The following is a 68,960-nucleotide window of genomic DNA, read 5'->3' as shown; positions in this document are numbered from 1 at the left end:
ATTGGTTTTTAAAATAGGGTGACCACTTTCCCGACTTTTCCAGTTGCCATTTTTATCTAAAGAATGATTTCAAACAAAAAATCTTTGTTATAAAGTCATTTTTAAAAATTAAGTCCTTGACAATTTAAGTAAAACATTATTTCACTTAACGGTGCATATTCAGCTGGAAATTTGGTTTATTGGACCTTTTCAAAAAAAAAAAAAAAACTCCAGATAGGGGAAATTCTCGTATGTTTGGCAGGTTAAGCTCTCGCTCCTAACTTCATCCAATTTGCTGATTTTCACTATTTAAACAACTAATTTTGCAAAGCTTTTGATAGAAACTTGCTTGCTCACTTCTAATTGAGCTATTTATCACTCGATTTCAGTTGAAAACGCTTTTAATTAGCTTTAATTGAATGTCAAAGTTCTGACCTGCCAACATTAGAGGCACGCTGGAATTAGATGCTGTTCTCCTATGTTCAATAAAGTAAGTTGCTTAAGAGCAATTTCATCTCTGAAAAAAATACACTGAAAAAAATACACTGAAAGAAAAATACACACCACTTCTGTGAGATTTTTCAATTTTTATGTTTAAAATTTAAATTTTAAGATGAAGTCACGATTTTTTTCGTTCAGAATTTTTGAGAAAATAGCCTAAAATGTTACAAAAAGTTTGCCTTTGACAGCTTTTCAGTTTGACTTGTTTTAATATTTACGTAAGATGATTTACTATCCAGATTTCTACCACACTAAAAAAAATATTCTGTTTTCAGTTATGAGCAATGTAATTAAGCTTATATCTGTAAGCCAATGCATCAAATTGAAAAGCTGTCAAAGGCAATCTTATGGGAAATTGGACGAGCTTTCCGGTTTATATATTTTCGAGACTGAAAAATCAAGTCTGTCATATAGAAAATGCCAAAAAACCACCAAAAAAGCTGTTTTTTCTACATTTTTATTTTTGAAACCACTTTAACTTCGCAAGGGTTGGGTCAATATGGAGACTTTTATGTTAAATTGTCTGGAGAATCTATTCCCACTACCCGTTTTTTTTTTAATTTTGGCGTTTAGATCACTTTTCAAAAAAAAAAAGAAAACAGTTTTAGTAAATGATTTTTGTATTTTTTTAGGAGAGACATACCATCCTGCATTTTCTTTAGTTTTTTTGGTAACATTTTAGGCGTGAGTTCACCTTAAAATTTAACTTTTAAGCATAAAAATTGAAAAATCCCATAGAAGTGGCGTGTATTTTTCTTTCAGTGTATTTTTTCAGAAAGCCCGTCCAATTTCCTACAAGTTTGTCTTTGACCACTTTTTTTTTTACGATGCAACGGCTTCGAGATATAGTCATTTTTAAATTACAGAATACAAAAATATCTAAATAACTTACGCCCTTCTTAAATGTCATTTTCGAGTACTCGAGGCTCCATATACACAAAAATGGCTTATATAGGCCTAGGATAACATGTCTACAAAGTTTCATTGAAATCGGAGAGGGTCGGGTACAAAAGTACAATAAAAATTCCTGATTTGAGATAGAATTCCTCTTAAGACGAATTCAGTGAGATAAATTTGAAAATTGAACAATATTATTCAAGAGTTTCAAGCACCTATGCTTGGGATTCCCAACTTTTTGCCAAAAAATCACAAATTCCCGATTTTTTGGCTTTTTTTTAAGATTGTGGCAAATTTCCGACTTTTTCCCGACTTGAGTGGCCACCTTGGTGTTTGCATCTGCTGACCCCCCGATCATTTAGCTTTGTTTTTGATTTTTGACGTTTGGCTGCTTTCAAAATGCGATAAAAAAGCAACAAAATCGTTACAAAAGAAGTGGGCAGCTGTTTGCCGATATTTTGCAAATTAAAATTTATTCATTAAAAAAATGTGATCAAAAGTTAACTGTTTGCATAATGACTCAAGTCGGGAAATCGGGAAAGTCGGGAAAAAGTCGGGAATTCGCCAAAATCCGCCAAAAATCGGGAAAAAGTCGGGAATTTATGATTTTTTGTCAAAAAGTCGGGAATTCTGAGCATAATAGTTTGAAAATTATTTTTTAACTCTTGAATAATTTTGTAATATTTTGTACAATTTTCAAATTGAATTCACTCATTTCTGCTTAGGGGAAGTATTTTAATCACTCTAAGCCGTTCGACCAATTCTCATCACATTTGACGTTTTCCGCTATTATATAATCATTTTTAGATGTATCAACAATGGAGAGTTCGAATAAAATCCAAAATTGAAAAACTTTTTTACGTTTTGAAAACAAAAAGAAAATATTGAAATTGAAAATAAATGCAAAATTGTTTAAAAAATTGTCTCTTCAAGCATTTTTGTTGTTGTTTGGTTTCTGTATTTACAAAAAATGCCTATACATGGATTTTTTTAAAATCCATTGAGAATTGTTTTTCGGTGATTAATATTGACTTTTCTTATAGAAAGTTTTTCGTTTGAAATCAGTCTTTAGATAAGAAATGCCTATTATTTGAGCATTCTGGAAAAAAGTCGGGAATTTGAAAATGGAATTTGAGTGGTCACCCTGATAATGATTTTCTACGATTATTTTACTATTTACAAGCAAGTTGATACAAATGGATTTTTTTTTGGTTTTTCGAAACTTTAACTCATAACATACCAATTTTTAATATATATTTACTTAAATTATTCTGAAAGAAGCAGATATTAGCTAAAATATTTAAATACTGGAGAGATCTTTTTATTCATTAGTTTTTTTTTTTTGCGCGAATTTTAATGCTACAAATACCGGCGCATAAAAGAATGGTTTTTTCGAGCCGGAAATTTGTTGCGGGTGTAGGGACGCCCTTGCTCCCATCACGTCACTAAGGGTATGGAGCGACGGGAAATTAATGAGCAATCGTAAGCTTTAGAAAGTATTTTTTTGGAAAGCTCAGCAAATTTGCATAATAATTTCTCTTTGGACTTCGTGCACAACTTGTGGGATTTTTTTTCTACAGTAAAGATGATGCTGCCTGATACAATGTCACAAAATTCACAGAATTTTAAAATGATACCTTTATTCTATATAAGAAAATGACTCTTCTGGGTTAGGTTATTGCAGATTCGAAAATAATACATATTATTATTAGATTTTTGACAGAGTAAAGAAAAATGTCAGAAGTTAAAAAACTACCTTGTTTTTTTTTCGATGAAATAGTAGTTTATGCAACAAGTTGCAAAAAGAAGATTTTTTCAGCACGAGTCGTTCAATTATCCAACGAAGTTTACCGAGTAGGAAAAATACGACGAGTGCTAAAAATCAAATCAACATTTTTTGCATTTCAAAAAAACTCTTTCTGAATGGAATTTTATGTAAAACTTTCATCGTTTGTTATTGAAAAATATACTTTTTAGTTCTTTTACGTAATAAAAGAACGCTCCCATAGCCGGCCTTAGTGAAGTTTAGATTTTCACAATAGAAAAGAAACACATTGTTCATTAGATATCACGAGGAAAATGCCTTTATTTCAAATTTCCTATAATATTTATTACACAAAAAACATTGATTGGAAAACGGATTAAAGTCAATTCGATACAGATTTTGTTAAGTTACATCATGATCAGATACCTTCGCAATCATTTCACCACCTTTGTCAGGGTAATATTATTTCAACAGTCTTAAATTTGCCTCTTTTGTGTGTGGGTTCCTCTTTAATGTTGTCATCCAATGAAAAAATAAGTAGAGTGTGTAAAATCAATTAAGAAGTTATTTCAATTTATGTCCCACCTATTGTAGATTTACCTGGCATATTATCCCCCCTTTTCTGCCCTAATAAAAATTTGGATTGAAGATTCAAAAAATGCTAATGTGTTCATACTGCTTAGTAGTGTGTGTGAGTGTCTGTGCTACCCCTGCTGTCGTTTTATAGTTATTATTGTTTAAATTCCTTCCTCTTCGCTTGGCCGTCTCGTCTCGTCTCAGAATCTCTTGGAGTTCCGCGTGCTGCTGTGCGAGTATGTTTCTCTAGTGTTTGGCCGCCGCTTGTACGGGAGGTTGTCCAACATTTGGAATGTTTTGTTGCTGCGGCTGCTGCTGTTGGGGTGCGGGCTGTGGAGCCGCCTGGTTGTTGGCTATGGGTTGTTGTTGTTGCTGCGGTTGGACTGGTGGGTTGACGGGGGGTTGCGGAGCCGCGGCAGCAGGTTTGTTGTTGGGAACCTGGTTCTGTTGGACTGGGGGTTGATATTGTTGCTGAGGTGGTTGTTGCTGCTGTGGTTGGGGCGGAGCTTGCTGATGGTGTTGTTGGACTGGAACTTGATGTTGTTGCTGTTGTTGGGGTGGCGGATGCTGGTAGACGTTGGACTGCTGGCCAGTTTGTTGGGGATGTTGTTGCTGCGGGTAGGCTTGCTGTTGATAGTTGGGATCCGCGTGGTGTTGATACACCTGGTTAGGGTGAAGATTCACCTGCTGCGGGTATCCTTGCTGTCCGTGATGTTGTTGTGGTTGTTGTTGCTGGTAGTGCGGGACTTGGTTCGGATGTCCTTGCGCCTGGGGATGGTACTGGGCGTTCTGCGGGATGGCGTTGGGATGAACCTGGTATTGACCGCCCTGTCCCGGGTAGTAACCCTGAGGCATGTTAGGATGTGGTGGAAGCTTTCCCTCGGCGATCAGTCGCTGGATTTGCTCCTGGTTGCGTCGTTCGTACTCAAGGTACTCATCATGGGTAAACTGAGGCTGATGATCCACAGTGTCCCACTCTGGATCCTTCTGGAACTCTTCCCGCTTGGTTTGCTCCAAGAATTCGTCATAACTAATCAACCCGTCCTTGTTGGTATCGGCTTCCTGGAACACGTGCTCTCTCATTCGCTCCATCTCTTCGGCCCGCTCCTTCATGTCATCTTCCGGAACACCCGCCTGGTACATTTTGTTCAACTCGTTGATGAACAGCACCTTCACCTCGTTCTCGTCCCAATACCCATTCCCGTCGATATCATGCAACATGAAGAATGACTTCGGGTCAAAGTCCTGACCCTCCATATGATCCTGCTTTTCCCAAACCTCCTCCAGCTGAGCTTTATTCCCCGGGTGGTGAATCTTCTCGTGCTTGTCATGCTTCTCCTGCTGCTTCTTCAGCTCTTCCTCGTACTTTTTACGATTCTCCTCGTCCAGTTCCCGCAGCTTTTCCTGCTTCTCAAATTCCTTCTGCAGTTCGTACTGCTTGAACTCCTCGCGCCGACGCCGATCGTTCTCGGACAGATCCTGTGAAGTCTTCAGGATCAGCTTCTTCAGATCCTCAATCTCGAACGTGTGCTGGTTCTCGTGATCAACGTGCTCGGAAATCTTCATGTGATCCCGGTCGATCTCGTTCGTCAGCTCGAACTGGCGCGTGGCCAGCTCGCGCAGTCGCTGCAACTCGATGCGCTTCAGCTCGTCCAGCCGCGAGCGTACGTTATGATTCACGTACTCCAGCTCCTGGGCGATCTTGCCGGACTGTGGAGAGAAATAAGGGTGGAATTGTAGCAAATCAAAATTGAATAAATGCTTCAAAATGGCTTAATAAAAAAGTTCATTTCTCAAAGTAAAAACGTAACTTAATCCACCTTTAGGTGGTTGGTGCCTTCCTCTCATTTATTGAGTGATTACAATCCCCTAAAGTGTCCACATGGTTTATGGATCTCCCCTAACGTGATCGCAGCACTTAGGGGGAGAGGGGGTAATATGCACCCCCGGGGCAAAATGCACCCCCTACTTTTCTCGGTATTTAGAAGAATTTTCCGGGGAAAAAATCATAGAAATTGGAAGCTTAACATTGCTAAACCATGCTGGAAAAATTTGAGGATCGCAGTATAGAAACAGCTCAAGTTATTTGCAAAACTTTAAAATGTTGTGTTTTCATCTAATTTTCATGGAACTTTCATTATGATTTTTGGACAATATAAAAAGCATTTATTGATATTGTAAGTGTTGAGGTATATAGTTTTAGCCATAATCTTCATTATTCTGTAGATAGATGAGTCCAAAAACATCAAAAAATGCATTTTTAATTAAATTTTCTGCAAAAAGCGTGGTCGGGGCAAAATGCACCGCTGTGAAGCTCCTTTGTAAAAACAGCGGTGTCATCTAGTGGTGACTAGTGAAAACTGCTTTTAACCGGTGCATTTTGCCCCATGTTGTGGTGCATTTTGCCCCTTTGTTGTAGTGCATTTTGCCCCAATGTTGCGGTGCATATTGCCCCGCATGGTTGTTTGAAATGAATCAAAAATGTTTTTAGAAATTTGATATTTTCGAACAATTTTGTGGTTTTTTAAGACTTTTTTCACATGGATGACGACGAACAATAGTTGTTTTAGAACATAGAACAAAATTCTTCCAAAGTTATGCTGTAATGGTTGAGAAATCACAGTTTTCCCTTAGGGGGTGCATATTACCCCCTCTCCCCCTAAGTGCATCTCCAGCGCTGGGTGCAAACATCGAAGCAAAGCTAATTTGCACCCGACGTCAACCCCATCGCGGTACCTGTCGCGGTAGCAAATTTGCTCTCAGTTCTACGGGATTTCTCTTTGCTACCCGGTATTCAGCCTGTTTGCTACCGCATCAAATGGAATTATGCACGGAAAAATCGAATCAAGCACGGAAAAAAATTAAAAAATCTAAAAAAATTTAAAAAATATAAAAAATTTAAAAAAAAAATTAAAAATTTAAAAAATTTTAAAAAATTAAAAAATCTAAAAAATTTAAAAAAATTTAAGAAAATTAAAAAATCTAAAAAATTTAAATAAAAAGAAAAAAATTTAAAAAAATTAAAAAAAAAATAAAAAAATTGTAAAATAATTAAAAAAAATTAAAACTTTTTTTTAAATTTTTTAAAAAAATTTAAAATGTTTAATTTTTTTTAAATTAAAAGATTGAAAAAAATTAAGGCCGTTGCAAATATTTTTTGTAGTTTATGTCCCTCGACACTGGTCCAGGTCGAGGGGAGGGAAGGGGGAAAAAAAATTAAAATTGAAATAACAAGCTATGTTCTCAACATTTGAATGAAAAAAGTGTTTTGAAATGTATTTCACACCTGCCCAGTTGTTTTGCAATCATTAGTTTCAAAATATCCAATTATTGAAAAGATTTTTTTTCGCCGAATTGGAATTCCACAAAAATTGAAAATATTTTTGACCGAACCCATACATGCTAAATATGATTTTAAACGCAGGAAAATGCATTTCTAATTGTTTTCAGTTGGATGGACTTTCCTTTAACATTTGGAAGCTTTTTGAAAAAATATGTTTTTTGCCCCCTGATTTTTCGAACCAATTTTAAAGTGGGGCGGGGGCGACATAAACTTTGAAAAATGTTTGCAACGGCCTAAAATAATATAAAAAAAAATATTTTTATAAATTAAAATTTTGTAAAAGTAAAATAAAAAAAAATAGAAAAACTAAAAAAAAATTAAAAAAATGAAAAAATTAAAAAAAACTAAAAATTTAGAAAAAATTGAAAAAAAAAATAAAAATTTAAGGTTTTAACGCATTTTTGTATTTTGAAATCTTAGCTTTTTGAATTCTTGAATTTTAAATTTTTAGAATTTTTTTTTAAATTTTTGAATTTTTGAATTTTTGAATTATTAAATTTTTGAATTTTTAAAATTTTGAAATTTAGAATTTTTGAATCTTTAAATTTTTGAATTTTTTAATTTTTAAATTTTTGAATTTTTGATTTTTTTTTAATTTTTGAAGCACCTACAAGAGCAGACATAGAAAAATCTCCGAAACATGTATTCAAAACTTTGCCCCCGGCTTGCCGGTACTTGTCGGGTATCAGAAAATGAGTACCCGACAGGTACCGACACATATTTTTCTTCTACAGATGAACTTGAGATCAAATTTGATACCTGCTTTGCTACGCGCGGTGGGAGACTCGGGGGCAAACTCGAGAGCAAATTTGGTGGGAATCAAATCGGGTAGCAAATGATTTAACTTTCGACATTTTCGAAAAATAAAATTCTTTGAAATTTTCAATAGGATTAAAAAGTTTAATAAACTTTTAGCATTTCTATGCATGAATCAAAACATAATTATTGATTTTAAAGGTAAACGAGCGCAAAAAAATGATAAAAACCCATATTTGCCCCCCGCGGTGGGCTTATTTCGATGGCAAATTTGCTACCCTAGCGGTGGGGATGACGGAGTTTTTTCAAGGTGGCAAATTTGATCTCGGTATTCATGAACCGGGTGCAAATTTGATTTGCACCCCAGCGCTGGAGATGCCCTAAGAGGTCCTAATAAAAATAAGTGACGAGTTTTAAAAATTAGACTTCCTACAGACTTTTTGTCAAGATTATACAGACACCGCCTTTCAGGAAAATGGCATCCCTCTACAAGGCTTTTTTCGTGGCGATCAGACGGGACCATTTGAGGTTATGTAAATTCAGACCATTTTTTAAACTGCTTGTAATTTTAGATAGGTAAGTCAGATCTTGAAAATTCTTAATCCACAAGAAAGGTCTTCTCAAAAAACGAAGTTGACTTTATAGCTGTCGGCCACCATTGCGAGTACCAACCACTAGTGTCTTCCTTTTTATCTACAAGGACTTCGCCGCCCTGGGCTCCTAAGTGTATGAAAGTATGGCACGGAGCGACGGCGCCGAATACCCATATTTACACAAAGAATTTTAGAGCTCCCGCCGCGGGATTCGAACTAGCGACCTCTGGATTGTGAGTCCAGTGCGCAGTCCGATTGATCCACACGGGCGGTCTTCTCATATGCTTTCTAAAAATATATAACATGTGAGGGTTTCATGTGGCAAATGGGCAGTATTCATGATTGCTGAGAGTCGCAGGACTCTCGCCCTTTGCTATTAGTAAGTATCCAGCAAAGCAAAGGGTATAGCATGTATTTGATACTGTCAACTCCCATTCGGCTGTGTTCTCGTCGCTGTCATGTTGTAAACTGGAGCCGAGGGAGGTCCTGTTGTGAATTCTAGTTGGAGGTGGTCCGAAGATCATTGAAGAAGGTAGAATTCGCCATCACCCAAGACACGAAGGCACGATGGATAGACCATGTCTTGGAGGGTGAAAGGATGATAGGATTTAGTGATAATACCACAATTTAATATTTGTCTTTCTCTCTTATTTCAGACAAAATGTCTGGTCCGAGTCCAAGGTGTTGCAGAAATCTTCCACTATACAGAATGGGGTCTTCCTTCTATCATTTCCTATATTCTGAAAAAGGTGGTGCCCCGAATGTGGACATATAGTTTATCACATTAACTCCATACGGTGTGAACGTGACATGCTGTATGTTTGCTCTTGGTGCATTGGCTATTTTCAAAAACAAGCTAGATTTTTCCTATTCTTTTAAGACAAAATTTAGTAAAATCTATCCATCTATTTATTTTTCTATTGCTATAACTTGTCTCTAACCCCATAAACTTTAACTACTCAATTATTCTAACTTGGAATCGCAATACATTATTGTAGAAATGTAACTGCTGAAAATAATTTGGTAAGAAATTTGGGCATAACTGTTAATATGATTAAAGGTACGTTCAAACTGTTTTATTATATATGTTAGCTATTCAAGTTTGTTTGTCTTGTCCCATATTTCACAACTTCAGTTGTTTTCTAGTAAGCTTCTCGTTACAAGTTGGTAGTTCTGAAGGTTTCTTTATTCTTTCTTTCTGTGTTAGTCTGTTATTCAATGTTCGATTTTTTTTTTTTTTTTACATTGTACTAATCCCATTTTTTCTCTTTGTCTTTTTCATGTACCTTGCGAGCATACGATGACCGAAAAAGTCATTGTATCAGCCAACAATGTGTATTTCACAGTGAAAAGATAATCATGTCCAAAATTAAAGTAGACAAAGCCGCGAAACAGAACAAGTATTTTTATAAGTGCGTGAATAACAATCGGTCGTTGAAGCTCAAAAAATGTGAGAACAATATCGCGTCGTGGTTAAGTGATAATAAGGCGAAGAAAGTAGACGACGATTCCGCATGAAGAATATAGCGGAAATTATGTGTTAATTGCACAATGGATGAAGGTTTGAAGTTGACACTATCAAAAGGGAATGGTAAGATGCAATAGTAATATTGCTAGGTTTGATAGTGTCAAAAGGTAAGATCAAGGAATAAGGATTATATGAAACTATATTGTCATAATTATTGTATTCACTGAAAATTCTATCCGCTTTCTACCCCCAATGTGTCCTGCACTGGGGGTGCCTGGGGTAACTTCGAGTTGACCTGGGCCGCCCGAGGAATTATGTCGTAGGTGGTTCGTGTACTTCTCACTCACCTCTCCTCGCGGCAAGGTTTTCCGTAGGTCTACACTCGAACATGCAACATGGGACAGCATGAATCTTCAGCTGAAGCCGGACGAATGTATTCCGAAATTACAGAAATTACAGAATTACAGAACATGTGAGGGTTTCATGAAAAAACCACCCTTTTTGCCTTCCTCACCTTACTGAGGAAAGGCTATAAAATCACTCGGAAAATGAACTTTTTAATTAGACCTCCTAGACCTACCTTCATTTGTACATATCGACTCAGAATCACCAGCTGAGCAAATGTCTGTGTGTTTGGCTGTATGTAGACATGTGTACCAAATCAATGTCACTGGAATATCTCGTCACAGGCTCAACCGATTTTGGCCGGAAAGGTTTGAATCAATCCGTCTTAACGTCCCCTACCTTGCTATTTAAATTCATACAGTTTTATCATGTATTTAAAAAGTTATGTTAAAAAAACTGTTTCATATTAAATTAAAATTATGGTAAAAAGGGTGGTTTTTTCATGAAACCCTCACATATTATATATTTTTAGAAAGCATATGAGAAGACCTTTCTTGTGGATTAAGAATTTTCAAGATCTGACTTACCTATCTAAAATTACAAGCAGTTTAAAAAATGGTCTGTATTTACATAACCTCAAATGGTCCCGTCTGATCACCACAAAAAAGCCTTGTAGAGGGATGCCATTTTCCTGTAAGGAGGTGTCTGTATAATCTTGACAAAAAGTCTGTAGGATGTCTGTTTTTTTTACTCGTCACTTATTTTTATTTGGACCTCTTAGGTGCTGCGATCACGTTAGGGGAGATCCATAAACCATGTGGACACTTCAGGGGATTGTAATCACTCTATAAATGAGAGGAAGGCACCTAAAGGTGGATTAAGTTACGTTTTTACCATAATTTTAAATTAATATGAAACAGTTTTTTTAACATAACTTTTTAAATACATGATCAAACTGCATGAATTTAAATAGCAACTTAGGGGATGTTAAGACGAATCGATTAAAACCATTCCGGCCAAAATCGGTTGAGCCTGTGACAAGATATTTCAGTGACATTGATTTGGTACATATGTCTACATACAGCCAAACACACAGACATTTGCTCAGCTGGTGATTCTGAGTCGATATGTACAAATGAAGGTAGGTCTAGGAGGTCTAACTAAAAAGTTCGTTTTTCGAGTGATTTTATAGCCTTTCCTCAGTAAAGTGAGGAAGGCAAAAATCGCACACAAACAGTTACGATAGCAACACAACTTACCCGGATGTCGCTTTCTTCTGCTTTATCTAGTTTTTCCCTAAACGAGGGATCGCTCTCGAGCACCTTCACCACCTCTTGCAGGTATTTGTTGTATTCGATCACATTCTGAAATATTCAAGAGAGAGGGAGAAGCACATTACACACAGTTACACAGTCGTCGCAGCTTTGATGCCATTCACTAGCGATCAAGCGATAGTACATGTACTAACAGCGCTCAGTTGTATAACATCCAAGCGATACAACTCAATTTGAACGCCAAATTGAAACCCACGTACGTGTGTTGGATAAACAACACGATACGATACACGAACTTCTCGATAAGTGAGTCAACCAACTCACCTCCAAAGGTTCCACGTTGCTGTCCTTGGAGTGGTCCTCCTCCTTCGGTTCCTCCTTCTTGGGTGGCTGCGTTACGACCGGAAGCGAAAGGACACCTTCCAGGGCCACCAGCAGTAGGAACAGGGCAGCGCCTCCGCTACCGGAGCGGCGCGTCATTGCTGCACGAAACGGGACCTTGGCCAGTTAGGTCGCAATAGAGTGGAGGGGGAAAAACCTGATGGCCACAGAAAAATGCATTAATCAACAGACGACGACGAAAACGCAGAAATCTGTTGCGTTCAGATGTTGGATATGGCACAAATTTGGATCATGTGAAATTAGTTAAAAAGTACAACTTACCGTGAAGGACAGGCAGCAGGATAGGACAGGAGGCCTGGAACTGGAAGCCAAATTACGAAGAAAACGGAATTTTGTGGTCTGGCTCGGGAGACGACGAATGTTTTATGTTTGTTGTTGTTGTTGCACCACGACTGAAACTGATTGACAGATCGAGATACGTGTTCTTTCGACATCAGAGCAACACAGGTGGGCGCAGAGGCGTCTCGCATGGATGTGAAAGAGGGGGGGCTCCTATAGGGTGATGGTCCTGTTCCTCGACCTGTGATTATTTCAGATAAATTTGGAACAAAATTTAATAACTGATTAGTCCTTGCATTTAAGCCACCCTGATCAGCTGCTAAACCTAATAAAACAGAATATGGGTCATTTCGCGCCAACTGGCGCACCACTCGAAATCTAGAGTTTTATTTAATACACTCAAACCCCGATGGTTTGACACCAACTGTTGTCAAACGAACGGGGTCACTTTTTAGTTTGGCACCCCTTTTACAAGGAGTTCACGCACACTATCAAGCGTTTGTTGTAGGTCCTATATTCATATGAAAGACAATAGTTTATAGGTCCTTTAAAAAAAAACTCTGGAAATGCACTTTCTCTGATCAAGCTCAAATTTGGTGGAGCTATTGATACCATCAAAACATGTAAGAATCCCGATTTTCGTATTTTTTCAAAAACCGTATTTTTCAAATGGCCATATCGCGGAAACAAAAAATTATAGAGCAAAACTTGACAGCTATTTTTAAAGGAAATTGGGTCCTAAAATGAAGCTTAGATTGCTGATATTATTGTTTACAGCGATAAAGCTTATTTTTCTGAGTACAATGACCCTTTGTACGACCACAAAGAGTTTAAAATGGATTTTTAAATCAATTTGGAAAAATTAACCTAGCGGTCCTTCTTGACAGAAAAGCTCCTACTTGACAGCTCGTTCCAAGGGGACCATAGTTGATCAGTCGAAAAAAATGTTGTCTTGTCAATTTTTTTTTGCATTAAAATGAAAAAAAAGTGATCAGAAATGGTTTTTAATCGTGTTTTTTACCGTTGTACATAAAAATTGACATGGGGCTTTAGTACCCAATTGGACGCTTAACCGAATGGTGTAATCAGATTTTCGATTGATATCAAAGTTTGATGCATTTTGCGCAATTGGGTCCTAAAATGAAGCTTAGATTGCTGATATTATTGTTTACAGCGATAAAGCTTATTTTTCTGAGTACAACGACCCTTTGTACGACCACAAAGAGTTTAAAATGGATTTTTAAAGCAATTTGGAAAAATTAACCTCGCGGTCCTACTTGACAGAAAAGGTCCTACTTGACAGCTCGTTCGAAGGGGACCATAGTTGATCGTTCGAAAAAATGTTGTCTTGTCAATTTTTTTTGCATTAAAATGAAAAAAAAAAATGATCAGAAATGGTTTTTAATCGTGTTTTTTGCCGTTGTACATAAAAATTGACATAGGGCTTTACTGCCGTTCTACGCATAATTGTCCCATGTCAGTTTTGGACGATTTTGACTTTATGACATTTTTAAGTTTAGTTTGATGTGTACTTTAAGAAAAACACATAAAATCTGGTACTTTGTTCGGAAACTCATTAAAATCCACATCAAGTCTGTTTGTCCCATCGTTAAACTTCTACGCATAATTGTCCCACCACACACAAAAAAATATTACTGTAATGACAAAAGTATTTTATTTTCGAATTAAAAAGTTGCCAAAATTTGCTGGAGGGAAAGTTTTTTTCTTATTTAAAAAATGAAAACTTTTACTGCTACAGTTTTTGAAAATCTCCTTACTAACTGATTTAAAAGTCTTAACTTTTAAGACGACTGTAGAATTTCTTTCATTTTGACGTTCTCGTGTAACCGTGTACGACTAAGGTCCAAATGTAAACAAACACTTTGGTGGGCCCGGTGGTGCTGGTGCTGGTGAGTCTAGGACACAAAGCAAAGCCGACCGCGGCAGCAGCCAGGACTCGGACGCGGAAACCTTCGTGAGCCAAACAGCAGCAGCGGAACGCCTTCGAAGGAGGGTGGTGCGTGTGCGGGACAAGGTCGAGTCGACGACGTCGGTCGAGTGCTCGAAAAGGACAAGGCCAGCTTCCTGCAGGAACTGCAGCTGTTCCAAGACCGAAATGGGTAAGAAGGAAGCTTGGGTGTTTTGTGGGGTTTGTGATTGATTTTGTTTGCTTTTGTAGGATGGGAGGTAGGAATGTGGATTCGCACCGGTTGTATTCGGTGGTGGTGGCCCGGGATTGGTGGTATCGAGGAGATGGCGCTACCGAAGCGTCGCATGAACAACGAGTTTGCGTTCAAAAAGATTAACTTCTGAGATCCAACGAGGACGACGAGAAGCGGCATAATCGGAGGTGGTCAGCGCAGATGTTGCACTCGGTGCCGGCGTTTTACAACACCGGTGAGTATTGAGAATGTGTGCAGTGATTAGCAAACTTCACTTACTTTCATCTCTTTTAGCAACTTTCCGCCCACAAACGCTCACCTCGCCATGGTGCAGCTCCAGTCAAATGAACCTGGACAGCGAGTCGGTAAATCTGTCATTCTCGAAGGAGGATGAAGGCCTCATCAACCCCATGTTCCGGATGCGCTTCCAGGATCGGGAACTCCCCGTTCAGGCACTTCACTTCCCAGTCGGGAAACGTCGACCATCCTTCCCGAATCAACGGCCAACTCCTCCAAGACTGTCCTGATGAAGGCCGGAAACGTGACCATCCTCTACACTGCTGTCGCGCATCGAAACGTGCATCCGGAATCGTCCAGACTGGGGTCTTTGGAAGTGACCGGTGGCGTACCGCAAGAATCGGCACAGCTTGGATTCTGATGTTGGCCAACCTTGAGCAGAAGCGTTAAATACAATATATTTTTTAGCATGCTGTTTTAAACTTTTAAAAATAAATATAAAAATCAAGCTCATTTTTCTGAAATTATCACTGTAGTATTGAATGTAGTTTATTTTTGCTATAAAAGGTTTCTTTTCCAATCAAAAGTAAAACACTTTTACCGATACAACGATTTTGTTCCATAAATGCATGGTAGTATCAAAAACTTTCCAACTTTTAAATTAAAAAGTTTGAACTTTCTACGAATATTCACCAACGCGAACTTTTAATCCAACGAGCGATCTTTTTAAGTTTAAAGTATTTTTTCTTTGTGTGCAAGTATTTTCTATCACGAAATCATTAGTTTTACGAAGCGTTATGTCTTGTTTACCTGTTGTATAGCAAGAAAGCGATTAGGGACACATAGGGCGAATAGGAACCCACGGGACAATTATGCGTAGAAACACAGAAATCGTTCGAAAAATTTAAATCGCGTTTTTCTCAGTTGCACTTTTTTGAACATGGGACAATTATGCGTAGAACGGCAGTTTAGTACCCAATTGAAAACTGTTGGGGCCGAAAAACAAATTGTGTCTCCCTTAAGGACCCCATCATGCACTTAGCTTGGCACACGACCCGAAGGTTCGATTCTCTCGCTCTCTGCACTGTGCGCACGGCCCCAAGAGGTTCTCGATCATTCGCCTATTGTCCCCATTGTATCCCCATTGTTTTGTATAGATCCCCGTGCCTATAAAAACCCATCCCGACCAATGTAAAGACCTCTTTCCCCAATAAACGCTCGACCTGATCGGTATCCACCCGGAAGTAAGTAGTTTTTTTATACAGTCCACTTGCCCTTCCTTCACTGGACTGGGCCCGAAGAGGTGTCTGGCGTAGACATTTCTGGTCGCCTTCGAGCCGGATTCATTCCGGCGGCCTCGAAGCGAACCTCCGCTCTTCACGAGCACTGGACTGGCGCGGTGTGGAGCTCCTGTGCGAGCCGCCGTCGCTCCCGCGAGGCCTGTGGTTGCCTCAGCCGGTGGATATCGATCCGGTGTCGACCGGACCGGAAGTGAAAGTGAACAGTAAGTGAAGAACAATAGACATTGAACACGTGTTTGGCCGATTGAAGATCGCGCCCAGTGAGTGAGTGATAGTAGTGCTAAAAGTAAGGAAAAGTGCTCCAGTTCCGGCTTGCTACTGCTTCCTGCGCCGGTGTGGACCTGAAGGCGAACCGTTCCTGTACACGTCGTGGGAAGTAGCTGCAAGTTCCTGCGTTTTCCCAGGTTTCTCGACAAAACCTGAAGCACGTGGCCGACCCACGTGACGTAGGCGCGCGTAGGTTGGGTCTGCGTGAACAGGTGGGCTTAGCGTAAGAAAGTGGTTAAAAGAGGATTTGGTGGAGGGAGTGGAGAGCCAGGAAGTTTTAAACGTGAGTTGTTGACCAAAGCTGATCATGTCGAAGCTGAGGGAACACTCGAAGGTGGTGAACGTCACCAAGACATCGATCCTGGCAATCCAACGTTTTGCTGATGCTTTTAATGCAGCGACTGACGAGGACAAGGTTTCGTTCCGCATTCAGCGGCTCGATGACCTTTTTGAGCGATATATGACGGCGTCGGTTGACCTTGAGCTGTTGACCAATGACGACGACAAAGTTGCGACACAAAACATCACCAAGGATAGGTCGGACGTCGAGGAACAGTATTTTACCCTCCGCGACTTTCTGGTGTCCAAAAAACCTTTTGTACCCGTCGCCGGTAATCAGGTCCCCACAGCTCCGGTGCAATCGGTTGTACGTCTTCCCCAAATCGAGCTCCCCATGTTCGATGGTGAACTTGACAACTGGATTCCTTTCCGGGATGCATTCAAATCGTTAATCCACAACAACAATAGCTTGAGCGCGGTTGACAAATTTCACTATTTGAACTCCGTGTTGGACCCACGTGTCAAACGGCTGTACGATTCCACCAAGGTTACTGCAGCAAACTACAAAATCACGTGGGATCTGCTGGTGGAGCGGTTTGACCAAAAACGGTTTTTGATAAAGAACCACATTTCCGCTTTGTTCAACGTGGAAGCCATCGCGAAGGAATCGGCGGACGCCATTTTGAATTTGATTGACCAGTTTGACCGCCATGTTCGAATTCTCAAGACATTGGGCGAGTTGACTGACAAATGGAGTCCACTCTTGGTGCACATGGTGTGCACGCGGTTGGACCAGAGCACGCTGCGGGCATGGGAAGTGTCCACCAAGGAAACAGTTGACGAAATCCCTGCCTACCAAGACTTGGTCGAGTTTCTCCACGAACAGGCTCGTGTGTTGCAGTCCTTGAAAAGCGCAACAGTTTCCCCAAGTCCAGCTGCCCCTAAGGAAAAGTCCCGATTCTCTGTCGCCCACGCCGCTACCAAGCCGGCTACGAACATCCCTGGTTGTCCTGTCTGCTCGAAGTCCCATCGCATTTACGAATGTGATCAGTTCCGACGCATGACGGTGGAGCAACGACAGGAAGTCGTTCGCAACAAAAAGCTGTGTTGGAATTGCTTGTCGTCCGCTCACTTCAGTCGCAATTGTACCTCGAGGGCCTGCCGATGTGGAGAGAAACACCACTCGCTGTTGCACCCGTCCCCCTCGAACGGTCAGTCCTCGCAACCTCGATACACTGCTGTCCCGCACAACACACCCAAGGGAAGTAGTTCGAGCTTTCAACCACACGCTACACGAGACACACAGTCCTCCCCCACCAATACAAGCCCCCCTCACGCACCCACCACGCTGAAAGTGGAAGCCGCCTCTCCTGAGTCTCCCCGCGCGACTGCCCTGTCGGCATCGCAAGGCTCGAAGGCGCAGCAAACTACCGTGCTGCTGTCCACGGCGGTAGTCAAGGTTCACGGACCTTCCGGAAAGAGCACCCTGGCGCGTGCTCTGCTGGACTCCTGTTCGAAAATGAACTTCATAACCGAACGAATCGTTCAACTGCTTGGGTTGAACCGTGCGAAGCAAGTCACCACCATCTGCGGTATGGGTGGAGTCAAGACACAAAGCACGCACAGTACCGTCGCCATGTTCAGCTCCCTCAACTCGTCGTTCTCTGAGACCCTGACCTTCACCATTCTGCCCAAGATCTCGAACAGTATTCCCGCCAGACCTGTCGATACATCCCGGTGGAATCTGTCCTCCCAACTGGTTCTGGCCGACCCTGGTTTCGCAACCCCCCAAAAGATCGACATGGTAATCGGTGCCCAGCTGTTCTACGTTCTGCTTCAAGCAGGTCAAATGTTCGTTGGTGATGGTCCCGGTCGCTACCCAATGCTCCAGCAGACTGTTCTCGGTTGGGTAGTCAGTGGTCCGGTGGTCCAAGAAGGGATGAAGTCGGATACTTCAAGCACTGCTATGGTCTGCACCGCCGATGATCTCGATCAGCGGCTCGCAAAGTTCTGGGAGGTTGAAACATGCTACAGCCCTAGCTGTCTGTCCAAGGAAGAGTTGATCTGCGAACGTCTCTTCGCCGATACAACCACTCGAGATGAGTCTGGTCGATTCATCGTTCGTCTCCCGAAAAAGCAACTAGCTCTGAGTCAACTTGGCGACTCAAAATCCTCCGCTCTGTGCCGGCTGCGCTGGATGCAGCGACGCTTAGCGAAAAATCCCCACCTGAAAGAGCAATATGTCGATTTCATGCAAGAATACCTCAACCTCGAGCACATGGTTCCCGTAGACGCGCCTCAAGACAACACCCAAGAACCGCCATTTTATTTGCCACACCACGCGGTGGTCAAGCCTAGCAGCTCCACGACGAAGTGTCGCGTGGTTTTTGATGGGTCCAGCAAGTCTTCTACGGGAATATCGCTGAACGACTGTTTGATGGTAGGGCCAACAGTTCAAGACACCCTATACTCCATTGTGTTGCGTTTTCGAATGCAAGAAGTTGCTCTGGTGGCGGATATCACCAAAATGTACCGCCAGATTTGGGTACACCCAGACGATCGCAGACTGCAGCGCATTTTCTGGCAACAGCCCACGGACCCGGAGGTCCGCGAGTATGAGCTGACTACGGTCACATACGGCACCGCCACCGCGCCTTATCTGGCCACGCGCTGCCTCAAGCAGCTCTCGTATGACCACTCCGAGTCTGCGAACGACGCTGCTGCCAAAATTGGGAGAGATTTCTACGTGGACGATCTCCTGAGCGGAGCACCCACGATCGACGAAGCAGTGCAAGTTCGCGGTGAAGTCCAGAACATCCTCGGTTCTGCCGGGTTCGAGTTGCGCAAATGGTCATCCAACTCTGCCGAGGTGCTCCGCCAAATTCCCCCCGAGCTGCAAGATGAACGCTCGCTGTTGGAAATCGACAGTCCGTCCGACGCCACAGTAAAAACTCTGGGCTTACTGTGGCACCCCGAATCGGACACATTCCGGTTCAAGGTTCCTGAGTTCTCGCTGGACGGTCCCGTCACGAAGCGAGTCGCAGCATCTGAAATGGCCAAACTCTTCGATCCAACTGGCATTGTTGGCCCTGTCGTTGTCAAGGCCAAGGTCTTTATCCAAGGACTGTGGAGAAAAGGCTACTCGTGGGACGCACCTCTGCCCGACAGGCGTGCCGCGGAATGGCAGACGTTCCGAGACGACTTGGCTGCTCTGAAGACCATCTCCGTGCCCCGCCTTACAAAGGCTCCAGGCGCTGGTGACCAAGTCGAACTCCAAGGGTACTGTGACGCGTCCAACGACGCATACGGTGCGTGCATTTACATCAAAAGCAAGGGAGCAGATGGCAAGATCTCAGTCAACCTACTGACATCCAAATCTCGGGTCGCGCACATTCTACCGATGTCGATCCAGCGCTTAGAACTCTGTTCAGCCTTGCTCCTTGCCCACCTGTACTGCCAGGTGGTGGAGAGTCTGGGTCTCCAAAACATCACAACGTACCTCTGGACGGACTCCATGGTGACCCTGCACCGACTGCGTGACACACCCGCAAACTATGACACTTTCGAGAGAAATCGGATCGCGGAGATCCAGCGCCTCACCGACGGCTGCATCTGGGGTCACATCGCCGGCAAGGACAACCCAGCCGATATCATCTCGCGTGGCGTCAGTCCCAGCGAGCTGATCGAGATGCCACTCTGGTGGTACAGCCCACCGGAAACGGAAGAAAGCCCAACCATGTTCGTCATGCACGCTGTGCACGATGAAGAAGACGTCCCTGCAGTGGCAGCGGCCGTCACAAGCCCCCCGGAAGCAGACGAAGAAGAGAACGAGAGGTATTGGTTGTTCAAGCGGTACTCCACATTGACGACACTGTTGCGCACCGCTGCGTACTGCCGGAGATTCGCTACTCTCTGCCGGCTGAAGCGATCTGGCACCCCCACAACGCTCCCGCCGTACCTGACCTCTGACGAACTATCGCAATCCTTGATCGGCCTGGTCAAGGTAGTCCAAGATCAGAGTTTCCCGAAGGAGTCAACCCTAATACGAGCTGGCAGGCTCGCCCAGCTGAAGAAGTCGTGGCGCTTCCTCGACCCATTTGACGACGAAGGTGCACTCCGCGTTGGTGGCCGGCTGGACAACTCGGCTTACGCATTCGGCCGAAAACACCCGCTGATTCTCCCGGCGGATCATCCACTGACCGAGCTCGTTTTGGAAGAAACACACCAGCAACTTTTGCACGCCGGTCCGCGCTTGATGATCGCACACATTCGCGAACGGTTCTGGCCGTTCAATCTCCGTAACTTGGCACGGAAGAAGTTCAGAACCTGTCTACAGTGCTTCAAGGTCCAGCCTCAACTCGAAAGCCAGCTGATGGGTCAGCTGCCGAAGGTCCGCATAACCCCGGCCCGTCCGTTTCTCAACACGGGTGTTGACTTCTGTGGACCAGTCTGGATCAAGCAATCGACGCGGCGAGGCAGAGCGGTCCCCCCAGTGCGTGCCTACATCGCGCTGTTTGTGTGTATGGCAACGAAAGCAACACACATCGAGCTGGTCAGCGATCTCAGCACCGAAGGATTCATCGCCGCGCTGAGACGATTTGTGGCCCGCAGAGGACGCCCACTCAGTCTGTACTGCGACAACGCAACCAATTTTACTGGGGCAGAAAATGAACTGAAACTGCTGCTCAACCAATTTCTGGACCAACAATTCCGCGAGAAGGTATCGGCGTACTGCGCGGAATCCACCATCCAGTTCCACTTCATCCCAGCGCGCGCTCCTACGTTCGGTGGCCTATGGGAGGCCGCAGTACGAGCGCTGAAGCACCACCTCCGTCGAGTCGTAGGCACAGAAGCTCTCACCGCTGAAGCCATGCAGACGGTGCTCTGCCAGATCGAGAGCTGTCTCAACTCGCGGCCGCTGACGGCCGTCTCGGAGAACCCCAACGACGTGACTGCCATCACACCCGGACACTTCCTGGTCGGCTCCGCTCTACAATCGATCCCGGAGCCCGACCTCTCCGGTGTCCCCACCAACCGGTTATCGCTGTGGCAAGCGATTCAACGGAAGACCCAGCAGTTCTGGAAACTATGGACAACGGACTATCTTCACCAGCTCCAGCAACGCACCAAAGACCTGTACCGGCGGCCGAACCTCCTCGTCGGCAAGCTGGTCCTCCTGAAGGAAGACAACCTTCCACCCCTCCGGTGGAGCATGGGCCGCATCACCGCAGTTCGTCCTGGTCCGGACGGACTGGTACGGGTCGTAAGCGTCAAGGTTCCGTCGGGCGCTGTCTACGACCGGCCGGTCGTGAAAGTGTGCCTGCTCCCGATCAACGATCTCTCACCAGAAGACGACGAGTCGGCGACCTCCGAAGACGAAGAGTGAAGTGTTGAAGTGGTAGTTTGTAAGAAGTGTGAAGTGTAGAATGAATTGAAATGGAATCGGGATTCCATTGGTGGCCGGGATGTTGGGGCCGAAAAACAAATTGTGTCTCCCTTAAGGACCCCATCATGCACTTAGCTTGGCACACGACCCGAAGGTTCGATTCTCTCGCTCTCTGCACTGTGCGCACGGCCCCAAGAGGTTCTCGATCATTCGCCTATTGTCCCCATTGTATCCCCATTGTTTTGTATAGATCCCCGTGCCTATAAAAACCCATCCCGACCAATGTAAAGACCTCTTTCCCCAATAAACGCTCGACCTGATCGGTATCCACCCGGAAGTAAGTAGTTTTTTTATACAGTCCACTTGCCCTTCCTTCACTGGACTGGGCCCGAAGAGGTGTCTGGCGTAGACAAAAACTTTACACGCAATTTTCTCAAAATAAAAAAAACGAAGTTGACTTTATAGCTGTCGGCCACCATTGCTAGTACCAACCACTAGTGTCCTCCTTTTAACTACAAGGACTTCGCCGCCCTGGGCTCCTAAGTGTTTGAGTACGGCACGGAGCGACGGCGCCGGATACCCATACTACACTTAGAATTTTAGAGCGCCCGCCGCGGGATTCGAATCAGCAACCTTTGGATTGTGAACCCAGTGCGAAGTCCGATTGATCCACACGGACGGGACGAAAATTTTCTCAATAAACATGCGCTTAAATTTTGAATTAATCTTCACCATCGTGTTCCCCAGACGATTTTACATAAGAATAATTTTTTTGAATGTTGGCAAATTGAAATTTCATGAGAATACAATTTTTTAAGCTTGCAGATGCAGAATTTAGCTACCACGCGATGCATTTTGCCTAAAAAACGATCAAGCGCTTCGCCCCATGTTTACCTGACACCATGCGTCAGGTACGTTTTATTAACATTTCGACTCAGAATGCATCGCGTGGTAGGTAAATTCTGCATCTGCAAGCTTAAAAAATCGTTATCTCATGATATTTCAATTTGCCCAACATTCAAAAAATTGATTCTTATGTAAAATCGTCTGGGGAACACGATGGTGAAGTTTAATTCATAATTTAAGCGCATGTATATTGAGAAAATTGCGTGTAAAGTTTCCAATTGCGCAGACTGCCGTTCTACGCATAATTGTCCCATGTTCAAAAAAGTTCAACTGAGAAAAACGCGATTGAAATTTTTCAACCGATTTCTGTGTTTCTATTCATAATTGTCCCGGGGGTCCCAATTCGCCCCAATTGTCCCTAATCGCCCCAGTTAGCAGTTTATCACTCTTGGTTGTTGTCCTTTTACTAAACAACTGGTAAACATGACATAATGATTCGTAAAACTATGGATTCCGAGATAGAAAATACTTGGTGGGACAATTATGCGTAGAAATGCAACGATGGGACAAACAGACTTGGTGTTGTTTTTGAAGAGTTTCCAAACAAAGTACCAAATTGTATGTGTTTTTCTGAAAGTATACGTCGAACTAAATTCAAAAATGACAAAAAGTCAAAATCATCAAAAATGACATGGGACAGAACGGCAGCAAAATGCGTCAAATTTTGATTTCAATCGATAATCAGATGGCGCCATTCGATTTAGCGTCCAATTGCCTTTAAAAATAGCTGTCGAGTTTTGCTCTAGAATTTTTTGTTTCCGAGAAATGGCCATTTGAAAAAAGAGGTTATTTGATAAAATGACGAAAACTGCAAAATTTTGGGGCCGTGCCAAAAAAGAAGGGATGATCCAATTTGGTTCAAAATCGGGATTCTTACATGTTTTGATGGTATCAAAAGCTCCACCAAATTTGAGCTTGATCAGAAAAAGTTGATTTTGAATTTGTACTTTTTTGTGTACAGTTGAGGCGAAATGACCCTATGTATTTGAATTTTGTTTTGAATGTTTTTTTTCTTTTTCTTTCCAATCGAATAAAAAACAAATTTTATTAAAGTGTATGAATATTAAAATGTAACAAAACGGGTTAATTTTGCGGGCATTTTAGGGTATGATCTCTTAGGTGTACTAAGCCCGGATCCCAAGTATGGGCTTGATTAGTTGCGACAGGACCTGGCGCTTTGACTTTGAATTTTGAATGGGATTTAACCCGTAAAATCGGTGCGTTTTGGTTTTTGTCAGTTCTGAGCCCATTAACGATTATAGCATTTTTCAAAAACCTCATGAGCTCATAGACCGAGGTCCAGGGAACAACTTTGTCGAAGAGTGCAAAAAGATTCGTCCACTATTTAAAATGTTACAGAATTAATAACACCGCCGCAGAAAACTTCAACTTTTTCTTCACTCTCTGCTAGCAGCACTTGCTGCTCCTGCAGAAAATATTGAGGCAGGCATCGCGACGCTCATGCAACCAACAAGCCGATGGTGCTGCCAGAAGAGAGTGAAGAAAAAAGAGACCCTAGTGCTTTCTATATAAAATGCTGCAGCACATGTAGAATGAACAGATTAAGAGATAGAGATTTTGTGACTTCGGCAAAGTTGTTTAAAATGGCTAGTACTAAAATACTGCCAAAAAAGTATACCTCCATCTCATCTAGGAATTAAGATAGTTTTTGAAAATAATAGAAATGGCTAGACCACCCTAATATCGTTTTGACCAAATGATGCAAAATTTCATTCTTAACAAATCGATGCCACTGTGCTCTCTTATGCTAACTAGATAGAAAAACCAGCAAGCTTAGTACAAGAGAGCACAGAGGCATCGAAATGCTTCTTTGACACCGAAGCTCCTAAGCTAATGTTGCATTTTTTTTGAACGAGCCATATTTTTTGAATAAATGATCTTTGAAAACTATTGAAGAAATTCGAGAAAGTCGTAACTTTCCAAACATGTAAACTGCCCCTGATCACATAAATGTCCCATATGCATTTTCATCGTTTTTGAGTTATTGATGCAGTTTTGTTCAGAATCGCGAGATCTTTCAGAAAAGCCTATAACATCCAGTACTTTGTTCTAGAAATCAGGAGGAAATCCAGTTTTTTCGTGAAAACATAACACGTAACCTTATGTGTGGGACAAACTTCAAATGCATTTTTCTCAGCTTGCTGTTTTTGCATATGGGACATTAATGTGAACAAGGGCAGTAAACGTGTTTTGAGTTTTATTTTTTCTCAGGTTTTAGAAATTCTGTTTTCTTGTGTTCCATCGAATTATTTTGAAAAGTTTAGTAATTTTGCCTTATTTCTTTTTTTATTGATCCGAATTTTGGTCATTCAAAAAATTGCATTTTTGTTTTCAAAAACTTTTTTTTTGCGTCCGATTTACCAAGCAAGCAAACCATCTTCCGAGCTGTGCTTTCACGTGGCAAAATCTTTTGCACCGGGGCGTGTGGTGATCGATCGCAAGATTGACGACGTCACTGCTGGAGCAAAGTGTCACGTCAGGATGGCTCGAAGTAGCTGTCAAAAAAAGAAAACTGGTCGTGCGAGAGTTTTCAAGGCAAACCGTGTGATAATTTTTAACTTTTCTCCGTAAATCCGGTCAATTTGTACTGCAAAAACATTCCAAACCTTACGGCAGTCTTCGCGGCGGTAGTTTAGCGTATTTTGGTGCCGATTTCGGTCTTGGGAGGTGGTTGAAACTTTGATTTGAGTGAGAAGGTGGGTCGTGTTTTTTTCGTGGGAGCAAGATTTTTTTTTGTTTCGTCAAAGGAAAGGATTCAGCAGCAGACGACGATGGGAGCAGCTCCAGCAAAAACTGACATCGATGCAATCTTCAATCGACTGCGCTCGATACCCACAAACAAGGTAAAAACGCACCAAAATTGGCTGACCTTCGAATGCCGTTCTAATAGCTTCCGTGTTGTTCCGCAGTGTTGTTTCGATTGTGGGGCGAAAAATCCGACATGGTCCTCCGTGACGTACGGGGTGTTCATCTGCATCGACTGCTCGGCCGTCCACCGCAGCCTGGGTGTCCACCTGACGTTTGTCCGCTCGACGAATCTGGACACTAATTGGACCTGGATGCAGATTCGTCATATGCAGGTCGGCGGCAATGCCAAGGCGGTAAGCGCAAGAGTCGAGAGTATTATTCTTCAAGACGATGACGTGTATGTTTTTGTTGCTTCCCCGTTTAGGCCCAGTTCTTCCGTCAGCACAACTGCAACACGACCGATGCCCAGCAAAAGTACAACTCCCGGGCGGCCCAGCTGTACAAGGACAAGCTGTTCCATCTGTCCGAGCAGGCGCTTCAGCTGTACGGAACTACGGTGAGTGTTGGCTTCAGGGGCATTAATTGCATTAGCGGTGCAGTTTTATTTTTTTTGCGTGATGTTTTTTTTTGTTCTGTGAAAAATAACGCGTGGCGATGTGCGAGTTTTTTTTTCTTGCTGATTTTTGTGCTGTTGCGTTTTGGAGTGAGCTTCATCACAAAGGCACCATTGTGTGGCAAATTAGTCTCTGAAAATGATCAAGTTGTCAATAAAATTCTTTTGAAAAGGGGATATTATTATTTAAAAACGTTTCCTAATCCACCATTAGGTGTTTGGTGCCTTCCTCACATTTACAAGTTAAAAAAATAAGTTTATGAAAAAATATATACCTGATACAGACTTTTCCAGAAAACATACAGACTCTCATTTGAAGCAATGTGGCAACCGGGCGTTTCGCATCTAGCACAACTCTCGCACGTAAACAAAAAGACCAGGCCTTTTGAGGTTATGCAAAAAACACCCTTTTTTGTAGATACAAAAATCTTTTTCTTAGCATAACTTTTTAAATACTTTACTAATCAGAATAAATTTTAATAGGGTCTTATGGGACCCCAAAACGAATCGAATAGGGCTGACCCGGCCATAATCGGTTCAACCAGTTCTGAGAAAATCGCGTGGAAAAAAAATCATGTCTACACACATCCCCACAGACATTTGCTCAGAATTTGATTCTGAGTCGATATGTATACGTGAAGGTATATCTAGAAAGTATATTTGAGAAGTTTAATTTTCTAGTGATTTTATAGCCTTGCCTCAGTGAGGTGAGGAAGGCAAAAACGTTATTAATTCCATAACATTTAATTTAATTTTTTGCAATTGAAAAGTACTTTACTGTTCATAATTCAAAATTCGGCTATTATGCCAAATCAAGTATTCCGAGAAAAACGCGTTTTAGTGTTTGTGACAAAATCTCCGTCAAGGCAATTTCCCATAAGAGTGGCATATTAGCCGTTTGGTTTTTCGCATCGGCAGCCAAGTCTAAACACTATTTCAGTGAAATTCAAGTTCCAGAAGATGCGTTGGAACATACTCTACCACCTGGTGCTAATATCTCGTTTTTGCCCAAAGTGGATATTAGCCGTTTTTTCAATGTTGGGCCGTTTACAGTTTTTTTAAGGTGCACTTTATTTCAAAACAGGCACTTAAAGTTTAATTTCAACTGAAAAACGTTTTTCGTTTTTTTAAATAGTGTCTATGATTGTCCATTACAAAAAAACGTCTTGATCGAAAAGTTAAGGAAATTGCCTAAGATACACATTGAAGATTGGACTTTTGGTTGCTGAAATACAGCGAATAAAAAAAAATTATATAAGAAAATTTATGTTTTTTTAAGTCTCTTACAAATAGCCACCCATTTTTTTTTGCTTTTTTTAAATTTGCTATTAATAAATTAATTAACTAATAAACTAATTATTAAATAATTAGTAAACTATTATTTCTAATGTTCAAAATGTTTCAGTATTTGGCCCTTCATTTGACAGGGTTTCCAATTCTCGAAAAAAAAAATTCAAAAAATGAGAAAAATGAGAAAAAAATAGCGCCTGATTTTTAATTTCAAATAGGTGAAATCTTTCAAATACCTTAACAATAAAAACAAACAAATATTCAAAAAAACAAGCAATAGAAAAAATCAAAAATTCAAATATTTAAAAAATAACAACATGTAAAAAAAAAATCAATCAAAAAAATGACAAAATATTCTAAAAAATTAAAAATGTCTAAACATCAAAAAAATAACCGCATAGTTTTTTTTTTTAAAAAAAAGGTCCTATAAGCTTTTGTGTTTCATATCCAGAGTTTTTTTTGAAAAGGACCAATATTTTCATATGTTTATAGGACCTAATAAAAAAAAAAACTCTAGATATATTTATACTGCTCATGATCGCATAAATGTCCCATATGCATTTTCGTCACTTTTGAGTTATTGATGCAGTTTGGTTTAAAATCGTGTGCCCTTTCTAAAGAGCCAACAAAATCCAGTTCTTTGTTCTAGAAATCAGGAGGAAATCCAGTTTTTTTTCGTGAAAACTTGACACGTAGCCTTATGTGTGGGACAAACTTGTTTAGCGTTTTTCTCAGCTTACTGTTTCTGCATATCGGACATTTATACGAACATGGGCAGTATTTTTAGGGGTCAAAAACAAACCATCCACATTAACGACCCCCGGGTCTTTTGTGGTCTCTATTGCAAGTTTCTGCTCGAACCTAGGAGTCCGAAGGCTTGAATGGGGAGAGCACCCAAACCTCTTCCTACTCCAAGGAACCTTCCACCCCAGTGTTTGAGCTGACGACCTTTGGATTGCGAGTCCAACCGCCGCCAGCGATTCCACCGGAGTAGGCTTGGTTTGGTGTGTTGTTTGTACTTATGGCATGGAGACGACTCCTACACCTGGAATGACTTAACGGCCTAACAACAACCAAGGCCGGGACCGAAGTTTTACTTCCTCATCCGATGGAAGGTTGGAGCAGATGGGAATCGAACCCAGAATCATCCGCTTACAAAGCGGACAGCGTAACCATTCGGCCACGCACTGCACAGTTTAGGGGTCATACTTTACTTATACCCGACAATACAAAATAAGACAACGATTGATTTGTTTTGTCAAATCTTACAATGTTTTGAAAACTACAAAGAAAAATAGTTGAATTTTGGAAGGTTGAAAATTTGGTAGGTTGAATAGTGCATCTTTTTTGAGTAATATTACATAAAAAAATGTGTACAAATGTGAACTCGATGATAATTCACCAGTTCCAGATGCAATATTATCCTTTTTTTTTGATACAAAATCAGTCATCATTTTCTGATGAATATTACTATCTTTTTTGATAATTAAATTACAGTGGATTCTCTCCGAACAAAGGTGTGACAAAATTAAAAAATGTCAGGTATCCTAACAAATATGTCATATTAGAGTAATTTTGGGCAGATGGATTAAAAATATACATTGATTTTTTCATTGAATGAAATCTAAGTACATTAGGGTGGATCATAAATTATTATTCCTTAAATATATTTTTTTAATTGTTGATCAGGGTCAGTACAGTAGTAACGTTAGGGTGGTCCAGTTAAAAGGGTGTTCCAGAATTTGTGTATTTGAGGAAAAGTGTTATATGGCTACTATGAGATTATCATAACATTTTAACTGTACACATTTAACAAGAATCTTTGGTTTAGCTAGAAAAAGATCAGAAGACATTTCTAGAGTTTTTTTTAAGGGCCTATAAACATATGAAACACAATTAATTATAGAACTTTTAAAAGAAAAACTCTACATTTTTGTTAAGGCCAATGAACATTTCATTTCAAGTTTTTATCTCCTTCCCCTTTCGAATTTTCTCTACTACTAATTAAAGTAATTTGTGATACATTTTAATTTCAAAAAGTTGAAAATTTGGGGGTTTGAAGGTTGACTTGTTTTATGTGACTTTGCCAATGTTTTTAAAAATGTATTTTTTTAGGGGTCAACCTGGGCTGTGTTTTTTACTAACATTTTCTAAGAAGTATGCAGTAATTTGTGTAGTGTCCCAGACTATGCCTCTACGCATTTTCGTACAACTTAAATAATAATGGTGCCATTCTATTGCAGATAATGTAAAAAACTATCAAACAAATTTAAAAGGTGACTGTAGAAACATGAAAAATTTGATTAGATTAGATGTAATGATAGTAGGTACTAATATAGGCCAGAAACTACAAAAAAAAACAAATATAAACTAAACAAGATAAAAGCTAGTAAAAAAACCTAAAATAAAACAATAAATGCATAAAACAAGAGAAGTAAAGTTTTTCGTAGAACAAATATTGCTCAAAATGACCTCCTGAAGATTATTTCATTTCATTTTATTATGTTGCTTTAACAATTACATTGGTGCAGTTGTTATTCTGAGCTGAGATATGGACTACCTTTCAACAGCTGATTTGTTAAAAATGGGTAGTGAGTTTATTGGTACTAAGGAGAACGAATTGGACAGAGAAGGGAAAAAATTGCAAAAATAACCTTCGAAATAGCTAATAGATGTGGGATAGTTAGAGGAAAGGAGAGGAAGATTTTTTTTTCGAAAAAGGATAGTAAAGAGTTAAACGTTTATAACCACCTGTGACACCGCACGTTACACCGGGTGATGTCGCTTACAATTGTACTCGTAATTGTCACAAATCACGCCTCACACCGCTCTGCCATTTCTGTGTTTTCTCTCTCATTTTCCGATTGGTTACCTACTCGACACTCAAAATTTGATCCTGCGCCCCCCCCACTCAGCCCCACATCGATAGCGTGCACGAGCCGAGCTCCGCCGAGAGCAACAAACCGGAGGAGGTGGACTTTTTCGCCGACTGCGACAACTTCGAGACACCGGCGGTGACCACCGACAGCCACAACAACATTCTTAAGGATGATGTGAGTATGATTGTTTGTTGTTGGTTTTTTCTTCAATGTGATTGCGCTTGGCTTTGTCGCTGATTGGATTTGAATTGTTGGAAGATTTCTTAAAGTTAAAATGATTTGTTTCAGATTCCAAAGCTGGCCAGCTTGAGCAACACTGAAGCGACCGAGCATGCCCAAGGTCCGAGCGTTGATTTTCTCAACTCGACGATGCCGGTGGAGCCGCCCAAGTCGACGATTGGGGTGCGGAAGATTCAGCCGAAGAAGGCTGGACTTGGAGGGAAGAAGGGTGGTTTGGGGGCGACCCGCGTCAAGACCAACTTCGCCGAGATTGAGGAGAAGGCCAACCTGGCCGAGAAGCTCAAGATGTCGTCGGTGCCCGTTCCGGAGAAGCCCGTCAGCGAGGAGGACCAAGCGCAGGCCCTGGCCAGTGTGCGGCTTGCCTACCAGGATCTGTCCATCAAGCAGCACAAGGAAGAGGAAAAGCTAAAGGCCACCGATCCGAACAAGGCCAAACAGATGGAGCGCCTCGGTATGGGCTTCGGATCGCGCGCCGGTGTGTCACATTCCGCCATGACCGAAATGAAAACGCTGAACCAGGACTCGTCATCGTCGTCGTCGTCCGCGTACGACAAGAAGGGCTCGTCGGTGTTGCTTTCGAAGGCGTTCGAGCCGAGCAGCGACTTTTTCGACGAGTACGCCACTTCGATGTACGGCAGCAGCAGCAGCAACAGCAACAACAACAAGAACTCGACGTCCGGTTCTTCCATGAAAGACTACACCGATGCCACCCTGATGGGCTTCGAGACGATCGAACCGTTCGACACGAAGCACAACATCCAGAGCATGTTCTCGGCCGGTTCCAGCGCCAAGAACTCCAGCATCAGCGGTAAGTTCGATTTCCGACGCGTTCCCCTTAGCAAACAGCTTCACCACTTTAAACCTTCCTTCCAGATCAACCAACCTACAGCCGGAACGCCAACAAGAAGTCAACCAGCGGAGGAGGCGATTACGAAAACTCGGACGCGGCCCAGAAGAAGTTTGGCACCGCCAAGGGCATCTCGTCCGATCAGTACTTTGGCGACGAGAGCTCCTCGTTCGAGCGGTCCGCCAACCTGGCCAAGTTCCAGGGCTCGAACAGCATCTCGTCGGCGGACTACTTTGGCCATGGCAGCGGTAGCACCGGTGGTGGTGGTGGCGGCGGCGCCGGAAGAAGTAAGAATTTGACGTTCTTTTGATGTACGAATTAGTTTCTAAAACTGGCGGCCTTTGCAGATCGCGGACCGAATCTACAGTACAACGGGCCGGATTTGGACGACGTGAAAGAGAGCGTACGAAACGGGGTCACCAAGGTTGCTGGCCGCTTGAGCAATTTGGCCAACGATGTCATGTCTTCGATTCAGGATAAGTACGGTTATTAGTGGATTGTGAGCCTTTTTTATCGTCAGATGGAATATTTTTAATTTTAATTTTATACAAAAGAAAAGTTTAGTGCATCAGTTCAAATAAACGTTTAGCTATGGAAAATCTTCCGTTATCTTCCTGCGAAAATCTTGTTTCTCTACTGTTTAGTGTTTGTAACAACAGTTGTTATTCCTTTCTTTGTGTACAGCTTGTCCAAGTAACGTTACAGGAATGTGCTAGTTAAAGCGTATTAATTTATATCAATTCCACTCAAAAAAAAAAAAAAAAAAAAAAAGTCCAACAACCCAAATAATTAGAACACCATTTACACATCTGGCATTCAACCACTTCATACCGTACTCTAATACTTATGAAACCTGATGAAAAATCAACTACAATCATGCGAACCGTTTGTATTAAAAGCGATTATTAGGCAAATTTCCCTTGAAACTTTAAGAATCACCCCCCGAGACAGAAACAAAAAGAAAAAATACTTTAAATACTATTGAAAAACAAAAATGACTAAACTAGGGGCTCAGTGTGTACCAGGTAGAAACACTCGTTAAAAAACAAAAAACAAAACAACAACATTACCGTGTCGTAGTGAAATGGTGGGACACGAAAGGGCACGGAATGCGTGCTGGCGTGCCGTAGGTGAATCTATCTATAGAAGCAAACATATATTACACACACACCCACACTAAGAAAATCTTGTTCTACACTCGACAGATCGCGCGGTCTCTAAAACAAACAAAAATAAAAGTGTATCGTGTATTGATTGTGGCGAATGTAAAAGTCTATCTATTTGTATAAAAAAAAAAGAATTATAGACCACTTGGAACGATAAAGTATGAAATATATATATTCTTCTTAGTTATAAATTGGTTGTTTTACTTTTACCTATCCCTAATGAAAATTTTGAATCTTGAAAGTTGTTCAGTAAGATCACAATCCAGAAAGGCGAGATTGCGTTACGGTATTACGAATAGTCACTCTTCCTCACTCCTAATGTAAACATCCATTGACGTGAGCAGGATACACTTTTTATTTACAAATTCACTTTGGCAAATTTCATTGTTTTGCTTGATTTGTTTTGAAACTATTTGGACGTTCTGATGTAATATACTTTTCGCTATGAAACATTTGTGAAATTTTTCGTTTTTTAAAACAATATGTTCAATTAATGAAAATCAAGACTAACATTTCAAATGGGCGTAATATTGAATGCTTGGCCCTTTTGAAATGTTAGTCTTGATTTAATTTTTTTGAAAATATCGTTGTCGTAAAGATCGCATAATTTCACGAATGTTTCATATTTTAACATTGAAAATCGGACCATTAGCTGCTGAGAAAATGGTGGGTTAACCAATTGTTTGGGTGAAACTTAGAAAACATTATTTTTCTTGTTTTTTAATCTTTGCATGGCAATATCTCAGCAACTAAGGGTCGTATCAACAAAGCTCAAGAAAGCAAAATATAGAAAAAAATTCTCAGCTTATCAAATTTTTTTTTTCGAAGTGGGCAAACATGGACACTTTTTCAAAAAAATAATAACTCCGACTATTTTCAAAAAAATTACCTAAAAATGGCTATAACTTGAAAACGGTGCACTTTATAAAAATTTCACTAAAGTACTTTTTGATTGCACATTCGATTTAATATCAAAAAATGAAGTTGATAAATTGTTGCGGCCAATATTTCGAATTTTTTTTAAAAAGCAGTATTCATTCAAAAATTCATGACTCGGTCAAAGATTTTTAGCCCATTCTGGAAATTTCTGAAAAGTTGTCATTTGATGTCCCCTAAAACATATCACAAAATAAAAAAAATATAGTGTTTTTTTTTTGCAAATCAAGTTTTAGTGACAAAAAGTGAAATAAAAAATCACCAACATTTTTAATGTTGAATGATGCAACCGAAAGCACCAAAAATGTTTCGGCCGGATTAAAAAGCACAAAAATTAAAATTAAAGAAAAAAGACCGATTTCGTAGAGAATTGCTCGAAATAAATTTTCATTGAAGGGTTAAAGTTAGCCAAAATCGAGTTTTTTGTGATAAACAAATATTAATAGAAACAAGATTTCATTTCAAAGAAGATATTTTTAACTATCTTATGCCATTACTGACATTTTTTTTAATTTTCATGTTTTACCGTGTGCAGAGTGTGCATTAAAAAAATCATGTTCGATATTAGGTTTTACGCCGACTCGATTTTGAGGTTAGAAATTTGACAGTTCGGCTGCACTGTTTACACACTGTTTACACGTGTGTCTAAGTAAAAATGTGTGTGCGTGTGCGCTCGTGACGTCACGCTGTAAAACCTAATAGAGTAGAGTGGGGCAAAGGTGCGCACCTAATGACAATCGTTCTGTCGCCCGTGACCATACAATATTTTTGATTCGTTATATATACCAAATGTTACCCTTCTAAGGCTACCAACTGCAAGGAATTTTTCCATATCGTACGGATTTTTAAGTCTCTCCGCGGATTTTTATCAGGCCGGAATTTGTGTACGGAATTTTTCGCATAATACGGACTTGTACGGAATTTTGACAACTTTATAAACCTGATTTGCTTTTCTGATCTGGCCAAAGCTATTTCTAATTAGACATTTTTATTTATCTGTCAATTTGTTTTAAAGAGAGAATTCGGATAGTTTTCCGGGTTTTCCTCAGTTCACAGTTGATTATCAATTATTGTTCTTTTTAAATTCCTTACAAAACATATTTATTTGATAAAAGATTCAAAGGCTTTCTAGAGCTTGTAAAAACCTGTAAACATTTTAATTACAAATCTAGAGTTTCTTAGAAGGTCCTATAAGCTATTGTGTTTTACATGTTTATAGAACCATTTAAAAAAATCTAGAAATGATATCATGAAAACGAAATTATTTTTAAAAGCAAACATGACATTTCGAGAATTTTCAAACGTTAAAAAAAAGAAGAAGATGAAGATTTGATTCAGAAAATCGCGGTTTTTAAACGTGCAAGTCATAAGCAAAGTGAAATTTGTAGAATATAAAAAGGCAGTTTTATATTTTTAATTTCAAATTTATATAAATTATTCCTTGACAGTTTATGTTATACCATGGTGTCACATCGGCAAAGTGTACGGAATTATGCTCAGCAAGAGTTGGTAGCCTTACCTTATCCATGGCCTTCAAAACGTAGTACTAGGATTTACCTCAAATCCCTTACATCTCGAGAACCAGGCAATTGCTCTAAAAAAATGAATTGCGCAAAGGTGCGCACTATGCGGGGCAAAGTGATTTTTCAGTTAATTTTTGTGTAAAAGTTAACTTTTCATCAAGTTTTCAATTGGGTGTTGTTTTTTACCCCAAATGAAGATAATTGTATGGTATAGTAACTACTTTTAACTAAGTAGTAGTTATATAACTAAAGTTTCATTTTTAGGGCTAAAAACCTTACTATTTTCGCATAAGTTTTATTTTTTGGTCCGATTTTGGCAGGAATACTAGTTTTTAGTGATTTTGAATCAGTACCATTAGAAATAAAAGTTATCCAATGCGTTTGAATTTTTTTCATACTAAAGTGTATGAAAATTTTAGTGCGCACATTTGACCCGCAAATTTTTTTTTAGGGAAAATGATGGTAAAAATAAGAAGAGGATTTTGAAAAATTCCTTAAGCGTTAGCAAGCTAATTGGCTAGGCTAAACACTTATTAAAAGGTAACAAAGATTCCGTGAACCTGAAGTTTTGTAAACCTTATTTTGTAAACTTCAAATATTAGATCAAAATGGCCCAAAAGTGACTTTTTCCAATAACTTTCACAAACTTAATTTTTTTCACTTTATTTTTGTAAATACATAAAATCGACCCCTAATTTGAGCTTTTTAGGTTAAAATTAAGTATTCAAAGGCTGGTGCGCACCTTTGCCCCGTACTACTCTATGGTTGTCTTTTCTCGTTTGATTTAAATTTTAATGTTTTTATTTTGGTTTGCGTTACCATGGCCATGGCTCGGTTTTCTATGTAGGTTTAAATGGAAATTTCCTCTAGATAGGTCTGGGAAGTGCCAATCTTATAGACAAAATCGGTTCTGACACCAAGTCCAGTTACCTCAAAGAACCTTAAAACCCAATATCGAAAACCAAATTTCATTTACAATTCCAATAACCCATTCATCATACTCAAAAAAAAAAAAAAAAAAAAGAAAAACCAGCGCGCCACAAAGAACCAATAATTCAAATTCCGACCTTGATCCTTGATCGCGTATCCGCGTGGGCGGTGATCATATCGAACCAAATTTTACGAGGCTTTGTTTGTGTTTTTTTTTGCCAGAGAAGAGAAGAGGTGGTGATTAAAATAATACTTTGTTTTGTTTTTCTTTCCGATTGATGATCGACCGGTTCCTCATTCGCGCACGTAGTCACCGATCAGGTTATGATGTGTGTGAACCGATGTTCCGCGGGTCGTAATCTGCTGATCTTTGGCCGATCGACGAGGTGCGACCCGTTTGTCTTTTCAGCAAGGATCAGCTGGATGCATTTAAGGATTCAGATGAAGTTGACTGATGGGGGTGTGCATTATTTCGTGATGAATCACAGCGGCAAAGGATAGCTGTGGCAAATGGGCAGTATTCATGATTGCTGAGAGTCGCAGGACTCTCGCCCTTTGCTATTAGTAAGTATCCAGCAAAGCAAAGGGTATAGCATGCATTTAATACTGTCAACTCCCATTCGGCTGTGTTCTCGTCGCTGTCATGTTGTAAACTGGAGCCGAGGGAGGTCCTGTTGTGAATTCTAGTTGGAGGTGGTCCGAAGATCATTGAAGAAGGTAGAATTCGCCATCACCCAAGACACGAAGGCACGAAGGATAGACCATGTCTTGGGGGGTGAAAGGATGATAGGATTTAGTGATAATACCACAATTTTAATATTTGTCTTTCTCTCTTATTTCAGAGGATGCCTGTTCTGAGTTCTAAGTGTTGCAGAAGCCTTCCGCTCTACATAATGGAGCCTTCCTTCTATCATTTCTTGTATTTTGAAAAGGTGATGCGCCGAATGTCGACATATAGTTTATCACACTTACTCCATACGGTGTGAGCGTGAAATGCTGTATGTTTGCAATTGGTGCATTGGCTATTTTCAAATCAGGCTAGATTTTTCCTATTATTTTAAGATAAAATTTAGTAAAATCTATCCATCTATTTATTTTGCTATTGCTATAACTTGTCCCTTACCTCACAAACTTTAACTACTCTATTCTTCAAACTTGGAATCGCAATACATTATTGTAGAAATGTAACAGTTGAAAAAAATTGGTAAGAAATTTGGGCATAACTGTTATTAATATGATTAAAGGTACGTTCAATCTGTTTTATTATATATATTAACTATTCTAGTTTGTTTGTCCTGTCCCATATTTCACAACTTCAGTTGTTATCTTGTAAACTTCTCGTTACAAGTTGGTAGTTCTGTCTAGTTGCAAAATAAGGTTTCTTTATTCTTTCTTTATGTGTTAGTCTGTTATTCAATGTTCGATTTTATTTTACATTGTACTTATCCCATTTTTTCTTTTTCTCTTTCATGTACCTTGCGAGCATACGATGACCAAAAAGTCATTGTATAAGCCAACACACGTGTATTTTTCACAAAGCCGCGAAACAGAACAAGTATTTTTATAAGTGCGTGAATAACAATCGGTCGTTGAAGCTCAAAAATGTGAGAACAATATCGCGCCGTGGTTCAGTGATAATAAGGCGAAGAAAGTAGACGACGATTCCGCATGAAGAATATAGCGGAAATTATGTGTTAATTGCACAATGGATGAAGGTTTGAAGTTGACACTATCAAAAGGGAATGGTAAGATGCAATAGTAATATTGCTAGGTTTGATAGTGTCAAAAGGTAAGATCAAGGAATAGGGATTATATGAAACTATATTGTCATAATTATTGTATTCACTGAAATATCTATCCGCTTTCTACCCCAATGTGTCCTGCACTGGGGTGCCTGGGGTAACTTCGAGTTGACCTGGGCCGCCCGAGGAATTATGTCGTAGGTGGTTCGTGTACTTCTCACTCACCTCTCCTCGCGGCAAGGTTTTCCGTAGGTCTACACTCGAACATGCAACATGGGACAGCATGAATCTTCAGCTGAAGCCGGACGAATGTATTCCGAAATTACAGAATTACAGAATTACAGAATTACAGAATCACAGCGGCAAAGGATAGCTTGGAATGTGAGCACTGTTCTTTGATTTATTTTGAGTTCTGAAACTCCGCTTAAAGAAATCTAGAAAACTTTAAATTTTTTATTTATTTGGTGGAAGCAAATATTATAAATCGTAATGACCGATGGGAAATTTATACGTAGAAAGTTGATTCAAAATATTTTTCCGTGGATGCTGTGGAGAATTTCCCTTGTCTCTTTAAAAAAGTGATGCATCAGAACTTACCGTCTTCCAAATCTTGACGGAAGTTTGATTTGCAAAATTTAATTGATCTTAATGCATCAATGAAATGCTAATTATTTGAAGATTTTTGACAAAAACAATTCAATTTTTAATAAAAATAGAAGTGATGAGCTTAGTGTCAAAATAGTTCAACTAGGCATCATTTCTAAACATATCTTTTGAATTAAATTAAACGTGTTTTGCATAAGATTTTTCAGTTAATCAATATTACGTTAATATTATTTTACACAGCGCAAGCGAATAATATTATTATTTACATTGATTTTTTTTTAAAGTTGTATTCGCGGCCTATCTAGATTTTTTTGTCAGCTCGATCCAGTTCTCGTACTTCATGATCCAAATTCTTGAGTTGTTTCATTTGGTAACTAATATCAGACCGTTTAAATCATAGAAGGAAGTGGTTCAAATGAGCACTTCTCGATTTTGTTGACGAGTTTGGGATTTCCCACCGATAAACCGAGCCAGTCTCAAGCCATTATCACTGTTGGCGAATGGCGCTGACTATAATTATGAGCATGAGTCAGTGCTACCGGTTTGCCGCTTAAGGACACCACCTCTTGGTGCGTGATCGGAAACCTTCGAGCGATCAATTGTCACGCGCTTAAAATCGATTGCGCGCGGACATTAAGGCACGTTCGAGTACTTCTAATGGCTCCAAGGGAGGGATCAGAACGGCCACTGCCCACGCGTCGATCGCGCGATTAAACGGTTCGGCAAAAGCGGATCTATCGATCAGAAGCGAACTGAACTCGGAAGTTAAATGATCGAGACTGTGCGTCGTACAGCGAACGGTTAAATTGTAGTGAAACTTTGTATTATCTTTCAGTAAAATAAGATGAACAGTGCTGTGACTTGTCGAGTGTTTCTGTTGCTGGGACTGCTGGTTCTGGTCAGTGTAGAATGCAGCCGCGTTAAGTTTCTCGGAGAAGACGTCGGCGATGACGAAGACGATGTGGCGTTGATACGAGGTGCCGTCAATATCGGACGGGATATTACTGGATTTATCTTTGGGTTAGTTTTAGATACAAAAAAAAAGTTGAATTACTCAGGTTGAAGAAAATTTGTGAAAATTGTTAAAATATATCTCCCCAGTGCCCGGCCTACGCGTCGCAGACCGACTGCACGAACTACTACCACGAGGCCGAATGATGTTCACCATCCGAATGCGGGAGGAAACGTCGGGTGAGTAGCGAACATTTTCCATCCTTTACATCGCGTCCTGAAAGAATTTTGCTCCTTGAACACATTGGGCCATTTCTGGCCACTTCAAACAAATTTTGGATAGAAATTCATACAAATTTACCAGTTCTAAACATAACAAATGTATGGTATAAATATTGTGGAATCGTTCTAAAAAACCATGCGCCTCCATTCAATCTCTCTTTCTTTGAATAAATCCATGGAGGCGCTGGACATCTTAGAACGGAACCTAGTTCATGGGTGACCAAATGTGGCCCGCCAGGTGATTTTTTGTGGCCTTCGGACTTATTTTGAATAATTATTATTTGGACCATCTGTAAAGTGAATATCTTTTTCCTTTGTTTTACTTATCTTTTAATGTTTTACTAAGGCTGGTACAAATTTTAATTCAATTTTTTGTGGTCAACGACAATCTAATGGGAAATTGGACGAGCTGTCCGGTAAAAATGTTTTCGAGACTGAAAATCAAGTCTGTCATAAAATTGCCATAAACCATCAAAAACCCTATTTTTTTGAACATTTTTGTTTTTAAAACCGCTGTAATTTCACAAGAATTGGACTTAGGACAGTGGTCAATATGAAAACATTTATGTAAAACAAGCCTTACAAACTTCGTTCTGCATTTTTTTCGTTTGTTGACGTTTTTTTGCTTTTTTGCTTATTCAGCCTCCTGTGATCAAAATTTGATTTTACGTAACTTTCCCCATACAATTTGACGATGCTCCGGAATCGGTTCCAGAGTGGCCAAAGTGTCAATTAGGGGAAGGTGGGGCAAGATGACCATATGGGGCAAGAGGAACAATCGCTCGTACGGCCGTAATTTTTACAATTTTGATTATTTCCAGTATGCGGAATTGTTGCTAGCAATGCAATTAGCTGATTTTACTACCACATAACCGCCAAAACGACGTATACGCCACGGGGCATAAGATTTAATGAAGTTTTTCCAAAACCTTTGTTTTCTTATAATAATTGGAAAGTACAAAATAAGGCTTATGGTTCGTTTTAAGGCTCATTTTATCAAAATGCTTTTTTTCCTAGATCAGTAGTGTCCCTACCAATGACTTGCACCTATTATAAAGTATGATTAAACTTTTGGTTATTTTTGTTGAGAGCTTTTAAAGAATCTTGTTCAGGTGGGGCAAGTGTACCATATGGGTTTTTAGTATGGAAAAAAATACGAATTGCTGCAACAACATATTATATTGGTAAATAAATACATGAAAGTACTTAAAAACTGATAAACAATTGTTAAAAAAACATTGTCCATACAAAATATAGTGATATTATGAGAATTTACTATTTATCATCTAAGTAATATTTTTTTTCGTAAAAACGATAATTTTTTTAGTAAAATATTATTATTTAATCTAAAAATGGAAGAAACCTTTCAAATACATTCTAATCTGATGTATCTAAGTGATAACAGTTCAATTGTTAGCAAATTAACATGTTTTTTCATGCATTGTTCCTCTTGCCCCAACGGGTTGTTCGTCTTGCCCCACTAGTTGAGTAGAACGTACGGAAAATCAAAAAATTTAAAATCAATTTTTTACATAAAAAACCAGGATTTTTTAAAAACATGTTCTAACAAAGTCTTAGTCAAGACCTAGAATAAGATGATTATAATAAAATCCGACAGATTTTTTAACTTTTTTATGGGTTGTAACGAGCATTTCCTTAGCTTGTTACATATGCCCCACTTTCCCCTAGTTATCGTATAAACCTTCCTTGGGCTTATACGAACCCAACGCAACAAAGAGCACCTCGATCCGACGCTCCGTGTTAAACTGATTCGCGTTCGAACAAAACCATCGAATTTTTTATATATATAGATTGTCTGGAGAAACGATTCCAACCGGCTCCGTGGCTTAATGGTTGCGGCTTTTGCCTCGAAAGCAGAAGGTTCAGGGATCAAATCCCGGTCGGTTCCTTTGAAATTTGGAATCAGGAATTGAACTTTGAATATGAACAAAAAACCTTTAAGAATCAGGTGGGATTCGAACTCACACCTCTGGATTGATGGTCTGGGACGCTAACCAGTCGGCCATCATGGAGTTAATGCTCTAGAACTGAATTGATCCGTAGTGGTGAAATAATGTCACAAGGTATAACATATTAAAACCATTATATAACTACTAACACCGTCTCAAAAACAGCCCAGGGCCATCTCATATACTCATGAACTGGACGAGGGAGTCGTGGATTGCCTGGCCCGAGTCATCTGCATTACCGATCTATGTCTGTACAGCCAGAGAAAGGTATTCGCTTCAAAGGTTCTTGAGATATATGGTGGTTACTAACCGAACCGTCTCAGTTGAAATATACTGTGGTCATGGCCAAGTCCTGCCAAGACGGGGGTTCAAATACATACATACATACATACATACATACATACATACATATAGATTGTCTGGAGAAACGATTCCCGTAGGAGAGTGTGGGGTAATTTGGACACCCTAAGGAAATAACTCTGCCACGGGCTGTATGGATATTTGAAAGGAATGTGGATGACACCAGAGGATAATAGAGACCATATTTGATGGAAAAAAATCATTCATTTCGATAAATTTTGAAGAAAAACCCATTTTTATCGCAAAAATTAAAAGGTGTCCAAATTACCTCCACATTTTCGTGTGAGGGTAATATGAACACCCCTATGGGGTAATAACAAATAGTTCAGTGTAGTATACATAATTTAATCATTCATTCAGTAATGATTTAAACTTTGATTCTGGATTAGGCACAAGTTTAGTTTTTAGTGATTAAGGTATCGTTTGCATTTATCTAAATCAATCCTTATTTGGAACTAATTAACCTGAAACAATTTTTTTTTACATTCCGTAGTCCTTCAAATTTAAATATTATTGTAAACCAGCATAGAAATTAGACATGCCAAAGAAATTAATTAAAAACAATCAACATTAGAGTCTAGTTGAACACCTAATGCGCAGTAATCAAATTTTCATCCATTCAAATATTGAAATAAATTTATCTAAATTAGAAAATAGGGGTTTTGTGAAAGTTCTCACATTCTTTTTTGTGTGTTTTGACATTTTAAATCCATCTAAATTTATCTAAATCCCTTAAAAACTCAACCTACCATTTCAGGTATGTCCAAATTACCCCACAAAAAAAAAAAAAAACGAAATTGACTTTATAGCTGTCGGCCACCATTGCTAGTACCAACCACTAGTGTCTTCCTTTTTATCTACAAGGACTTCGCCGCCCTGGGCTCCTAAGTGTATGAAAGAATGGCACGGAGCGACGGCGCCGATTACTCATAATTACACAAATAATTTTAGAGCGCCCGCCGCGGGATTCGAACCGGCGATCTCTGGATTGTGAGTCTAGTGCACGGTCCGATTGATCCACACGGGCGGGACTTTTACCCCACAGCCCATGTCCAAATTACCCCCATAGCATGTTCTATCAAAAATTGCTTTTTTTGATGATAAAAATGGATAAAATGCACAATACTTATACGTACATATCTCAGGCGTCGTCCAAGCAACCCCCTTAAACAAAAATTGTCCACTTTTTTGTCATATAATCCCTGCAAAACCTTATTTCCCAACCCTCAAATATAAGAACTTAGGGCAGTGCCAACCAGCCTTTGGAAACTTTTACATATTATAGCAAAATTACTTAAGAGCGAGTTTTTCACCGATGTGAAACAGGCCGTATCGAGGTGCTCCGATTGTCCTTTCAGCGTTTGTTTGTCTATGCATGAGATGAACTCATGCCAAATATGAGCCCTCTACGACAAAGGGAAGTGGGGTAAAACGGGCATTGAAGTTTGAGGTCCAAAACACATGAAAAATCTTAAAATTGCTCGCATTTCCGTAAAACTTCATCAATTCCAACTCTCTTAGATGCATTCGAAAGGTCTTTTGAAGCCATTCAAAATGTGCCATAGACATCCAGGATTGGTTTGACTTTTTCTCATAGCTTTTGCAAATTACTGTTAAAAATGGATTTTTTTAAAACCTTAATAACTTTTGGCAACAGCCTCCAACACCCATACTCGCCCCAAACTCCCCTATTTGGTTTTAAAAAAATTGACTTTTAGAACACTTTTTAAAAAACGTTTTCAGTAAATGATTTTTGTATTTTTTTAGGATAGTTGCTCCTCCTGCATTTTTCGTGAGTCTTTTTGTAACATCTTAGGCTATTTTCACAAAAAAATTGAACGAAAAAAAATTTGACTTTCAAACTTAAAAATCAAAAAATCTCATAAAGGTGGCGTGTTTTTATCTTTCATCGTATTTTTTTTCAGAAAGCCCGTCTAATTTCCTACAAGTTTGTCTTGGACCACTTTTTGATACGATGCAACGGCTTCGAGGTACAGCTTAAATCACGTGGCGTGAAGATTTTGACATAAGCGATCTCGCTTTCGCAGGTTTTCGCCAAAAGAAGTAAAAGAAAACCTGCTTCACTTTTTGAAACCTCGTGTCATGTCCGTTCGTCCGTGGTACAGCAATATTTGAATTACGAAATACAAAAATATTTAAAACACTTACGCCCTTCTCAAATGTCATTATCGAGTGAAACTGGCTCCATGTACACAAAAATGGCTTATATAAGCGTAAGATAATATGTCTACAAAGTTTCATTGAAATCGGAAAAGGTCGGGTACAACCGATTCCCCATTTGACATGGAATTGCTCAGATGTTGAAAGAGAATATAATTCAACAAATACAAAAACATCATTTTCATTTTTTGCATAGAGAAGAGTGGAGAGACCTGATCTAGTCTAAGCCTAGTCAGTTTTGGGTAAAACTAATGTTATGTTCTAGAAAGTTTTGCAGAATTGACTGAACTCAGTGTACAAAAAAAATGAATTTTACACAATTTTCCAAATTTGATTAAAACTAACCCTCAAATGAATTTTTTCTTCATTTTCTTTGATTTTAATGGAAAATAATCGTTATTTTATAAAAAAATATAATTTAGTATGCATGAATTGTTTGGTCGACTAAGCAACAAAACTTTATCGTTATACTTTTTATAGAACAAGTTATCTAGAATAGAACTTTTGGGAGAGACTTGATCCACACATTGTTTTAGTTACTGGAACCATCCTTAATTTTAATAAATTTTACTATTTTTTCATAAGGGGCCTTTCATAAACCACGTGGACACTTTTTTGTCAATCTCCAAACCAAAGAGTATTCCCTTGTCTCTGTCCAAACCCCCCTTCCCATGGAAATTTTCTTTACAAAAAAAGTCTTTTTTTGAGTTTTGAGGAAAACAAAAATGCAGAAAAAAATAAATTGAATTGATTTGAGTTGTTTCTACTAGGGGAGAGTGGGGAGACTTGATCCCCGGGGACACTTGATCCCAAGCCTGTATCTCGTCAGCATGTGGGTAAAACAATTAGCTTTGTTCTAGAAAGTTGTGCGAAATTAACTAAAACTCATTGCAGAAAACTAAGAAAAAAAATAAAAAATGTTTAGATTGAGTTACACACATTTTTCTAAAACGAGCTGCAAAAAACTTCCAAGAGATCTTTTTTTCTTTGTTTTGATATGTATAGAAAAAAATAAAAAATATTCACAAAAATATTTTTTATACATGAATTGTTTGATAACCATATCAAATCCAAAACCCTTACGCATTTGACGTTACATTTATCGTCATACTATTTTTACAATCAATTGTTTAAAAAAGTACGTTTAGGGAGACTTGATCCCTGCATTTTTACAGTCACTGGAATCAGCCACAAGATTAATTAATTGGGCTGGGTTTTCATACATAGTTTCTTTTAGTATAGTTGTACATATTTAACTTACTGCAGTTAGAACCTTTTGCCTTTCTTACTAAAGAAAGGTATAGGTTTTACTTTAAGCCAGGACGTCATTTCCATCTTCGTAAATATGTCGATTCAGCATGAATTTTAATCGGAAAAATCGTCAAAAAATCACACTGCATCGATTTTCGACGCTCTATCGATTCACCTTGACAGAACTCGTCTATCTCGAATCCTCGAATTTTGAGAAAATAAATTCCGTGGAGGTCGAGTGATGTTCGATTGTGGTAAAATTTTGCAAAATTTTGTGTCGCACCGTTCTCAGCTCCCATAAATCCGATTTCGATTCTTCTGAATGCAGATGAAAGCTAGTGTGCTGAACCTTGGCGAGTTGCCGCGCAAATTTCGAAATATTCATCCATTATCGGATGCGGCCACACTTTTCAACAAAATACACAGTTTTCAAATGAAAATATGGTAATTTTTTTCATTTTCATATTTTTTATTTATCTCAAAAATTGCATTTTTTTAGTTCTACAACCTCCCAAATTTTCATCCAGATCCATAATCTGGTTCTGGAGTTAGAGCCGTTTGATTAACCTACCAAAAGAAAAAAAAATCCCTAAAAAAAGGTAAAAGCCCACCTGGTGACCTTCGCCAACACCTTTCATTTCCAATTTTATCCGAAATTTCTTTCTACATTCATAGTACAGACCATGAGTGAGCATCTGAAACAAATTCGACATCGATCGGCAATCCCGATCAATTTTTAGAACTATTTACTTTTTGCCTTTCTTACTAAAGAAAGGTATAGGTTTTACTTTAAGCCAGGACGTCATTTCCATCTTCGTAAATATGTCGATTCACCATGAATTTTAATCGGAAAAATCGTCAAAAAATCACACTGCATCGATTTTTGACGCTTCGTCGCCAAGTCGACAAGTTGTCAAGTTGAGCTTCGAATACTGGCGCGAGAATGCTGGCGCATATATTTTGAGGCTCGACTAATACTCGTTTTGTAGTAGCTTGTCTACCGATGTTTTCTACAACATGTAAGATATCGTAGCTTTTCGGTTTTTTTGCCCTGTCCGTTTTTGCATATCTGTCCAATGTTTATTCAAAAACTTTTGTGACATAGGACATTCATCCGGCTACAATCAATTTGTTTTCCGTGCGCTCCTAAAAACGCCTAAATGTAGACTTCATTTGTCGTAAGTTTATCTAACAGGGTTCATTGGATTCCAAGCTTTCCAAGCTTTCATCGTTTATATCGTTTTCAAAGTTTTCAATGCTGGCGACGCCAATGGCTTTCTACCTAAGGTTCTCGCGATTGAGTGTGTAGTGGTGCGGTTGTTGAAAATAGCTATCTCTGACTCTGTCACTTTCTTAGAAGCTTCTTAGGCTAGCTTCCCTGCACCGTGCGGCACACGCGGTTCACCGAAGCTAAAAAACCAAAACCGCGGTGTGCATTGTCACTGGCGCATGGGAAGCTTGCTATGATCGCGTTTGTCATAAACGCTTGTTTGATTACAAGCGTACAAGCATATTGTACGATTGAATATATTCTTTTGGTGAAAATTGCGTTTTTTATTTCTTTTGGAAATCATATCATTTATAATACTTTGCTTTCATCATAAGACTTTCTTTTGTGCTGACGTTATAAATAAACAAAGTCGATGTTATGAATTGAAGAAAGTTCTACCATTGTTATATTCTTTAGTAAGAAAGGCTCTATCTCACCCCAGGTGGGATTAAATCGGGTTTTTTTCAAAAGTTTTGTAAACACAAATTTGCAGCTTTTGTAAACATGCTTAATTTTGGTCTAAAAAATAATATTTTAAGTTTTTAAATATTTTACATACTAAACTTGTTATATTTTGAACACAAACGTGCAGGTTTTATGTGAAATTGCTGTAACTTATAGAAAATTAAAAGTTTGGATGATTAAGAAACATTTTGCTTAAGATTTCTTCAAAATGTTGAAAAGGGGGATCAAGTTACCCCTAACATTTTTTAAATAAAGGTTTAAAATATTTTTTTAAAAGGCTTGGCATGATTCGAAGAGTTCATCTGATGAAATACCCTCATTAGCCAAACATAGATGAATGTTTAAGCTTTCAATTCATACAAAAAGTTTATAGTTTTGTGAGAAATTGACAGAGTTATGTGCGATACAAAAAAAGGGGATCAAGTCTCCCCACTCTCCCCTACTGTTATCATTAAAACTTCCAGTCATTTGAAACTATTTTAAGTGCAACAAAAACATTTGCAATATTTGCAACGGCCTTATTCCAACTTAAGATTGTCAGAAACCGTAAAATTCAAGGATGAATAAAACATTCACCGCGCAATCAGTTTCAAAAACAGCAATGCTAATAAATTAACTCTATCCATAGATTCTCCGGTTCATCGGCAGCCGCTGGCTCGCAAACGATCCAAACTGGGAACCCGCACGGCTCGTCCGGATCGTCCGGATCAGCTGCCACTGCCCAGACGGCAACCGTGAATAATGGCGGCGGCAACTCGGGGTAAATAAAATCTTCAATTGTCTAATGTTCAGCGCTGTTTCCATTGAAGGAGTAACGAGAAACAATAAATTTCATTCGACTCTCCAGACTGGGAATATCTGCGGCCACGGCCAATGCCAACTCGCACCACCAGACCTCCCCGTCTTCCCCCGGTCATCATAATGGATTCTCTGGCGGCGGCGGCGCCTCGGGAGCGGCTGCCAGCTCCCAGAGCTTCAATGGCAATGGAGGATTCCCAGGGTAATTAAACTCTCAATTACATGTAGTGCGCAGGATGTGAGTGTTTGGCGAGTGTGTTTAGTATTCTAGATATGAACTGTGGTTGATGCGTGTGATAGAGATATTCCAGTCAGGTGCGTTGATTTAGTGGTGATATTATGCAGTGAGGCCTCTAGTTCCATCAGATTGGTTTCACACTTTCAGGGGAACTTCTAAGAAGATCTTATGGTAAAAAAATAACAAACTGATAAGGCCATTTTATTTTCAAGTTTTTGTTGCGATAATGAAGAATTTCAAGATCAGCAATTATGTACAATTAAAAATCTAAAAATTGTTTTCTTTTCTAATTAGCTCCAGCATTTCTGCATCTGCTGCGAATGCAAACTCCTACAATACTCAGCACGGTAGTGGCGGAGGATCGGCATCGGCAGCTAATGCTCAATCTGCTTCCTTTAACTCGAGATATCCTGGGTAAAAATTGCCTTGATCTTTGGAAAATATCTTCGTATACCAATTAAGTTTGAAATTTTAGGTTCGGCTTTTCCGGATCCAGTTCGAGTGCCAACTCGGCTAGTCAAGGATTTGGATCGTCCATTGGATCCGGCGCAGGAGTGGCCACCGGAAATAGTTTCGGAGGATCTGGTGGGAGTGCGGCAGCTGCCAACGCACAAACGGCCACCATAAATTCCGGTGGATTCGGAGTTTCCGCGTCGAACGCGAACGCCAACAGCTTAAACCAGCAAATCGGGTAATTTTGTATCCTTTTTTTTTAAATCAATTCGACAATTCAAAATTGATTCGTTCCAGTGGTTTCGGCTCATCCAGTTCGAACGCTAACGCCAACTCCTTCACGCACGGGTTCGGTTCCAATGGGTTTGGAAGCAGTGCGGCCAACGCGCAGTCCAACTCGTTCCAGAGCAGCGGACCGTTGGGTTCGTTTGGTGCGTCCAATGCGGCGTCACAATCGCAGGGATTTACCGTTGGGGCGGGAGGTATCTCGGGATCGGCGGCCCTTTCCGGAAGTCAAACGTACAGGATACCCTACCACAAGGACGTAACTCTGTCCTACTCCAGTGGGTTCTCAACGGCTGGGAACCAGGGTGGACAGGAAGGGGATTCAAGTTACGCGAATGGGGCGTCGTTTACGATTAATTAATCATCATAATAGTATTGAAAAGTGTTCATTGTAAATATTGCAAGAGAGAGTATAAATAAAATATATTTATTATCTATCTAAGAATACCTGCGAACATGCGAGCTGTTTCTAAGAAACTTGATTTATTTTTTCTGAATGAACTGGTTTTAAATTATTAAGAAAATTATGTAGGTTTTTGTTGCTACTGCTTTGGTGGTATTACCTACCGAATAAAAAATTAATCAATCAATCAAAAAAATGATTGATTATTCATAATTTTGATATAATTGAGAAAAAAATATTATTTGAAAAATATCTTAAATTCTGTCAATTCGATTTATTTAATTTTAATAAATTTGCAATCTAAATGAACCTTAATAAATTTGGTATACACTGCACCGTTTTTACCTCGTTCCACTTCAATTTTTTTTACATAAAAAAAATACCCTTGAGTTTTAATTTTTTTATATGGGGTCTCGAAAAATATTCGTCGGATTTTCATTGTCTTCCGAAAAAATGTGGTCTTATAAACATATAAAATACAATAGTTTATAAGACCTAAAGGGAAAAGTAAAAAAAAACACTCTAGATTTTAAAATAAACAGATTTCTAGAACTAGTAGTACTACTAGTAGTACTGGATATTTTTGTTTTTTTTTTAAGAGCACACAATTTTTAACCAAGCTGGTTAAAAAACTCAAAAGTGAATCAAATCAGGGACAGTGCACTGTCTGTAAATTATGTGTTTTATAATTGAGCAGTTCTCTAGGATTTCGGTCATTCGATTTTTTTTGTATTTTTCAATCCGGCTGAAACTTTTTCGGTATGCCCAAAGAAGCCATTTTGCATCATTAGTTTGTCCATATAATTTTCCATACAAATTTGGCAGCTGTCCATACAAAAATGATGTATGAAAATTCAAAAATCTGTATCTTTTGAAGGAATTATTTGATCGATTAGGTGTCTTCGGCAAAGTTGTAGGTATGGATACGGACTACACTGGAAAAAATGATACACGGTAAAAAAAATTTGGTGATTTTTTTATTTAACTTTTTATCACTAAAACTTGATTTGCAAAAAAAAACTATTTTTATTTTTTTTTATTTTTTGATATGTTTTAGAGGACGTAAAATGCCAACTTTTCAGAAATTTCCAGGTTGTGCAAAAAATCATTGAGCGAGTTATGAATTTTTGAATGAATACTGTTTTTTTCAAAAAATCGAAATATTGGTCGCAAAAATTTTTCAACTTCATTTTTCGATGTAAAATCAAATTTGCAATCAAAAAGTACTTTAGTGAAATTTTGATAGAGTGCACCGTTTTCATGTTAAATCCATTTTTAGGTGACTTTTTTGAAAATAGTCGCAGTTTTTCATTTTTAAAAATTAGTGCACATGTTTGCCCACTTTTGAAAAAAATATTTTTGAAAAGCTGAGAAAATTCTCTATATTTTGCTTCTTCAGACTTTGTTGATACGACTTTTAGTTGCTGAGATATTGCAATGCAATGGTTTAAAAACAGGAAAATTGATGTTTTCTAAGTCTAACCCAAATAGCCCACCATTTTTCAATGTCGATATCTCAGCAACTAATGGTCCGATTTTCAATGTTAATATATGAAACATTTGTAAAATTTTCCGATCTTTTCGAAAACAATATTTTCAAAATTTTCAAATCAAGACTAACATTTCAAAAGGGCTAAACATTCAATATTACGCCCTTTTAAAATGTTAGTCTTGATCTGAAAATTTTAAAAATATTGTTTTCGAAAAGATCGGAAAATTTTACAAATGTTTCATATATTTACATTGAAAATCGAACCATTAGTTGCTGAGATATCGACATTGAAAAATGGTGGGCTGTTTGGGTTAGACTTAGAAAACATAAATTTTCCTGTTTTTAAACCTTTGCATTGCAATATCTCAGCAACTAAAAGTCGTATCAACAAAGTCTGAAGAAGCAAAATATAGAGAATTTTCTCAGCTTTTCAAAAATATTTTTTTCAAAAGTGGGCAAACATGTGCACTAATTTTTAAAAATGAAAAACTGCGACTATTTTCAAAAAAGTCACCTAAAAATGGATTTAACATGAAAACGGTGCACTTTATCAAAATTTCATTAAGGTACTTTTTGATTGCAAATTTGGTTTTACATCGAAAAATGAAGTTGAAAAATTTTTGCGACCAATATTTCGATTTTTTGAAAAAATCAGTATTCATTCAAAAATTCATAACTCGCTCAATGATTTTTTGCACAACCTGGAAATTTCTGAAAAGTTGGCATTTTATGTCCTCTAAAACATATCAAAAAAAAAAAATTAAAAATAGTATTTTTTTGCAAATCAAGTTTTAGTGATAAAAAGTTAAATAAAAAAATCACCAAATTTTTTTTTACCGTGTATCATTTTTTCCAGTCCGTATCCATACCTACAACTTTGCCGAAGACACCAAATCGATCAAAAAAATCCTTCAAAAGAAACAGATTTTTGAATTTTCATACATCATTTTTGTATGGACAGCTGCCAAATTTGTATGGAAAATTTTATGGACAAACTAATGATGCAAAATGGCTTCTTTGGGCATACCGAAGGCACCAAAAAAGTTTCAGCCGGATTAAAAAATACAAAAAATAAAATTGAAGAAAAAAGACCGATTTCGTAGAGAATTGCTCAATTGTGGGATTGTTATTGTACCTGGCACAAATAAAAAACAACTCAATTGAACTAATAATTCCACAAAAATCATACTCTAGATTCGATTATCCGAAGCCGTATAATAAAATATTACTTCGGTTGATCGAATGAAGATTTTTTTTCGATTTGATTCGATAATGAAAGTAAGAAAATAAAAATAAGAAAAAAAAATGTTTTGGTTAATATTCGATTATTTGAAGTCCCATACAAATTTTCGGGCAATCGAATTTCGGACAATCGAAACTTCGGATAATCGATTCTGGACTGTATCAGACTAACTATTTGCTAATCATGATTAAGCTTGGCAAATAATAATTTACTTTCTCGCTGAAAAAAAAGTAACTTTATGTATTTTTTTGCGAAAATCGATTGAAATCAATAGATAAAAAGATTTGATAAGGCTCATTTTGCCATTAAATGTGAGGGTTTTGTCCAATGAACAAGTTGCACTATCAACATTTGGCCAACATTTAAGTTATTGGCTTCACTCAGGTGGGGCATCAGGTGCATTTTTTACAATTTTCTTTAGAAATGCTCATTTAATTTAAAGGAGCCCATTTTCTCAGTAAAACCAATGCACAGTGGTCCAGATCGCAAAATTAAGTGGAAAATGGATTTTCCGAAAAAATGTGTGTCTTCAGAAGAGTTGCTGCAAATGGAAAGGGGCAACTTTTGGTTTGTGTGTGTGTGTGGTCCAATCCAATACCCGCTAACCGGTAGCGAAATTATGGGAAAGTATAATTTGTATCAGACTGTGTATATGCCGAATGCTGATACAACTTATCCAGTCCCGGGTATTAGGTGGTGATAGCCCTCGCGCTGCTTCCAACGACCCATTTCAGAATGACAGAGCTCCTTGCGGTCCAATTCCGAGGTCGTTGGGCATTGTTCGGCCCCGCCTAAACATAGAAGCAAGCATCTGAAGGAAACTCGATCTATATTTAGACTTCCAATCCCGTCAGGCAAATCAGGGACCAGCGCGTATTTAATATGATATGATAACATGTTGCAACACTACGGATCAATTGTAAACCTTCTGAAGGCCGACTGCTTAGCGTTCCAGACCACCAATTCAAAGGCGTGATCCCACCTGAATTATTTTAGTTTTTATTCATATTCAAATTCCTGATTCCAAATTTCAAAGGAACCGACCGGGATTTGATCCCTGGACCTTCTGCTTCGGAGACAGAAGCCGTAACCATTAAGCCACGGAGCCGGTTTATGGAAAGGGGCAACTTTTGGTTTGGTTCAAAATTAGAGTGGTTTATGGTTAGGGTGATTTTGAAAATCTAACTTTTCAAGAATATTTTTGGGAATTTTTTTGTCTTCTAGAAAGTTGTTGTTGTAATCCAAGCAACTTTGTCGAAGACACCAAAATTTGTATTTTATGATAATTTTAGATAGAAACCCAAAATATGCCCAAAATCGATTTTTTGACATTTTAACTCAATTCAATGGGCAAATTCAGATCCTGTGGGCAAAATTACATGGAAAAAATATTATTGAACAATTTTCGAATTTCATTAGGGTGGTCCCATATGGGTTTCTCAAGAAAATTTGACATTTTCAAATGAAGATATCTCGAGTTTTTAAGAAAAATACCCCTGGGATTTTTTCAACGTTTATAGTGCTAGATCTCCTCATTCGAATGCAACCTGGCGCTTAAAATTTGGCCTGCGCCTTTTTGAGATTTTTTAGTTTTAAATTTGCATCTTTTTTACCTTAAAATGGCTGTATATTTTGACCAAATTCACTTGTCAAAAAATAAAAATGTTTGTTTTTCAGAGCTCTAAAAGTGCCTCCAACACCACTTTTCTCTAAAACTTAACCCTTAATTTCTACGTTCAAAAAACTGATTTTTATTTGGTTTGTTCAGATGCTTTCTCTAAATTTGGTCGTAGAAGGCGTAGATTGTGAGATAAAATTTTGGTGTCTTCGACAAAGTTGCTTGGATGTGCGAGCCCAACAACTTTTTAGAAGACAAAAAAAAACCCAAAAATATCCCTTAAATGTTAGATTTTCAAAATCACAATAATCGTGAACAACAATGTTGAACCAAACAAAAAGTTTCCCCTTTCCATTTGCAACAACTCTTCTCAAGACACCAAAACTTCACAATTTTTCGGAAAATCAATTTTGCACTTAATTTTGCGATCTGGACCACTGTGCAATGCATACAAGAACATACATTTTTTTCAGAGTTTAGGTGAGAAAAACTGCCAACATTTCTCAGAATTCATAAGCAAGGCCTACTAATTACACGACGTTGCAAGGAAATGTGTTGAAGGCCAGGATATGGTTTCATATACAATGGACTCTCTCGTTATCCATATTGAAGGGACCGTCGAGAGCAGGAGGTATCAAATTAAGAAAGGAACAATCGAAGCATGCTATTTGAAGCGACTGAACAGCACCAATTCTCTATAAAAACTTTGATGAAAAACCATTCGGCCCTGTCTATTTTTTAAAATTCAAAATGCACGTGTTTCTGGGCACCTCAAATTTCATGCTTCCCCTCGAGTTAAGCCTGCACAGACATTTTTTTGGTCGGTGTAATCCGATTATCGACAACGAGAGAGTTGACAGTAGTAATTTTGGCCGCTGAATCCGAAACTAGAATCTTATTTCACAAAAAAGTGATGATATTTACTTACATCACAAATTTATTAAAGATATTGTTTTTGCGCGTTCTAAATGTCTTAAACATATCGAAAAATCTCATTTAGTAATTTGCGGGATAACTCTAGTGCGTTTCAGTCAATTGCGCACATTTTTTGGCAAATAGCACAAAATGTGGAGCGAACAGGCAAAGGATGAAGTCTCTCAATTCTCCTTTACGTACAGCAGCACACATTTGTGTTACAATGTGTAATTCATTACGATCAATTCCGCGAAGATTGAGAGTTGACAATCAACTGCATTCTTTCGCCGAAATCCGCAACATCATCCAGCAATGGCCTTAGTGCAATAGAGCTGCAAGATCATCATCAACTCACAGTCATAACTGGGAAAAAGGCTACCTACCCCTACCCCGAGAGACTTTCTTCGCTGAGGGTTGCGTCGAGAGCAGCTATGCAGTACCCGACGAGTGTTTGTACGGCGCAGAGAGCGCCCGAACTGGCTGGATTAATATGCACATTCATTTGATTTTAAGTCAGTTGAACGCGAACGGCTAACTAGCTTAGTCGGGGTGTGTACTTAAAGTCGTGCTATTTGTAGCTTTTTTTTTGTGTGGCCTTTGAACTTTCCCGCGCGATAATGAGGCATTCTTCGCTTCTCACGGTGTTCGCGGTTCTCGGAGTGGTGCTGACGACGGCGGTTCTAGGCCAGCAGCAGCAGAGCCTGCCCAAGGCATCTGGGAGTACGCCCCTCGATGGAACCGCCTTTGAGGAGGTCGTCGTTGAGACGTCTTTTTACGTAAAGGGTAAACCAGCTGCGGCCTCTCTGCGCCAGCAGCGAATCTTGGCCGGGCGAGAGAAAGGCATCGTGCGAACTCGGCGTGAAATCAGGTCCTAAGGGTGTAAAGTCCGATCGGGCGGTGTTATGTAATTGAGCTCTTGTTTTCATCTCTGGTACAGCCATGGAACCGAGCTGGACGGAGTGCCGCTAAAGTCGAACGCGCTGAGTCCGGTCGTGGGACACCACAAACATTCCCAAGACCAGCAGGACTTTTTGCGGTCGTTCTTCGACAAAGGCTTCAACAACGGAGCCGCAAAAGCTGAGCAGCGCGCTTTCCACAAGCAGAAAACGGTACGAATTGACAAAAAAAAAACACTTAATCAAAGTGCGAAAGAAATACCGAAAATTCATAAATCAATCTTCCCTTTCCCACCAGGTGACGACGAAGCCGTCCCGTGGAAATATGCTCCATTGAGGCCGCCACCTGTGGGACCATCCAAAGTCCATGTGGTCCGGACGTATCATTCGCGCGAATGCAAATCGACTTGTGTGACTTTCATGTGAAATTGGCGGTGCTTTTTGTTTGTTGTGCTTATTTGATTTGTAGGAAGTTGTTGACCTGTTTTAAAAAAGCTGGTTTTTTTTAATTTTTTTTTGTTCAGTGATTTTGAGTTCGTTTTATGTGGTGTTGAGTCGTAAGCCTAATCAATTCAAACTGTTGTACAATAAAAGTAAATAACATTTTTTTTACAATCTAAAATTTCTTTATTATTATTTTTTTGCCATATATTTTGCATTAAAAAAAATATTGAAATGTTTTAAACAAAGTGTTGAGTATCGCTCAGTGAAGGGTTAAGGCCAGTTTACGTAAAGGAGATTAGTATGCCGATCGAGTTTTCGCTCATTCGCGGTACAGTTTAAAGCTTAGAGCTCGAGTGTCTAGAGTCCAGACTAATCAAATGCACCACGTCGTCGTAGGTTTTGTTTCTACCTTCGCACCTTTTGCGCGTCGTCTGTTCGTGTCGTTGTTTAGGGAAGGAGTCACTATACCTACGATTTTACGTAGCAATTCATCAAATGTGATCTAAATCAATCGACTTGTTTTTGGAGGAGGCGTTTGATGAATCAATGATTAGAGTTTTGTTGGACTGACACTTGCTTAGAAGTTAATCGTCCTACAAGATTATAAATCCAAAATGTCTCACCACCACAAAACAATACCTGGGTTGGTGGTGAAGTAGTAAGCGTGGTTGCCCCTCACCCCAGTTAGCTTGGGTTCGATCCCGGTTAGCGTTTCTTGTCACTAGAAATGTTTGATCACGCCTACCGTCGAAAGCGGAAGTTAACTTTAAGTCAAAATATGTAATTGGAGTTCGGAAATTTTGATTGAATTGGTGTAATTTTTTAAATTAAATTATTTTTATCTATCATGTCCTTTTCGGTGCTAGGACCTGCTTAGGAACGATTCGGCTTTCGTAATAACTTTTTTTATAGCCAATAGCAACAACAGAGGCACGGTGCTCAAAATAACGTTATTGTGAAAAAAATATGCAATCCGAGATGTTGGTGTCTATCGATTCCTTACACCATAACGCACCTCTGAGCAAGCTCTTTTAAGATGTTACATCCGATTTTCAATAAGAAAACCAAAACAACCTATGCACAAGGGTCCTGATTTTCGGTTCAATGAACAGAAACCACTCACTCATCGCCTATCCAGTCGTCGCCTATTCTAACCCGCTAGCATTCATGAGCGAATGATACTCGCAAGCAGCCAGCGAGTGGCCCGAACTGTTCACTCAGCGAACAAATACATCGTGAACATTTTTGCCTACTCCGTCGCTCGACGACACTCATACACTACCATGCTCAGCGAAGAGCCATTCTCACAAAATGCCAGCGCGGCAGTCTTTTTGTCTTCAAGCCCTCAGTTTGCCATCAATTTGATTTTTTCTTGGTGGAAGTTTCTTTGAATGGTTTCTATAATGTTATGAAATCAAAATAAATGCACAATTTAATTGATAACATTGATTTTAGGCAACCCAAATGAATGATTATAACGCAGCGCATCAGAGAAAAAATGTTTTCAATTCAGAGTGATCGGTGACGTTCGGCCTGCCTGAGCCGTTCGGAGACTGAGCCGATCAGAGAGAGAAGGAGAGTAGAAGCGAGAGTGTTCGGGAGCGAATGGTGAGAAAGTGACAAACAGTAGGAATTCATCAGGGCAGTATCGCGTCGCCTGCTATTTGTGCTCGCGAATGGAGTGGTTAATTTTGAACAATCAGGACCCTTGCCTATGCAATTTCAGCATTTCAAAGAATATACATTTCGAGATAATGATGAATTTTGCTTCATTTGACTGTCAAGTATCTCTGGGCAAAGTTTCAGAAGGTTTGCTGATGTAGTTCTCGAGATACATCCATTTTAAAATGCTATTTCCGACTTTATATGAGAACATCTTCAAAATCAATACAGTTTCAGCAGTTTAAAGAACTGCATTTCGAGATAATGATGGATTTTGCTTCATATGACTGTTAAGGATCTCTGGGCCAAGTTTCAGAAGGTTTGCTGAAACTGAAAAGTTTCCAACTTTTTCTAAGAAAATTTATATAATCGGCATGAAAAAGTCGGAAATAGTTTCTTAATACGGCTGTATCTCCAAAACTACTTAAGCTAACCTTCTGAAACTTGGACCAGAGATCGTTGACATTCATAACAAGCAAAATTCATCATTATCTCGAAAAGTCGAAATGCATATTCTTTAAAGTGCTGAAATTGTATTGATTTTATAGATTTTCTTAGCAAAAATCGGAAATAGCATTTTAAAATGACTGTATCTCGAGAACTACATCAGCAAACCTTTTGAAACATTGCCCAGAGATACTTGACAGTCATATGAAGCAAAATTCATCATTATCTCGAAATGCATATTCTTAGTGCTGAAATTGTATAGATTGTTTTGGTTTTCTTATTGAAAATCGGGTGTAACATCTTAAAAGGGCTGCATCTCGAAAACTACAAGCGAATGTTTTCAGTTTTTGCTCAAAGGTGCGTTATGTTATGTGTAAGGAATCGATAGACACCAAAATCTCGGATTGCATTTTTTTTCATGATAACGGTATTTTGAGCACCGTGAGAGGATCTTTAGGGTCTAATGTTAGTAGAGGAGCCGATTATCCGCAGTTTGCTCGGGGACTTGGACAATGTATGTAAGGATTGATGAGGGGAATTCAAGAAAGTAGCTGGAAAAAAAGTAATCTGAAAAATATTTTCCATTTTTAGTTATGTTTTAAATAAATAGGTAGTGACTTAAAAAAAAATGATTTAACTCTCTTTAACATGACGAACACTGCCTACTCAGATATTTTTCATGATGATAATTTTTTTCATTGAAACATTAAAATTTGATCAAGTTTTGACGAAATTAATGGAAATTATTCTATGCATTCATCAAAAACTCAGTAGGCAGTGTCCATCATGTGAGAAGATATTAATAATTAATTAAATATTGTCCATAATCTTAATCTTATTCCTCATTACATCCAATGTCTTGACAAGCAAATTTAAATTATTGGCTTTATTTAGATTGCTTTCAACATACAAATTAAACGAAAAAAACATGTTCGGTTTTCATGGAGACGGTGGGTGTTTTAACTTGCGCATAAATTTGCTTTAATGTTTATGAATTGCTGTTATATGAAATAATGATTGATTATTTTTTTATTTAGTTATACAAAATCATAAAACACAATCATAATACTCAGCTCCAACTCAACGCATGTCCTCCAGAATACGTCGGCATTCCGTCCTCTCCAACAGCAAACCCGTTCGAGTACGAAATCGACAGATCCCGATCCCCAGGAAAGTTGTACGTCTGACTCCCACCAAACGATGCCGATCCACTCAAGCCCCCTGGCCCAACGTTGAACCCTTGCGATGCCGCATTCGCAGCCGATGCCCCAAACGAACCCAACGGTCCTCCACTCTGGAACGACTGGGCCTGGGCATTGGCCGCACTCGCGCCGAACCCGTCCGGTCCAAACCCTTGGCTGAAGGCGTTTGCGTTGGCGTTGGCACTGCTAAAGTCGAACCCCCTGAAATGGGTCATGCCATGAGTTTTAGGGTTAGGTTTTATGAGCTGCTACCGCGCCGAAATTCAGTTCAGTGACTTGAACGCGCGAACGGCCGTGGCTCGTAAAACCCGGATCTGATCATTTATGCACACATTATATCGCTCGAATTGGTCGTAAACCTACCCAAATTGACGCTTCTGCCGGGCCGAGGATCGCCGTAGAATAAAATTCGCAACGGCCTGGTCTGGCCGGGGCCAAGTCACGTCCAACGGCGTCGTCCATTGAGGAGCGGGTTCTTCGGCGGCTGCTCGATGACGATGGTCGAATTGAGTACACGACATTTGAATGGAAACAGTGCGTGGATTAGGTAAAATGGGCTGTACTTTAGTGGCCAGGCGGTTGAACCCTTACCGGTGAATTTCGTAGGAAGAACCGTATAAAATACGAAGCAGACAACCCAAATCCGGGAACACTTTCCCATCGTGATGACGCCAGGTCGGAGCAGGTGAGTCGCCGAGCAGGTGAACGTTTCGTACTGTACTGATATTTGCGAACTGACCGCGGGTAATTACGAACAGGTCAGGTAAGTGGCGTTTGAACAATATGAAGTTCTGTTTGTTTTTCTCAACGTTTGTAAGTTGGCCAATAATCGAGTGATTGGCATAGATTGGCATAGAGTATTTTAAAAATATGAGATCAAATTAAAGAATCTGTTGATTTTTTAAACACAAATTGCAGTATTTAGATATGAGTTTAAAATGATAAAACTCAATCAAATAAACATGATATTTAAATACTCCAAATTATTTAACTGTTACTAACAATCAACTTGAAACAAGGTTAAAAAAAATTAGAATGACAAATTTTAAGATAAATTTGATCTGTGTCGATTTCTACGACTTACCGTGTTGGAGCTACACTCAAACCCCGATGGTTTGACACCAACTGTTGTTAAACGAACGGGGTTACTTTTTAGTTTGACACCCCTTTTACACGGAGTTCATACACACTACCAAACGTTTGTTTTGATAGTGTGCGTGAGCGACGTGTAAAAAGTGACAGTTCGTCACTTTTTAGTTTGACTTTGACCAACCAACAGGGTACAAACTAAAAAAGTGTCAAACGAAAAAGTGACCAACCACCGGGGGTTGAGTGTATTGCAATTAATGCGGGAAGTTTTCGAGCTCGTCCAGAAATTTTAACTTCAATAGGGTCCTAAAGCCCAGTGTCAATTTTTATTTACAACAGTAAAAAACAAGATTAAAAACCATTTCTGATCACTTTTTTTCATTTTAATGCAAAAAAGAATAAATTGACACGACAACATTTTTTACGATGGGTCAACTATGGTCCCCTTGGAACAAGCTGTCAAGTAAGACCTTTTCTGTCATTAAGGACCGCGAGGTTAGTTTTTTTTTTAAATTGATTTAAATCCAGTTTAAATTCTTTGTGGTCGTACAAATAATCATTGTACTCAGAAAAATAAACTTTATCGTTGTGAACAATAATATCAGCAATCTAAACTTAAGTTTTGGACCCAATTATCAACTTGCTGTGTACAAAATTTGTATTTGCCCTATTACTAATCAAATGTGAGACACAAAACCCAACCAAAAAAACCGGCTCAGCTCAAGGTATTTTTCTGGCTTGTAACAATCATGAACTTCTGCTCGACCGCGGGGATTTTTCAACAACGGATCATGACTTCTGTAGTGTTTATAGCGCACCATATCAGCAAAAACACGACAAAACATATTTCCATCCCTCTGTCTACACCATATGTACGGGAAGGTCATCGTTTCAGTTCATCTTGATGAACTCTGAGTTGCTCGATGATTCCGTCGTACCTACAACTTTTGCAAGTTTCGTCGACAAAATCAACCTCGCCAGACTCTTCGCGAGGGATTCCTGATTAACATACAGTGTATATTATACTTTTAACTTCTTCGCATTTGTTGTGTTTTCTTGGGAGTTACCTTGGCTGATACTGGCTATGGCACAGTTATAAAATGTTTAAGAACTATTCAATTGATTAAAAATTTGTTATTTAAGACTAAAAAACAGGTTTGGTTTCAATTCAAAATGACGTCTTTTTTTGATGATATTTTTTTCGCTGTGAGCCTGACGCCTTCAGCTGTGGATGCTGCGAAGATTATAAAGACAAACACGGCTAATTAACCGGACAGAACCAGGAATACGAGTTTTAGCGGAAGAGGACATAAGACGATAAGCGTCGAAATATTGGATTTTAGTTTGGTTTTGGCTGTGACAGCGAACGGAACGTGATCATAGTGGGTTTAAAGTTCGGTGTGTTGTTGGTGTTATATTGGGAAAATAAATATTCTTTTGGCAACATGAAACTATTCATTGGTGTTATTGCACTGCTGGTGGTGTCGGCTTGTGCTCATAGTGAAGGTAAAGGTACGTTCAGAACTTATGGTTGTGTTAAAAATAACAATTTTATTTGAAATTGCTCCAAACTGTAAATAAGTTATAAAGATAAAGTTATGAATAGATAAAAAATTGTATTTTAAAGAAAAAATAAATTATGGATATTTTTTTTGTTGTGGCAAATGTTTTTCAATATTTTGATTCCTCTGTGCTCTCTTGTTCCAAACTTGCTGGGATTTCTATGTAGTTAGCATAATAGAGCACAGAGGCATCGATTTATGTCACTCTTCCCCTTCTTAATGCAGAGTTGAAAGTCATAAGTAGATCAGTGATTTTTTACGATTCAGTAGAACACTTGTAACTAGAAGGTGACGAGCGGGAATTCCCGGGAAAAATTTCCCGGGAAATCGAGCATTTTTGGACCTCTCGATTTCCGGGAAATTCGGTCGAGACTCCCGGGAAATTTTAAACTTATAAATATTGAAGCAAAATTATATAAACTAATCAAGAATTATTTGAAAAATTCAAAATTGTTTGGATCACTGGATGTCTAATATTCGATGTTCAAATTCAAATAAACCTATGCTTCTCTAATCTTCCTATTCACATTTTTTTTAATTTTAACTTGTCAAAAATTCCAATAACTATAATCGAGAGAAGCCAAAAAAATGTGGACCCCAAAATTTACCTTAAAATATACTCTGCAGTTACACCCTAGAAATGAAATTTAATGTTTTCTTTTTATAAATCCAGAGTGCTTATAGGGCGTTGTGAAAAAAACTCTAGAAATATTATTTTTATTTATTATTTCTAAGAGGTAAAAGCTTTTTCAAGATAAGTTCAAATTCCATATATTCTCTCGAGCATAGCAATCCTATTTTTTTTTATTCTAAGTACCTAAGTTAATTTTCAAGGTAATTTCTTTTTTTGATGTCCAAGCGATGTCATTTTATGTTTCACGTCAACCTCAATATTAAACTCTGGAGCGTTAATCTTTGTAAAGTTAAGGTTCTCCTATTGTGAATACTCCGGTTTTCCTGATAACTGTAAATATATCTTCAATTAAAATTTACAGTTGACCTTAAAAAGGATGAAAAAAAATTTAAATTGTTGTTTTGAGTCGTTATTTATCATGTTGCAAAAATCTCGATACTGGTAAATTATATATTAGCTATGTTTTTACTTCACAAAAATTGAATAATAAGAAGTTCATGGAACAAGTTTGTGAAACATTTGAAAAGTCACTCATTGCGAATTATGATTCGTAAACATTTTAAAACAATTATAGTATACTATATAGTTCCTCAAAATTATGAGGATACTTAATTTAACGAATAAATAACGAATTTAATACTTTTCTTTTTAAATTGTTAAACCATTTTGGCATAGTAAAAAAAACTCCCGAGTCCCGGGAATTCCCGGGAAATGGCCAAATTCAACTCTCGATTCCCGGGAAATTGAAAATCTCGAGAATCGTCACCCTCTACTTGTAACTTAACTAGTTAATTGAAATTACAAGTTATTTTAATCAAATCTGTACTTAAAATCTATTCAAAAAAGTGAACTTATTGCCCTTTTAATACAACAGTATTGACATTATGGACTCTAGGAGATACCAGCAGGAAACAAAAGCTTTACGTACATTAAATTCTTAATGAATCATTTGTCAACTTCAAATTTACCTTCGAATTGGCCTAAAAACACTTAAAAATGATCACAAATCGTTTGAAAAACAATTCTAGTTATTTTACTGTCAGAAACAAAGTTGTATATTCTTAGATGTAAATAAACATCGCAAAATGCATCGAGAATATTGTTTTATTAGTTAGAAACTCGATAAAGGTGATATCGACTGAAAGGGAATCAAATACATATATTTAGGATAATTTTACGAATTTGGACATTTCTCTGCTTCATTCGGGCATTTTTATCAATCTGAAAACATTAGATTCCTTAGCAAAACATTTTGTGAATAATATTTGCAGAGTTTTTTTTACAGGTTTCAAATATTTAGTAATCACTTTTAGGGTGATATTTTATGGTTCTAAATGTCAGATTATCTGTTTTCAATTTTATTTAATCCAGTTAGAAAAGTTATCAGAAAAAGTTTTTCGAAATGAAACCTTTCAAAATTTTACAAAAAAAAATCAGGAAATAATTAATGATTTTTTTTTAATTTTCATTGAAAAACTTGTAAAATTGTAATACAAACATTGAATACATCGTATTACGCTTTATTAATGTGTTATTATTCTAATAAAGAGTTTTCAATCTTTATATAAATTTTGGATATCAGAGCAACTAATGACGCAAAATTAAAAAAAAACCTAGTCCTGGTTGGTGCCTTCTTTTCATCAATATAGTAATTTCGTCTGAAATAAAAAGAACCTATTTCAAAAACATGCAGACTTTTGTCAAGACATCGCCTTTGAGGAAAACGGCAACCCTCTACACGGCTATTTCGTGGCAATCAGATCCGTCCATTTGAGGTTATGTTAAAAATCACCCTTTTTCTAGGCATCTAAATAGTTTTTTAATCATAATTTTTAAACAACTAAATGAAACTTAACGATTTTCAATACCAAGCTGTGGGACCCGAAACTGGACCGAGTAGATCACATCCGGACAAAATTTATTCAGCCAAAGCCGAGAAAATCATATTTGACAAATTGTAAAAAATAGAATTATGTGGGTTCTGGATTCGAAATGGTGGTCATTTAATAAAATCGATGACCAAAGCATTGTTTCATCTGTAACCCAAAACAAAATGAATTCAGATTACCATCTTCAAGAAACAATTCCCAGAAACCATTGCCAAAAACGGTTTCTTGCTCCAGAAAATAGAAATTTAGAGCACCGAATTGAAAACGACAACCGGTTTCGCAACTTTCTTTGTCCGTCTCGTATCATTCAGTGTCACCCTGGAACCGGTTCCATCGCTCCGCGCAGCAGGGATTTCCCATGCGCAGTTTGATTACATTACCGCTCGCGATGGTGTTTTGATCAGCACCATGCTGCCATCAACATACGAAGTCTTCGGCGGCGCGAAGGTTCAAGAGTCTGCGATTGTGACGCCCATCATGGGTGCGAAACTGGTTGGCGGCAGAAAGAATAAACGACCTGCTCTGGTCGTTGTTGCTAAATTAGCATCCCACGTCCAAAATTGGTGGAACTTTGTGTCTGGTTGAGCTTTATCAATTTGCATAGCCGGGGTCGTAAACGGCTCTACATGGGCGGATGGTTTCGCCTTAATTGTTTATATATTTTTTGTGTTTTTATATGGTTTTATTACATGCAATTATCTGAACATTGCAGATGCAGCACAGAAGGGCAAATCGGATGTGGCTACGTTCGAGGAGATTAAGGTGGAGTCGTCGCTGAATGTGCGGAAAAACAATCCAGCTGCCCGGCGACACGTACGAAGCGTTGTGGAACTGCTGATGCCCAGCGTGCTGCGAACTAAGCGACAGTTTGGGTAAGTAGAGATTAGTTATCCCTCATATACTTATCATAAGAGTTCTAAAAAAAAGTAAGAAGACATTTTCCGACCAATTTAAGGTTTTCGGTTGTCAAGCTCTATTCTTTTGGGTCATAGAAATTTCGTCTCGGCCAGATTGTGAACTTTTGATACAAACATTAGCTAAAAAAATTTTTTTCCTCCAGAAATTGGATTCAAATGAAAGTGCTTCATTTTTGAATAATGCAAAATTATCATTTTTTTAACATTGCATTGTTAATTCGACTTTTAGTTCCTGCGATTTGTTCTGGCTTGAATAAAAATAATAAAATTAAATTATTCTTAACGTGTGAGTGGTGTGGTGATCCAATCCAACACCCGCTGACCGGCAGCGAAATTATAGTTTGTGTCAGACTTAGAGGCTGATACAGCTTATCCAGTCCCGGTCATTAGGTGGTGACAACCCTTGCGGTGCTTCCAATGCACAATGATCCAGATCGCAAAATTAAGTGGAAAATGGATTTTCCGAAAAATTGTGAAGTTTTGGAGCTTTGGTGTCTTCTGAAGAGTTGTTGCAAATGAAAAAGGGCAACTTTTGATTTGGTTGAAAATTAGGGTTATTTTGAAAATCTAACTTTTCAGGAATATTTTTGGGTTTTTTTTTGTTTTCTAATAAGTTGTTGGGCTTGCCTATCCAAGCAATTTTGTCGAAGACACCAAAATTTTATCTCGTAATCTACGCCTTCTATGACCAAATTTATAGAAAGCATCTGAGCAAACCTTCAAAAATCCGTTTTTTGAACGTGGCATTTCAGGGTTAAATTTTAGAGAAAGAAAAGTGATATTCGGGGCACTTCTCGAGCTCTACACTCAGAACTGGGCATCGGCATACGAGAGGATAAAGAGCACGATTCGGTAGTAAAATGGTACTGTGTGCAGACGGAGGGAATAAATCCCGAAATTACCGAGAGTACTTTACTCATGGGCTCATCTTCAAAAAAATGTTCATCTATCAAAAAAAAAAAAGTACCGGTACCGAGACTCGAACCCAAGACCTTCGGCATATTGAATCGTGCCTTTACCGTATGGGCCACCATGGTTCGGTGACTAAGTGGCGTTCATTTGTCCATATAAGCCACTCAATAGGATGAACTGTTCCAATGAACGAATGAACACGCGAGAGGACTCTACTCTCGCAAAATAGCACTTTCCTCACGTTTCTTTTCGTGAGGACTATCCCCTCGTTCTTTAACAAACATTTTTTTATTTTTTGGTAAGTCAATTTGGACTTAACAGTGCACCGGTGCACATCAACCAGAGTTTTTGCACCTAGATTTTTTTTACAAACATTTAAGTATCTTCTAAACTACGGGTACTATCGAAATAGTTTTTTTTTTCATCCCCTAAAGTACAGTCCACAAAATAATTTACAACAAAATTTGACTAATTTTAAAATCCCGTTGTTACCGGATTGGGTCCGTAAGATTGGATTTTTTTTTTATAAGAAGACAACAACTTCCTTCACTGCTGTGCACCCTTAAGGGTCAAAAGTTACAGCCATTTTGCAAATTTAAAACCCAAATATCTCGAAAAGGCGCAAGCCAAATTTTATGCGCCAGGTTGCATTTGAATTAGGAGATCCAACACTACAAACGCTGAAAAAATCTCAGGGGTGTTTTTCTTTAAACTCGAGATATCTTCATTTGAAAAAGTCTTCAAGGGAAAACCATATGGGACCACCCTAACGAAATTCGGAAATTGTACAAATATATGTTTTTCCATGTAATTTTGCCCGCTTAATCTGAATCTGCCTTTACAGCCTAAGTGTAAAAAAAAAATGAATTTTGGTCATATTTTGGGTTTCCATGTAAAATTATCAAAAAAATAAGACTTTTTCAAATGAAGATATCTCGAGTTTAAAGAAAAACACTACTGAGATCTCCTCTTTCAAATGCAACCTGGCGCTTAAAATTTGACTTACACCTTTTCGAGACATTTGCGTTTTAAAATGGCTGCAACTTTTGACCCTTAAGTCAAAATTGATGTCGAAAATGTTTGAGTTTGAGTATTTTTTGCATGCTGAAATTTGTAGTTTATTGTCAATGTCGATAAATTAACGATTTCCTGTTTTTTAGATTGATAACTTGTATTAGAAAGAAAGCTCAAAGGAAAAAATGATAGTTCTGCAAAATTGATGATTTTTTTATGTGAGGATTATGTTAATATAAGAAAATTCAAATTTATCTGTTTTCAAAGACCAACTTTTTTTTTACTTATTTCGAGCTAATCTGTTTTCAAATGATGATGTTTGTTCACGAGAATTTTAAAAATTTTGGAGTGGTTCTCATGAATATTTCTCAACAATTCAGGAATTAGCACAAAATACGTCTGTAGAATGTGAGCCTATTTTTTTTTCAAATATCAGGTCAATTAGTTTTTTTAGACAACATTACTCAAATGCATTCAAATTGCATGCAAGCTCCTGTTGAGTCACAAATTAGATCTATATCAGAGAAGTGGACTCCGAGACATCTTTTACGATCATTTTGACCTTGAAACGAAAAAAAGAACCGAATTTGTCCACATTCTAGCAGAACCCAGCATTTTATGGCGATCGTCTCCTTTCTGGGGGGTAGTCCATTGATCGATTCAAATAGCTATACTTTCGATGATTTTCAAAGTATTTTTTTCAACAATTTGAGCTTTTTTTAAAGGAACTTGCTGTGCATTCCCATCAATCGAGGGATCTTACTTTTAACCAATCTCATTACCATGATTGAACGAACGTGTCCGGACTCGCCGAAACATTCCGGCTGGCCAGATCATTCAAATTGAGACATCAAACTTCTAATTTGTGGTAAATCGCCCATTGAGTTTCGGGTGCAGGGTAATTCTCGCGAAAAAAAAAATCGCTCCACCGCGCATGGTCGTAAAAATCAAGCACCACTGATGCCAATCTGTGATTTCGATTCGTTTTTTGTTTCTTTTCCAGTGGTGGATTCGGAGCGGCCAGTTCCCAGGCGAATGCCAACGCCTTCAACCAGCAGTTTGGCCCGCAAGGTTTTGGCGCCAGCGCTGCTAACGCCGGCGCTCAGTCGTTCTACAACCAGGGACCGGGTGGCGGCTTCGGAGCCTCGGCGGCCAACGCTGCTTCGCAGGGATTCCAGGCTGGGCCGGGTGGATTCTCGGTAGGTTCAATAACATAGAGTTGAGTTAAATAAAACAAACTTTATTCTTCAAAATATCTTTCAGGGATCGGCCAGCCAGTCCGGCAGTCAGTCCTACAAGTTGCCCGGAAATCGCGACGTCAGCCTCTCGTACTCTGGTGGATTCTCGGTAGCTGACGGCAAACCAAGCGTGTCACAAGGAAACTCGATCAGCTTCTCAGGATAAACGAACGCGTCTCGAAACGGGCCATAAAAATGAACAAATTGAAACCAGACTAAATTAAATCTAAATCTATTTTAAAACACGAAATGACGGTGCTGAGCTCGTTTCCTAAATTAGAACACTCCGAAAGTGTCCCCTCGATCCCCGACTGATCCGGATTCGGTCTTGAAATGGGTTAATAAGTGAGCTTACGCAAAACTCTGACCGTGCGAGAAGAGTGATTTTGTATGCAGGCTGAGGAGTCCAACTTTACGAACGATGACAGAGTGTGAATTTGCAAGTGATTGTCTAGAACTTGGATATTTTAGGAAAACTCGGTCCCCTTTCGTTTCTCAAGCTAAAAGAAGAAAATAATTAAAGTTAAAGTATATATTTATTAGGACATAAGGGTTGTTCTGACAAATTTAGGGTTCATTTATTTAGAAATTTAACAGAATTCCAAGATAAATCTTTTTTGAT

General features: G+C 38.9%; 7 protein-coding genes across 9 annotated transcripts; 5 read left to right on the top strand and 2 right to left on the bottom strand.

Annotated features, from left to right (window-relative positions):
- Window positions 1-3,441: 3,441 nt before the first annotated feature.
- LOC6033539 (nucleobindin-2) lies at window positions 3,442-12,314 on the bottom strand. The gene is made up of 4 exons (XM_001843921.2): window positions 12,161-12,314; window positions 11,822-12,035; window positions 11,483-11,587; window positions 3,442-5,428 (listed from the first exon to the last, which is right to left on the bottom strand). Exons 2-4 carry the CDS (start codon window positions 11,975-11,977, stop codon window positions 3,965-3,967), a joined length of 1,725 nt encoding a protein of 574 aa, XP_001843973.2. The 5' UTR covers window positions 11,978-12,035; window positions 12,161-12,314; the 3' UTR covers window positions 3,442-3,964.
- A 4,138-nt stretch (window positions 12,315-16,452) lies between these two features.
- Window positions 16,453-21,810, top strand: LOC119769278. Its single transcript, XM_038261243.1, has one exon. It carries the CDS (start codon window positions 16,453-16,455, stop codon window positions 21,808-21,810), a length of 5,358 nt encoding a protein of 1,785 aa, XP_038117171.1.
- Window positions 21,811-25,242: 3,432 nt separating this feature from the next.
- Window positions 25,243-32,708, top strand: LOC6033541 (ADP-ribosylation factor GTPase-activating protein 2). Of its 2 annotated transcripts, XM_038264085.1 has the most exons (7): window positions 25,243-25,580; window positions 25,647-25,838; window positions 25,910-26,041; window positions 30,304-30,441; window positions 30,556-31,315; window positions 31,381-31,641; window positions 31,702-32,708. In XM_038264085.1, the coding sequence occupies exons 1-7, from the start codon at window positions 25,509-25,511 to the stop codon at window positions 31,845-31,847; spliced, it is 1,701 nt and encodes a 566-aa protein (XP_038120013.1). In that variant the 5' UTR covers window positions 25,243-25,508; the 3' UTR covers window positions 31,848-32,708. The 2 variants fall into 2 exon arrangements, with proteins under 2 accessions (XP_038120013.1, XP_038120014.1); XM_038264086.1 differs by lacking the exon at window positions 30,304-30,441 and having other exon boundaries at window positions 25,244-25,580.
- A 6,239-nt stretch (window positions 32,709-38,947) lies between these two features.
- On the top strand, window positions 38,948-49,122 carry LOC119769772 (uncharacterized transmembrane protein DDB_G0289901-like). Its single transcript, XM_038263350.1, has 7 exons — window positions 38,948-39,277; window positions 39,359-39,448; window positions 47,616-47,747; window positions 47,835-47,987; window positions 48,318-48,437; window positions 48,499-48,714; window positions 48,774-49,122. The coding sequence occupies exons 1-7, from the start codon at window positions 39,102-39,104 to the stop codon at window positions 49,120-49,122; spliced, it is 1,236 nt and encodes a 411-aa protein (XP_038119278.1). The 5' UTR covers window positions 38,948-39,101.
- A 5,751-nt stretch (window positions 49,123-54,873) lies between these two features.
- On the top strand, window positions 54,874-55,950 carry LOC6033542. Its single transcript, XM_001843924.2, has 3 exons — window positions 54,874-55,300; window positions 55,370-55,541; window positions 55,627-55,950. The coding sequence occupies exons 1-3, from the start codon at window positions 55,050-55,052 to the stop codon at window positions 55,663-55,665; spliced, it is 462 nt and encodes a 153-aa protein (XP_001843976.2). The 5' UTR covers window positions 54,874-55,049; the 3' UTR covers window positions 55,666-55,950.
- Window positions 55,951-58,708: 2,758 nt separating this feature from the next.
- Window positions 58,709-59,825, bottom strand: LOC119770155. The gene is made up of 3 exons (XM_038264536.1): window positions 59,675-59,825; window positions 59,447-59,567; window positions 58,709-59,284 (listed from the first exon to the last, which is right to left on the bottom strand). The coding sequence occupies exons 1-3, from the start codon at window positions 59,742-59,744 to the stop codon at window positions 58,951-58,953; spliced, it is 525 nt and encodes a 174-aa protein (XP_038120464.1). The 5' UTR covers window positions 59,745-59,825; the 3' UTR covers window positions 58,709-58,950.
- Window positions 59,826-61,408: 1,583 nt separating this feature from the next.
- Window positions 61,409-68,588, top strand: LOC6033543 (keratin, type I cytoskeletal 9). Of its 2 annotated transcripts, none has more exons than XM_038266232.1 (4): window positions 61,409-61,678; window positions 64,970-65,129; window positions 68,104-68,299; window positions 68,364-68,588. In XM_038266232.1, the coding sequence occupies exons 1-4, from the start codon at window positions 61,618-61,620 to the stop codon at window positions 68,502-68,504; spliced, it is 558 nt and encodes a 185-aa protein (XP_038122160.1). In that variant the 5' UTR covers window positions 61,409-61,617; the 3' UTR covers window positions 68,505-68,588. The 2 variants fall into 2 exon arrangements, with proteins under 2 accessions (XP_038122160.1, XP_001843977.2); XM_001843925.2 differs by having other exon boundaries at window positions 61,409-61,684.
- Window positions 68,589-68,960: the final 372 nt, after the last annotated feature.

This window comes from Culex quinquefasciatus, chromosome 3 (assembly GCF_015732765.1).
Source record: "Culex quinquefasciatus strain JHB chromosome 3, VPISU_Cqui_1.0_pri_paternal, whole genome shotgun sequence".
In the NCBI taxonomy this organism is placed as follows: Eukaryota; Metazoa; Arthropoda; class Insecta; order Diptera; family Culicidae; genus Culex; species Culex quinquefasciatus.
The sequence above is the reverse complement of the archived record's forward strand: the minus strand, read 5'-3'. Positions and strand labels throughout refer to the sequence as shown.

Excerpts from the sequence above, each read along its gene's own strand:
- LOC6033539 (XM_001843921.2), bottom strand. The coding sequence starts at position 11,977 with ATGACGCGCCGCTCCGGTAGCGGAGGCGCTGCCCTGTTCCTACTGCTG. Across the intron at positions 11,588-11,821 it reads GCAACGTGGAACCTTTGGAG|AATGTGATCGAATACAACAA; the intron begins GTGAGTTGGTTG and ends TGAATATTTCAG. Across the intron at positions 5,429-11,482 it reads CAGAAGAAAGCGACATCCGG|TCCGGCAAGATCGCCCAGGA; the intron begins GTAAGTTGTGTT and ends TTCTCTCCACAG.
- LOC119769278 (XM_038261243.1), top strand. The coding sequence starts at position 16,453 with ATGTCGAAGCTGAGGGAACACTCGAAGGTGGTGAACGTCACCAAGACA.
- LOC6033541 (XM_038264085.1), top strand. The coding sequence starts at position 25,509 with ATGGGAGCAGCTCCAGCAAAAACTGACATCGATGCAATCTTCAATCGA. Across the intron at positions 25,839-25,909 it reads TCGGCGGCAATGCCAAGGCG|GCCCAGTTCTTCCGTCAGCA; the intron begins GTAAGCGCAAGA and ends TTCCCCGTTTAG. Across the intron at positions 30,442-30,555 it reads ACAACATTCTTAAGGATGAT|ATTCCAAAGCTGGCCAGCTT; the intron begins GTGAGTATGATT and ends GATTTGTTTCAG.
- LOC119769772 (XM_038263350.1), top strand. The coding sequence starts at position 39,102 with ATGAACAGTGCTGTGACTTGTCGAGTGTTTCTGTTGCTGGGACTGCTG. Across the intron at positions 47,748-47,834 it reads AATGGCGGCGGCAACTCGGG|ACTGGGAATATCTGCGGCCA; the intron begins GTAAATAAAATC and ends TCGACTCTCCAG. Across the intron at positions 48,715-48,773 it reads AGCTTAAACCAGCAAATCGG|TGGTTTCGGCTCATCCAGTT; the intron begins GTAATTTTGTAT and ends GATTCGTTCCAG.
- LOC6033542 (XM_001843924.2), top strand. The coding sequence starts at position 55,050 with ATGAGGCATTCTTCGCTTCTCACGGTGTTCGCGGTTCTCGGAGTGGTG. Across the intron at positions 55,301-55,369 it reads CGAACTCGGCGTGAAATCAG|CCATGGAACCGAGCTGGACG; the intron begins GTCCTAAGGGTG and ends TCTCTGGTACAG. Across the intron at positions 55,542-55,626 it reads CTTTCCACAAGCAGAAAACG|GTGACGACGAAGCCGTCCCG; the intron begins GTACGAATTGAC and ends CTTTCCCACCAG.
- LOC119770155 (XM_038264536.1), bottom strand. The coding sequence starts at position 59,744 with ATGGGAAAGTGTTCCCGGATTTGGGTTGTCTGCTTCGTATTTTATACG. Across the intron at positions 59,568-59,674 it reads TCTTCCTACGAAATTCACCG|CCGCCGAAGAACCCGCTCCT; the intron begins GTAAGGGTTCAA and ends GTCATCGAGCAG. Across the intron at positions 59,285-59,446 it reads CGGCAGAAGCGTCAATTTGG|GGGGTTCGACTTTAGCAGTG; the intron begins GTAGGTTTACGA and ends GACCCATTTCAG.
- LOC6033543 (XM_001843925.2), top strand. The coding sequence starts at position 61,618 with ATGAAACTATTCATTGGTGTTATTGCACTGCTGGTGGTGTCGGCTTGT. Across the intron at positions 61,685-64,969 it reads TGCTCATAGTGAAGGTAAAG|ATGCAGCACAGAAGGGCAAA; the intron begins GTACGTTCAGAA and ends TGAACATTGCAG. Across the intron at positions 65,130-68,103 it reads CGAACTAAGCGACAGTTTGG|TGGTGGATTCGGAGCGGCCA; the intron begins GTAAGTAGAGAT and ends TTTCTTTTCCAG.